The 72,089-nt window shown below is 35.5% G+C and overlaps 4 protein-coding genes across 4 annotated transcripts; 1 reads left to right on the top strand and 3 right to left on the bottom strand.

Moving 5' to 3' along the window:
• Positions 1–16,723: 16,723 nt before the first annotated feature.
• On the top strand, positions 16,724–21,325 carry LOC131639415 (uncharacterized). The gene is made up of 6 exons (XM_058909912.1): positions 16,724–17,545; positions 17,632–17,982; positions 18,306–18,946; positions 19,052–19,232; positions 19,337–19,474; positions 20,777–21,325. Exons 1-6 carry the CDS (start codon positions 16,724–16,726, stop codon positions 21,323–21,325), a joined length of 2,682 nt encoding a protein of 893 aa, XP_058765895.1.
• Positions 21,326–23,864: 2,539 nt separating this feature from the next.
• LOC131639406 (protein FAR1-RELATED SEQUENCE 5-like) lies at positions 23,865–27,506 on the bottom strand. Its single transcript, XM_058909902.1, has 4 exons — positions 27,334–27,506; positions 26,961–27,092; positions 25,633–26,494; positions 23,865–25,408 (listed from the first exon to the last, which is right to left on the bottom strand). The coding sequence occupies exons 3-4, from the start codon at positions 26,480–26,482 to the stop codon at positions 23,865–23,867; spliced, it is 2,394 nt and encodes a 797-aa protein (XP_058765885.1). The 5' UTR covers positions 26,483–26,494; positions 26,961–27,092; positions 27,334–27,506.
• A 22,845-nt stretch (positions 27,507–50,351) lies between these two features.
• LOC131639413 (ethylene-responsive transcription factor ERF098-like) lies at positions 50,352–50,750 on the bottom strand. The gene has a single exon (XM_058909910.1). The coding sequence runs from the start codon at positions 50,748–50,750 to the stop codon at positions 50,352–50,354; it is 399 nt and encodes a 132-aa protein (XP_058765893.1).
• Positions 50,751–65,963: 15,213 nt separating this feature from the next.
• Positions 65,964–66,332, bottom strand: LOC131639407 (ethylene-responsive transcription factor ERF098-like). The gene has a single exon (XM_058909904.1). The coding sequence runs from the start codon at positions 66,330–66,332 to the stop codon at positions 65,964–65,966; it is 369 nt and encodes a 122-aa protein (XP_058765887.1).
• Between the last annotated feature and the right edge of the window lie 5,757 nt (positions 66,333–72,089).

Genomic DNA, 72,089 nt, shown 5'->3' on the forward strand with positions numbered 1-72,089 from the left:
ACATCATTGCTTCACATTTCCTGATTACCAGTTGGTACCCACTTTGGAAGAATTCTCTGAATTAATTGGATTACCAATCCGAGATCAATTACCTTTCACTGGTTTAGAAAGAAAACCAAAACCTGAAGTCATTGCTGCTGCTTTACATCTGCAAAAGTCAGAAATCAAATCCAATTGGGAAACAAAGAGTGGAGTTGAGGGTTTGCTTGCCAAATTCTTACTGGAAAAGGCTCGACTACTGCTAGAAAACAAAAGTTATCCAGCTTTTGAAGAAGTTATGGCTCTTTTGATCTATGGGTTGGTTTTGTTCCCTAATTCCGACCAGTTCATAAGTGTACACATCATCAACCTTTTCCTAATTCGCAACCCGGTACCAACATTGCTGGGAGACATCCTACACTCTCTACACACTCGTACCACGAAGAAGCGAGGAACTCTCATGTGCTGTATACCACTGCTGGCTAGGTGGTTTACATGTCATCTTCCCCGATCAGTACTGAGAAATGAACAAAGAGCACAATGGTCTTACAGAATCATGTCTTTATCTCATTCAGATATCCGATGGAACAACTTCTTTCAAAGAGACATTACTATCATTGATCATTGTGGAGAATACCCTAACGTGCCACTACTCGGCATTAAAGGAGGTATCACTTACAATCCCTCTCTAGCTCTACGCCAATTCGGATATGCAAGAAACAACGGTCCTCATGACATGATTATCCGTGGCATTGTGTTTGACTACGAGAATGACTCTCACAGACACCGACGAAGATTCATACAGGCTTGGGACAATGTCTATAGAATAAAAAGCAAAACTCTGGGGCAATGGAATTCTATTCCTATGGAACTTTACCTCAGATGGGTGCGTACTCATGCTCAAAAACTCATAATGCCCTATCCCGCTGTTCTACCTGTGACTATCGAATCAGAAGTCGAAGGTTACGAACCTCAAGTTATTCTACACCCGGATATGCCAACTGACTTGGAAGAGTTGCAAAAATCCTGGGTTCAACTCAAAGAGGAAAGAGACACCTTTAAAGAACACTGTCAGGACTATGAGAGAAGGCTATTCGAGCTCACCAGACAGCTTCAAGAAGAACAAAGAATCAACGCATTCCTGGGGACAAAGAAAAAGCGCCCACGGGAGACCTGAAAGATCATTTATTTTATTTTCTGTCTTGTAAGCCCAAATGAGGCAAAGAAAAAAGAATAAATTGATTAACTAACGTTCGTTGCTTCTTTAACAAATCTAGACTCTATGATCCTTGAAAACATTGCACACATGCATTCACATGCATTGCATACACATTGCATTTCATACATTGCATTTCATACATTGCATTCATATACATTGCATACACATTGCATACATGGCATCCAGTCATACACATTTCATAACAGGTTCTCATGACGGGTTTCTCATCTCTTCGCTGTTTATTTCAGTCAGAAGAGATGGAATCTGAGGCAAGCATCAAGAATCTCGAAGTACAGAATGCCCAAGTTCAAGTGGCAATTCTGGAACTGGCAAAGGGGCAACAAGAGCTGAAAGCCCTGATACTCAAGAAGAAGAAGAAGCCCAAAGAATCTGCAGGCTTGAGTCACCTGAGAAGGAAGATCAAGAAGATCAAAAAGCCACCAATCCCGGAAATAGTCGGTGATGGTGAACAAGAAGATAATCAAAGCAACCAGGGTTCTGCTAAACCCTCTCTCTCTTCAAATGAAGAAGAAGATCATTCTGGAGACGAACAGGATGATGACAAATACCAACAGTTGGAGGATCGTATGAAAGCTATGGAAATACAAAAAATACCTGGCTTAGATTTCAATGATCTGGGACTCGTGTCGGATGTTGTCATCCCTCCAAAATTCAAAGTTCCAACCTTTGCAAAGTATGATGGAGTTTCTTGTCCAAAACTACATTTGAGATCTTATGTGAGGAAGATACAACCTCATACAACAGATAACAAATTGTGGATTCACTTTTTCCAAGAAAGTCTGTCAGGTACACAACTCGAATGGTACTACCAGCTAGAAAATACCAAGGTTCATACTTGGGAAGAATTAGCTGCTGCTTTTTACAAACAGTACCAATACAATGCTGATCTTACACCCACTCGTACTCAATTGCGAGGCATGTCTATGGGACCAAAAGAAAGTTTCAAAGAGTATGCACAAAAGTGGAGAGATATGGCTGGAAGGGTTCAACCACCCTTATCTGATCGCGAACTAGTCGACATGTTCATGGGCACTTTAACTGGCCCATTCTATAGCCATCTGCTGGGAAGTTCATCATCAGGTTTCACTGACCTAATACTGACCGGAGAACGTGTCGAAAGTGGCATTCGAAATGGAAAAATTCAAGTAGGATCCTCCTCTGGTACTACAAAAAAGCCCATCAGAAATGAGGTCAATACAGCGCAAATTCAGACAAGTCACAAAAGTGATCAGCATCAATCTGTAGGGGCAGTTATGATCTCCGCATCTGCACCTCAAAAAGATCAACAGCCAAAATATACGCATCGACCAGATGCACCAAGAAGAACTTTCACCAAAATCAACATGCCAATCTCTCAGGCATTGCAGCACTTGCTTAAAGCGGATCTGATCACATTAAGGGGTCCTCCGAAGAATGTCAATACTTCTTCTCTGAATTATCGCCCTGATGCAACATGTGCCTATCATTCAAACTGTCCAGGACATGACGCAGATCACTGCTGGGCCCTGAAAAACAAAATCCAAGACATGATAGATGCTGGGGAAATTGAATTCGATCCTCCAGAAACTCCAAATGTCATCACAGCACCTATGCCAAAGCATGACAAAACTGTTAATGCTATCATAGACACAGTTTACATTTATGATGTGAACGAAGTATCAATTCCACTCCTCGAAGTCAAAAGAAAGTTCATCCAAGCTGGTTACTTTCCAGGTTGTGATCCCGACTGCTTTTATTGCTCACGCCAACCCAATGGTTGTGAAAATCTAAAGATGGGAATTCAAAAATACATGGATCGCCGTATCATTATGTTTGAGAGGCTCCCTTCTATGGACATGTTGGGCAAAGTCTTTGCCAACGGGATAAGAATGGAAGACGTCTCAGTGATCTCCAGCTTACCATTCAAAATCTCTACCAAGGCTCCATTCAAACTTTCTGCTACACTCAAAGTGGCATCAGTGGTCATTGCTAGACCAACTCCATTTCCATACTCCTCAGACAAAGCTGTCCCATGGGGATATGACACTAATGTTTACATTCATGGAGTTAAGCAAGACACCTCGACTAAAGAGGACGCAACACTAACTACTTCAGCTGTAAGTAACATTGCAGGCACTAGCAAGATCACGAGAAGTGGAAGAATCTTTTCACCAGAAATTTCTCCAAATATTGCTGCTAGTCCAATCCAGGTTCCAATTCCTATTTCAGATATCAACACTCGAGGCAAAGAGCCACTGATCGAACCAGCTCAAAATCCGGTAGAGATCACTGCTGAGGATCCATCAAAGCAAGAGATGGACGAAATATTGAAAATCATCTGCAAAAGTGATTACAATATTGTCGAACAACTAGGGCATACTGCTTCAAAAATCTCAATGTTATCTCTGCTAAAATATTCAGAAGCTCATGCTAAAGCTCTAATGAAGTTCCTTCAAGCTGCGCATGTGCCTCAAGAAATCCCAATCGACCAATTTGAGAATTGTGTCGCCAGTCTTACAGTGCCCAATGGTCTTGGTTTCTCTGATGTGGATCTAACTCCTGCTGGAAGAAATCACAACAAGGCCCTGCACATCTCTATCGAATGCAACGGCACCACTCTGTCTCATGTGCTAATAGACAATGGTTCCTCTCTAAACGTGTTACCAAAGGTAATACTGGAAAAACTTGACTTCAAAGGAGTTGTGCTACAACCAAGTGATGTGGTTGTAAGAGCTTTCGATGGGTCAACAAGAACGGTGTACGGAGAAGTTAAGCTCCCAATCAGAGTGGGCTCTCAAACTTTCGATGTTATCTTTTCCGTAATAGACGTTCTTCCAACATACTCCTGTTTACTAGGACGCCCTTGGATACATGGGGCAAACGCTGTAACTTCTACCCTGCATCAGAAGTTAAAATACCCAGTAAAAGGAAAGGTTGTCACAGTCTATGGCGAAGAAGAATATATGGTCAGTCACTTGAGCAACGACAAGTATGTTGAGATGGAGGGCGAATCCATCGAAACTCCGTATCAAGCTTTTGAGGTTGTATCTCCAGATATCTCTACCACCAAGCATATTCCTGCTACTCCAGCTACAACTATGGCTTCTCTCAAAGATGCCAAAGCCATGATTGAACAGGGTGATCGCACAGTATGGGGACAACTCCCTGATATACCCTACAAGTCCGACAAGCTAGGTCTGGGCTATAATGGTGAAAATCAAAAGAATGATCAAAATCCTCGCTCTGAAGGGTTAATATCACACTTCGCCAGCCAAGAAGTAAACGCCATTGATGATGAAGGAACATACTTGAACCACATCATTCAGCCATATCCAGACGAAATTCCACCCATTACCATGGGAATGTGGGATGCTGTGGGAGGACCAAATGACGGTTACAACTACCAGTATATCACACCTCAGAATTCTTACATTGCTCTGGAAGATCTTACTCCAACAGAAGAGGGTAATCAAAATGACGGAAGTATCACAAGTCCCGTCACTCAGCAATATCAAAATCCACCCAAAGAAGTATGGGACACGCTAGGAGAACCCAGCGGCAAATACGACTATATGGTGAAATATTCCGCTCCTCCGAGCTTTTCAACTCCCATCAAAGACATTGTCCCGACTGGATGGGACGAACAGTACGACGACAACTTCGCTCTTGAAGAAGCCAGGAAGATGCCAAACAACGAAGGTTATTTTCTGTCACAGTACACTCCTTATCAGGATGCACAAGTCTCTATTCAAAACATCATTCCTACTGCATGGGACGGCCTTATCGAGCATCTCGCTCAGCCAATAGAGGGACCTCCACCTGGATTCTCATATCCAACAAATCATCCAACTTATCCTGAGGAATTACCTACGCATTTTCCCACTAGCGGAATCAATGCTACGGAAGACGAAAAGAACAACTGCAACTGGAACAGCTGGGTGCTCCCTGCTAACAACGGTGGATTGAACAACTGGAAAGCAGAGGATGTGATCTCCTTTGATCAGGAGTAAATGCCATTTCCTGTTTTCTTTGTGTATATTGTGCAAAGATAAAAGTGGTTCCTGAACAGTCGAACCATGAGCTTGAAAGCCGTGTGCCTTAGCACAACGGTCCTTCTATAAAAAGGGTTTGTCATATCATGATTATGTGCATTCAATAAAATCATGGGATGCTTGCATGTTCAAAATTTTGTGATCCTTTTTCTTTCTTTATTCGCTTTCAAATAGCTATGTTTTTCTCTTCATACACACTCACATATCTACCATGCAGATTCACATACACGCTGGATCCAGTCAATAACGACTCTGCTATTGCCCGTCATGACTTTGAAAATCCGATCTACCAAACTGAGGACGAAAGTGAGGAAGATTGTGAAGTGCCAAGAGAAATTGCAAGACTTCTAGAACAAGAAGAAAAAGCCATACAGCCTCATGAGGAGCCGATTGAGGTCATCAACTTGGGCAGTGACGAAGAAAAGAAAAAGGTCAGAATTGGGGCTGACTTAGAAAACAGTGTCAAGCAAAGACTGATTCAATTGTTGCAAGACTACGCCGAGATATTCGCCTGGTCTTATCAAGATATGCCTGGCCTTGACACGGACATTGTAGTTCATCGCCTGCCAATCAAAGAAGGAAGTACTCCGGTCAAACAGAGACTGCGAAGGAGTAAGCCTGATATGTCAAAAAAGATCAAAGACGAGGTTGAAAAACAATTCAATGCCGGATTCCTAAAAGTTGTAAGTTATCCTCCTTGGATAGCTAACATCGTGCCTGTACCCAAAAAAGACGGGAAAGTCAGAATGTGTGTAGACTACAGAGATCTGAACCGGGCAAGCCCTAAAGATGATTTCCCTTTACCGCACATCGATGTACTAGTTGACAATACCGCACAATGCAAGGTATTCTCCTTTATGGACGGATTCTCAGGGTACAATCAAATCAAGATGGCACCCGAAGACATGGAAAAAACAACCTTCACAACTCCCTGGGGAACCTTTTGTTACAAAGTAATGCCCTTTGGTCTAAAAAATGCTGGAGCTACCTACCAACGAGCAATGGTAACACTATTTCATGATATGATTCATCAGGAAATAGAGGTGTATGTCGATGACATGATCGCAAAATCCAACACCGAAGAAGAACATTTGAGTCATTTACACAAGCTGTTTGACAGACTCAAGAAATACAGATTGCGACTGAACCCGAACAAGTGTACCTTTGGAGTAAGATCCGGTAAACTCTTAGGTTTCATCGTCAGCAGTAAAGGTATTGAGGTTGATCCTGCCAAGGTCAAAGCCATTCAAGAAATGCCTATACCCCGTACCGAGAAACAAGTCAGAGGATTCTTGGGACGTCTAAACTACATAGCCAGATTCATTGCCCATATGACTCCTACTTGTGTGCCAATCTTCAAATTACTGAAGAAAGATCAAGTGGAAAGATGGAATGACAAATGCCAGTTAGCCTTTGATAAAATCAAAGAATACCTTCAAAAACCGCCAATCTTGTTACCTCCTGTGGAAGGCAGACCTCTGATAATGTACCTAACTGTGTTAGAAGATTCAATGGGGTGTGTACTCGGACAACATGACGATTCCGGTCGAAAGGAGCACGCAATCTACTATCTTAGCAAAAAGTTTACCGATTGTGAAACAAGATACTCACTACTCGAAAAAACTTGCTGTGCCTTAGCATGGGCGGCTCGCCGACTAAGACAGTATATGCTAAATCACACCACTTTCCTGATCTCCAAGATGGATCCAATCAAATACGTGTTCGAAAAACCTGCTCTCTCTGGAAGGATTGCAAAATGGCAAATGATCCTAACAGAATATGACATTCAATACACTTCGCAAAAAGCAATCAAAGGAAGTGTGGTAGCTGATCATTTAGCTCATCAAGCAGTAGATGATTATCAGGCATTGAACTTTGACTTCCCAGACGAAGACATTATGCTAGTCAATGACTACAAACAACCAGGATCCCGATGGACTATGGTTTTTGACAGAGCTTCTAATGCGCTCGGCAATGGCATCGGAGCTGTGATCATTTCCCCCACAGGAGGTCATACACCCTTCACCGCCAGATTGTGTTTCAATTGCACCAACAATATAGCCGAATACGAAGCATGCATTCTGGGTCTCAAAGCTGCAATTGATCTAAAAATCAAATTCCTTGAAGTCTACGGAGACTCGGCCTTGGTAATCTACCAAGTCAAAGGGGAATGGGACACAAAGCACCCAAATCTAATTCCATACAAAGAACATGTGTTGAGTTTGATTCCTTACTTCGAGGAGATCACTTTCGAACACATCCCACGCGAAGAAAATCAACTAGCTGATGCCTTAGCTACCATGTCATCCATGTTCAAAGTCAATTGGGACGACGAAGCTCCTATGATCACCATTTACAGGCAAGACGAACCAGCCTATTGCAATGAGATCGATACCAAACAAATGGAAGACAAATCATGGTTCCATGAAATACAAAGGTATCTCGAAACCCAGGAGTACCCTGAAGGGGCATCTATTAACGACAGAAAGTTTCTAAGGAGATTTGCCTCCAAATTCTTCCTAAGCAATGGAACTTTGTACAAGCGCAACCATGACTCGACTTTACTTCGTTGCGTAAACAAGAAGGAAGCAGAACAAATCATGGAAGACATACACAATGGTACCTTCGGTACTCATTCCAACGGACATACAATGGCTAAAAAGATCTTGAGAGCAGACAGATTGCCATCATCATTCCAAAACTTGTCACAAATGCCAGATATATGCCGACAAAGTGCATGTACCTCCAGTTCCATTAAACGTTCTGACGGCTCCTTGGCCTTTCGCAATGTGGGGTATTGATATGATTGGAGAAATCAAACCTACTGCTTCCAACGGACATCGCTTTATCCTGGTCGCTATTGACTACTTCACAAAGTGGGTAGAGGCAGCTTCATATGCTTCTGTCACCAAGAATGTGGTAGCCAGGTTTATCAAGCACAATCTCATTTGTCGGTACGGCATCCCCGAAAGGATCATCACTGACAATGGCACGAATCTAAACAACAAAATGATTACTGAACTCTGCACGCAGTTCCAGATCAAACATCATAATTCTTCTCCATATCGACCAAAGATGAACGGCGCTGTCGAAGCCGCCAACAAAAACATCAAGAAAATCATACAAAAGATGACAGTAACCTACAAAGACTGGCATGAGATGTTACCTTTTGCTCTTCATGGTTATCGCACATCTGCGCGTACTTCAACAGGGGCAACTCCATTCTCGTTAGTCTACGGTATGAAAGCAGTTCTCCCAATCGAAATCCAGATTCCTTCCTTAAGGATCATGAAAGAAGCCGATCTAGACGAAGACGATTGGATTCAAACTCGATTCGACCAAATACACTTGATCGATGAGAAAAGACTTGCAGCTATCTGTCATGGCCAGCTATACCAAAAGCGCATGATCAAAGCATTCAACAAGAAAGTCAAAAGTCAAGCATACCAAACTGGTGGCTTGGTTATCAAACGCATCATCTTACCACAAGGTGATCCCAGAGGCAAATGGACCCCCACCTACGAGGGACCATTCATAATCAAGAAAATATTCTCCGGCGGTGCCATGTTGCTTACCACCATGGATGGCGAGGATTCCCCACACCCTGTGAATGCGGACATAGTCAAAAAGTACTTTGCTTAAAAAAAAATATATACAGCTCGCTAAGTTGAAAACCTGAAAGGGCAACTTAGGCAAAAATGAGCGTCTCGGTGGATTGAAAACCCGAAAGGGCGATCCAGGCAAAAATTAGAGACAAAACAAATACAATCCCGGTAGGCTGAAAACCTGAAAGGGCAGCCTAGGCAAAAATTAGGGAATAAAGCATACAACTATGTCCCGCTCAGCTGCCTACTCACCGACAAGGTTCAACACCTCAAAGACACCAATCAGTCCAATCACTTTCTTCCAACAAGTGAGGGATGAGATGCTCGAAGACAGATTGGCAATAGCAGAATTGAAACTTGACTGGATCGTTCTCACATAGCTATTTCTTTTCATAAATACTTTTCAAAACTTTCTGACAATTTCCTACTTCTAGGATTGTTGTCTCCCTATACTAATCCGCCTATCACGGCACCTTTTCAAAAATCAATGCAGCTTATAACTAACATTTTCATTTTTTCTGTTTTGAATACGCGAGCATCCCAATGATATTTTGAATGAACATATGCATTTGAATATGATTGATGTTTACCAGGAAAAACAGGAATAGCATTCCGGACATGTCCCAATTATTTGGACATTATCCTAAACCAGCATCAGAAGGAAGTTTCCCCAATGGAGACACATTCCTCAACAAATCTCTCAAAAAGATTTTTCTTTCGAAAGAAGTCTTATTCCCCAGCAGGGTTGTTCCAGATTACTGTCTTCAGAAGGTGTGATCTCCGCACCCAAACTTGGTCAGATAGTGCATCGGAGGATTATGCATCTTCCTCATTCCCACTCCAAAGGGCGTCACAGTCCGAACTCTCAAAACTACTGTTCATCCCCGAGCAGTAATCAAAGATCCTTCAATAGAACATCCTGGTTCTCAAAGAATTTCCCCAACCCAGGGTACTCAAGCGAGACAGAAGATCATCAACAACCACGATGCCTTCACTTCCAAATGGCTAGCAGGGATTTATTTTCCCAATCACAATGCCTTCATTTCTTGACGATTGAGCTGGGATTTATTTTCCCAATCAGGAGCTTGACACGCTCTAAGCTGCATAAACCATGCATCACATTCACACTCATATTCACATTCACAATCATGCATCATACGCATATTCATACACAACATAACTTGCATATTTTCTCCTCTAGCTCGAGGATCTCATATCATACATGCATCATAGACATCGCATATTATTAACTTGATTTTTCAGGTAGACAGATGTCTTCAGCAAAGATGTTCTCACTCACATGCAGTGTTCATCCTGAATCTTATTCAGACAAGCAGTCCTTTCAGATACAATCAAACCAAAGATTCACTCTGAAGAACTCTCATTCTCAACTCATTTATCATCTAGCATTACAGATCTAAGGCGGTACCTCAGACGGTTCCAGAATGATCTAGCATTACAGATCCAAGGCGATACCTCAAACGGTTCCAGAACGATCTAACATTGCAGATCTAAGGCGATACCTCCGACGGTCCCAGAACGATCTAGCATTTCAGATCTAAGGCGATACCTCCGACGGTTCCAGAACGATCTAGCATTTCAGATCTAAGGCGATACCTCCGACGGTTCCAGAACGATCTAGCATTTCAGATCTAAGGCGATACCTCCGACGGTTCCAGAACGATCTAACATTTCAGATCTAAGGCGATACCTCCGACGGTTCCAGAACGATCTAGCATTTCAGATCTAAGGCGATACCTCCGACGGTTCCAGAACGATCTAGCATTTCAGATCTAAGGCGATACCTCCGACGGTTCCAGAACGATCTAACATTGCAGATCTAAGGCGATACCTCCGACGGTTCCAGAACGATCTAGCATTTCAGATCTAAGGCGATACCTCCGACGGTTCCAGAACGATCTAGCATTTCAGATCTAAGGCGATGCCTCCGACGGTTCCAGAACGATCTAACATTGCAGATCTAAGGCGATACCTCCGACGGTTCCAGAACGATCTAGCATTTCAGATCTAAGGCGATACCTCCGACGGTTCCAGAACGATCTAACATTGCAGATCTAAGGCGATACCTCTGACGGTTCCAGAACGATCTAATCTTGCAGATCTAAGGCGATACCTCTGACGGTTCCAGAACGATCTAATCTTGCAGATCTAAAATGATACCTCAGACGGTTCCACAATGATCAACTTTCAAGTCCTTCATCAAGATATAATCAACAGATTCATTCTGATGAACAAACCATCAACACATTGACCAGGTGGCATTCGAAAAGCCCATCTCAGGTAATGTTTCAATCTGCCAACAACATTTCACAGACAACATTCAAATGCAACTTCCAACATCTCTGCTGATCAAGGTAAGTGCAAATTTTCAGGGCATCTATTTATTCAATCATCTTCTACCCTCAGATTTCAGACAATCTCTTCAGGTTTAAGAAGATTGAATAGGGGCAACTGTTATACCCCAAAATTTGCCCACATCTTTTTTCAAGAAAACTCCAATCTGAAAATTAAGAGTTTCATATAATCATGGATTTTTATTTCAAATATCCTAGCATATGAAGTACTTAAATTTCAGAATTTCTCTTACACAGTAACTTGGCTAACAGTGGAATTTATTCTTACGCAAACGCCAAATACTGTTCTTTACTTCACAAATACTATTTATTTATTTTACAGATAAATAGTACTAACACAGTTCATGCAGGGTTAAATCTTTTTTGCAGGCGCAAAAGCAGGAAACTCACACTGTACTGGTAACAATTGTTTTTGGTTTCCCACTAACTTTTGTACTATATTCCATTATTTTCAAAATCTTTTCAAATCTCTTCTTTCCAATTCAAATCTCAACTTTATTCTACACATCTCTCTTTTCCCAACAATATCATACACTTTCTTTCAAATCTCACTTCCACTCATATTTCCTTTTGTACGGAATCACATCATTCCCCAACGTCTCTTTCCTTCTTTCCATTCTATAAATACCTCTCATTTTCTTCCATAAAATCTCACATCAAATTCCAATTCATCTTTCAAATTCCTATCTCATATCTATTTTCTCTTCTTCCCTAACAAGAATGGCAAAGTGGATAGAGACACTGTTTCTTACAGTCATCACCATTGCTACGGTGATCATGACTTTCTTCTGCCTACACAGTCCTGAGGAGTGTGGACCTGCAATGGTTATGCTCCCAATCATCTACATGTTATTGATCATAGCATGGTTCATCAACCGTCATTTTTAAAATTTGTCGTGTTTCTTATTTTCTTAAACGTACCGTCTACTCGTCGTACTGTTCAATAGTATGTAATATTTATGCTGTCAGTATTAAATGTTGTACTAGTTGTCATAATATTGCTTAATTACTAAGATAATATTTTGTGTATTTTCTGCCAGTCAAATATTTCTATTTCTGTGCATTAAATAATTTTCAGGTTATTATCGGTAATTTTGCCCGCATACCGTAAATATCAGTTATTTATTATGTTTCTGTTTTCTAACAAGTCATGTAAATAAATTTTCATGCTTCACACCAAACAAAAACAAAAATAACAACAAAAAAGAAAATTAACTTTGACAGTTGATTTTTCACTTTAACTGCTGCTTCAGTACACGAACAGTCAGTTGACAGACAAACTGCAGACAGTACAATTCACAGTGATTTGTACAATCAATCAAATCAATCATTCACAATTCAAATTTCCAAGATTTTTGTGTTAGAAGTCTTCTGAATATCACATGATTAGCAGAAACTCAACACTGCACAAAAATCAGGTACGCTTAACTGCCTCCTATACAGACAGTCCCTAATCAGGGTTTTTCTTGTTTTAACAGGAGCAACAAGTTTTGAGAGCTCAAATGGATTTCATATACATCCATACATCTCAAAGTACCATCATACAAATTTTCAAACTTCAATTCACTCAGACGCACCGTCAGCAGCTCAAACAGTCAACAGACGACCCGTTTGACCAAAAAAGTCAACTGACAGTCAAAAATGAAATTTTTTGTCAAAGTCCATATTTTGTCAAAGGATTCAACATTTGATCATTGGATGATCACAATTCATCAAGGAAAGATCAAAAATCAACAAAACCCTAAGATTCAAAATTAGGGTTTTTGCCTGAAAAGTCAACTCAACTTTGACTGATCATAACTCTCTCATCCTTCATCCAAAAAATGTCAACCAAAGCTCATTTTGAAGGAAATTCAATTATCTTTCAAATGCAATTGATCCCATGGTCATAGCATTCACCATTTGAAAAATATGGCCAAAGACATTACAGGTCATTTTCAAAGTCAACAAAAAGACACTTTTTTCAAAAGGACACACAAGGAGAACCAAAAATCATTTTGATATGAGACCAAAGACATTGGTTAGAGGACTCTTTGAGGTTTCCAAAAAGTGCAAGATCTCCTTCATATGACAAAAATTGAAGGATTTACACCTTGTTGAAGTTGGCTAAATTTTGGGAAAATGCATGAAATCAACATTGCTCAAAAATGTTTTTTTTCCAAAAGATGCCAAGTTTTTATGGTCCAAACATCTTTGCCATGTTACTATGGGCCTCCCACGACCAAGACAAAGCCCACATCTATATTATCCATTTTTGACATGATTTTATCTTATTTTAAGATTAAAATCAAAAGAAAATTGCATGGATAATTGGTGACTTGGTCTCCAAGTATGACTCACCTCCAAAATCTTCAATTTTCTGCAGAAGATTGATGCCCAAGACAAGGGCATTGAATGGAGTCAAGGCTTGGTCAAAAATTCAAAGTTTTTTAATATTAAAGAACCAAACTTTCAACAAAGACAACTATAGCTTATTGCTTCACTTCCAAGCAGCCTTTTGGCTATAAAAGGAGTAGCATACTTCAGCAACAAGGGAGACACGAAGAGATAGCAAGAGTATAGCAAAGAAACCTCTAAAAATTCTCAAAACTCTCCATACTTTGTAACTTTCGAATTATATATTTCAATCACTATCAATACAAACCAATTGCTCTAATCATCTCCTGGCACTTAATATAGTAAGTTAGAAGCAATAACCATGGCTACATACTCATAGAATACGTATTTCAAAAATAACATATTCATGCATATTATCAACTTGTGATATCTAAACTATAAGCTTATTTAAACACAATCTAATGCCTTTGCCATCCATTTGAGATCATATGGGGTAGATCTAACGTTTAACATGTGAGTTTAAAGCCCTGAATCGTGGGGTGCCATGGTTGAAGCTCAAAGCTTCAACCTCTTCGTGTTCATACTTAACGTGGTCAAATGAGAAAACTAACCTCACCATTGGACTCAGGAGGTCATCTTTAGTAGATCTGGGTCCTTGTGGTTTTTATTTTCATGCGTTTTTGTAGGTTTCAAAAATCCAGAAATTCGAAGGTGAAATCCGCAGGTAAAATTGCAGGTAAGTTCGCAGCTAAATCCGCAGGTAACTTGGAGAAGATGATGAATAGTGTTGTTGAATGTTTGACTGCACGCGTGGACGCATCTGGCTTCTCCATTGGCCAGCTTTGGCGCGTGTGGACCCCATCAAGAGTTTGAATTCATTTTGAATTCAGTGCATGCAGTCTTATCATTATGTCATGCTCTCTTCAATCTGGGCCATAGATCTTCATTAAAAATGAATCCAACACACCATAACACACAACCACACCATGCACCTTCATCTGACTTCCACACCAGATTAGTATCCTTTTTAATTTTCTATTTTATTTTATTTTTATTTGCAAAAATAATTAAAAATAGTTAAAAAATCCCAAAAAATTCACAAAAAATATTTTAAACTTCTAAAATAATATATTATTTTTATGAAACAAAAATATTTTATTTTTCTTCAAAATTTCAATATTTTTCATAATTAATTAGTATGTATTTATATATTTGCTTATTAATTATTCTAGCCAATCAAAAAATCATAAAAAAAATTGTTCTTTGTGTTAAATATTGTTTATATATCATAAACTAATTTTGTACATATTTAGGATAATTTTATCATCAAGTTTTAATTATTTGTGTAATTATTTGCATAATTATGTTTTAATTAACTTAAAAAATCCAAAAACAAATTTCAAAAATTCCAAAAAAATTAGTTTTGTTCTAAAATCAATTAACAAACATTTTGTACATATTTTTAAACTTATTTGCTAGGTTTAATCATATTTCCATCTTTTCTTTATTTTAAATTAATTAATAATGCATTAATTATATTTAAAATAAATCACAAAAATACAAAAATATGCCTTTTATTTCTTGCAATTTAAAATTCCTAGATAAATGTATAGGATGTCAAATTCATGTAAATAGGCTAGTTTACATTTCCCGCACAATCGATGTAATAGCGTAGATTTACTTTCTGCACTTTACATTTCCGCATTTTAATTTCCAGCACCCATATAAACTGCGTGTATGTCAAAGATAAAACTGAACCGTCAGATCACTAACTTCAAAGATAAATATCTGAATTCAATCACAATCACATTTGCACCTCCTAGGGTAACCCCTTTTCACTCTTTTCAAAATCAAAGTTACATTTCTACTGTTTCGAGTACAAAATCGAACCTTTTGTTCATATCCGACGAATGGATAGATTTTTAAAGGGAACAAGGATAAAGACCTCCTAACTCAGGGTAGACCTCCTAGTTTGCTTGCTCAAAAATCAAACAAACAAAATTCTCATACACTGTTGTTTTCCAAAACAAATTTTCCAAAAGACAATATTTTGTATACATCCAAACACGGATCATTACAAAATTAACGATCTTTTCAAAACATCTTTCGAAAGATAAACAAGCATTTGTATATATCCGCACAAGGATCATTACAAATTCTATTTGCAAAGGTATTTCAAAAACACAGGTAAAGCATTCCGAATCAATTGAAAAGTAAAGCAAATGAGCTAAGCAAACTAAAGAGCCCATGGATAACCATGGATACAAAGGGTGCTAACACCTTCCCTTTGTATAACCTACCCCCTTACCCAGAATCTCTCAAAGGTCTTTTTTCTGTTTCTTTTATAAACCTTTCCTTCATTGGATAAAATAAAAGGTCGGTGGCGACTCTGTAAACTTTTTTTCAAAAGAGACGCGAAAGCGTCCGATCGACAAAAAAGAGTCAGTTCACGTATCCCACCCACGGGAGGGGTATGGCCCGAAAGGACGGTCCACAATATCATAAGTTTTTTTGGGAGGCCCTGCCCTGTACGAGTTAGCTACAATTCAACCATGCCACCAATTAGGGGTCATATATTTAGATATAGTTTAATGGTGACAATTCTATTAGGAGCTGTGCATAGTTCAATACTGGCCAGATTTCATGAGTTCATGCTTTTAGAGAATAAAATCTGGATGTTGATTTGTTAGGATTCAAATATTGATTTATTTATTTTTTAATTTTCCTTTTCTTTTAATTCTAAAATTTACAAGCAGATGTGGCTTGTATTGTTTTTTTTAAAAGGTTTCATACTTAGTATTTTTTTTTCTTTTCAAACTATAACCAAAAATATGGAACAAAGCTAGTAGTAATTTTTTGGATTTGAGTAATATGTTATTAATATTGAGTAATCTGTTTTTGGATTTGAGTAATATGTTATTAATATTGAGTAATCTGTTTTTGGATTTGAGTAATATGTTATTAATATTGAGTAATCTGTTTTTGGATTTGAGTAATATGTTATTAATATTGAGTAATCTGTTTTTGGATTTGATTAATACGTTATTAATATTGAGTAATCTGTTTTTGGATTTGATTAATATGTTGTTAATATTGAGTATATTCTGTTCCTTGCTTTCTGTTCTTGTTATTGAGTAATATGTTGTATGGACAGATATGAGAACAAGATCTGCGGCACGAATTGACAACAATGACCATACTGCTGCAGTTGGGACAGAAGAGGAAGACTTGAATGATCATACTGCTGCAGTTGGGACAGAAGAGGAAGAGGATGGAAGTGCTGACATGAGAAATAAGAAAGGCAAAAAAACATCATCAAGAATATTGCATAGGTGTTTTCCTAAGAAGCTGACAGAATTAGTTTTGTTGTTGAACGAGGGAAAGAAAGATCCTAGGAAGAAAGAAGACTGTATTAAGAAAGAGAAGTATATTACGGAATGTGGATTTGGTGGATTGTTAAAACTGAACATCACCATTATCCCGGGGGTATTTGTAAGTTGGATTTTAAATAACTTTGACAAACATAGGGGAATGATTGTCAATGAAAATGCAAGAATTACAGTTGGAGAAGAAGATGTGAAGAGGGTATATGATTTGCCAAGGGGTAAGAAGATAATTGATTTGGAAAAGGTTGACAAATCAAGTAAAGAAAAGGTGAAGAAATTTAAGGAGCAGCTCGGGTACATAGGGGAGACTTATGATAGTATGATCCACATACATACCAATGTTTTGTATGAAAAATTGATGAATTTTGAAATCACAAAGAACAAAGCTTGGGCAAAAGGTTTTATATTATTGGCTATCGGAACCATTCTTTGCCCTACTACTTCATACTTGATTAGTTTGAACTATGCTACAGTGTTGAGCGAAGTAAAGAAAGTTAGTAGCTACAACTGGTGTCAACACTTAATTCAACATGCCAACGGAGGGATTAAGAAAGATGCATGTTCTGGGAAAGCAGACTTCCACTTTCTTCTAGTATGTAATCTATTAAAATATTGTTTTCATTTAATGTATCCTCTTTAAATTTTATTTAATAATCAAATTTAATATCTTCATTGTAGGTACATTTTTTAGATATGGTGCAAACAACCAAACAAAAGGAAATAGTTGAAAAAGCACCAAGTTGTGGAAATTGGGAGGATGGCAATGTGAGCATGGAGTTGAAGAAAATAAAGAAGAAGGGAGGTTTCAACAAGGTGATCATTCTTGATAAACAAGATTGTGATATTCCAGAAAGTAGTATGGCAGCAAAAGACATGGGTGATGAAGTGATGCATGACAAAATTGCTGAGACTGCAAAACGTAGTAGAGAGAAAGTGATCCAAAGAAAATGGAAAAAGCGAAAGACACAAAATGTGGATGATGAAATGATGGAGGCTCATTTGGCTCCACAAGACTACGCATTAGAAGAGGTATATCTTAACGAAATACTCAATATTCAAATTTAGTAGTGTAATATATTAGCAGTATTGAGTATTGAGTAATGCTTAGTATATGGTCATTCGTTGTTATTTGAGTATCGAGTATTGTGTACTATATGACCATTCATTGTTATTTTAATATTCAGTATTGAGTGCTACAGTTTGAGTATTGAGTATTGCATAATATATGGCTATTCATTGTTATTTTAGTATTCAGTATTACTGTTTGAGAGTACATGTTTAATATGTGGCTATACATGCTTAGTTTGAGTAATATGTGGCTATTGATTTGAGTGCTTTTATGTACATTGCAGGCTAAAAAACAAATAAAAATTTGTGATGAAAAGCTGAAGTTTTGGGCAGATTGGAAGACTTATTGGGTCAAACAGGCAGAGGAAGCTGAGTCTTCAATGAGAAAAGGAAAAGAAGTTGGAGAAAAGGAGCATCGTTCTAATACGGAAAAAGAAGTTGGAGATAAAGAGGATGCTGCACATGAGCCTAGAAATGCAAGTCCTGAATTGGTTGAGAGTGAAGACAATGATTCGGATCATGGGCTTGAAGAACAAGCTGCAAATTTAGTTGATAAAGAGGATGATGCAGAACAGCCCGGAAAAGAAGATGATGCAAATCAGCCTGAAAAAGAAAGTCAAGAGAAGCATGGTGATACAGCTGAGATGAATGATTCTGATTGGGGCCAGCCTTCTTTTAGTCTAGGATTCAGTACTCCTATATCATTGGAAGAAAGTAGAAAGTCACCATCTGATGTGGCAACATACACACTTATGGAGAACATACCACAAAATGAACAGATTCCGCTTCCAAAAAGGATCTCAGCATTGTCACAATACTTTAGATCCCCATATGTAATGCAAATGAAGAAGGCAAAATTGAGTGAGGAAGACACACAATTGGTCAACTATGCATGGACATTGGCAGAAGCAAATGGAGGAGCTATGTACGTTGATTTTTTAATTCAAGCCATTTAATATTTTTTTAACTTCAATTTTTAAATGAGATTCATTATATTTCATCTCTAATTGATAATGATTTTAACATGAAGGGAGGTATTGTTCCAAGACAAATGCAAGATGTTAGACAACCTTAACAGGGGATCCTTATTTTGTCTCAAGAAGGATTGTAAGTTAGAGGGGGATGTCATTGGAAACTATTTTAGTTTCTTGAATAAAAAAGAGATGATGAAAGGAAAGATGAAAAGGTTCATATTCCCGGTTACATATGAAGTAAGTATCACATATTGATTAGTTTTAATTAACTAAAATTTACAATATCTTCATTGTTTAAATTCCCATATTAAATGTATTTTGTTATAATTATTTGCACATAGTTTGAGCATGGCGTCAAGATCACTAGACGCAAAAAGGATCATAGAGAAGCCCATGTAGTGGCCGAGTATGCAGAAGATTTAATAAGACAGCTCAAATACATGGATTTTAATGATATAGACGTGGAAAATCCTGAATATGTAAGTACATTTTTGCTTAATATTTGTGCGAACATATTGTAAATATATTGTGCTAGGATAATATTCAATAATGTTTAATATGTTGATAGTATTGAGTAATCTGCCATACTAAGTGATACAGAAAGAATTTCTGCTATATCAAAGGTAGAATTCAGTAACTCTTTGAAAGATAGTTCATTTGAGAAAAGTTCAACGAAAGGAACTGATAATGTGTCAAATGAGATAAACACTACCAGTCATATAATACTATTTGGTCAGATCGTGCGTCCCGCTGAAAAAAGTTTCGATTATTCTGCTATTAAGGGGGCTGATTGCTGTCATTGTTGGGTTTAGAAATTAACCATTGAATTATAAAACTTACTATCAATTTTGTCTTTAAATTATCACTTACTAGATAATTAGTCTTTGAATTATATCAGTTACTGTCAAAGTAGTCCTTACAAGTTAACAAAAAGACCAATTTTCCCGACTTCATTCAAAATTTGGGTTTTTTTGCCTATTCGTAAGTTTCAGGAGTTGAATTGGTAATTAACTCTATTTAAATTTGACAGCACCAACACGCGTTGGTGTCCGCTACAGACACTCTTGATTTCGTTTGATCACTTTTTTTCCTCTGATTATAATCAGAATCTGTTAGTGTTTGTTTTGTGTCTGGTATTTATGTCTATGTTGTTGCCTCATAGATTGTTGTTGTTGTTGTTGTTGTTCATGACATATGGTTATCTCTCATGTGTATTATTTACTATTGTTACTATAGGATATAGCCTTAGACGTTGTAGGCTTTGTTTAGAGTAGTTTCTGACTCACAACTTCACGAGAGCTTTTCAACTAAACGATTATATGGGTTTTCTAATTATGGAAATTATAAGTTTAAACATGTTTATGGATATGATAAGTGAGAGAGCTTCCAAAAAAGTTGAAATGTTGATGCTGTCAAATTATACTAGAAGCTGTTATTTAAAATAATACTTCAAATTTTTTGCTTTCTAATTCTAACATGCTTTTAAGAGTTCCATGTCGGGCAATATATGGCTTGAACATGTTCTTATATGTTGATAGTATTGATTACTCTGTTTTGATTAATTACAAGGTTAGCTATAGCAATCTGTTTTGATTAATATGTTGATAGTATTGAGTAATCTGTACTGAGTAATCTGTACTGAGTAATCTGTATTGAGTAATCTGTACTGAGTAATCTGTACTGAGTAATCTGTATTGAGTAATCTGTATTGAGTAATCTGTTTTGATAGTATTAAGTTCCATGTTGATTATTGTACTCATGATTTCTTTTCATCATTACAGTGGTTTTTCCCAGTTTATTTGAAGAGTCACTATGCTGCATATGTGATTGATTTCAAAGAACAGAGGTTCGGATTTCTGAATAGTTGTGAAAGGTTCACACTTCGAAAAGAAGATGAATGGGATAACTGGGGGAAGTGGAAAGTGAGATATGGGATGGAGTTGATAAATGCTAAGAGAAATGAACCTATAGACTTTAGTCAATGGAGTTGGGAGGATGTGAAATTGCCTTTACAACATGATAGGAAATCATGCGGGCTATTTGTTCTGACATATATTGAGAAATGGGATAGCAAGCAAGCTGCAATTTGGGATTTTTTTAAGCATTGGGATATGATGACAAATGAAGAGCAAGATAATTTCATGGAGATTCAAAGAGTAAAAGTGTTGCTAGACATCTTGAAGCGTGAGGACAATGAGTTGCTTCAAAACTTGACAAAGTTAGCTCTGACATTGGCTGAAGAAGAGGCTGCATGTGCTATGGAGGATGACTTGGAGAAAGAAGCAGAGAAGAACAAAAAAAAAGGCGAAGACAAAGAAGTCAGCCCCTAACTTGGGTGAAGAAGAGGAAGAATGTTCTATGGCACAAGTCCTTGAGAAAGAAGCCGGGAAGAAGACAAAAAAACCTAGGACAAAAAGGAAAAAAACTCTATATTGAATTGTGTAGTAAGTGAAGGATAGAAAAACACTTAGAAAGGGGGGGTTTGAATAAGTGTAGCTTTAAAAACTTGACAGATAAAAATAAATTGCACAGTTATTTTTATCCTGGTTCGTTGTTAACTAAACTACTCCAGTCCACCCCCGCAGAGATGATTTACCTCAACTGAGGATTTAATCCACTAATCGCACGGATTACAATGGTTCTCCACTTAGTCAGCAACTAAGTCTTCCAGAGTCTTCTGATCACACACTGATCACTCCAGGAACAACTGCTTAGATACCCTCTAAGACTTTCTAGAGTATTCTGATCCACACGATCACTCTAGTTACAACCTGCTTAGATAACCTCTAAGACTTCCTAGAGTATTCTGATCCACACGATCACTCTAGTTCCTTACAACTTAATGTAATCTATTCTAAGAGTATTACAATTGCTTCTTAAAAGCTTTAATCACAAACTGTGATATTTCTCTTAATCGTTTAAGCTTAATCTCACTAAAATATTACAACAGCAATGTAGTGAGCTTTGATGAAGATGAAGATTCTGAGCTTTGAGTAGAACAGAGTTTCAGCAAGTTAATATTCACAGAGACGTTAAGAATTGGTGTAACATTGCTTCTCATCAGAACTTCATATTTATAGGCGTTGGAGAAGATGACCGTTGAGTGCATTTAATGCTTTGCGTGTTCCGTACAGCATCGCATTTAATGTTATACGCTTTTGTCAACTACCTCGAGCCTTGTGCATGCTGTGTCTACTGACGTTGCCTTTAATAGCTTCTAACGTTCCTTTTGTCAGTCAGCGTAGCCTGCCACTTGTACTTCCTTCTGATCTGATGTTTGTGAATACAACGTTTGAATATCATCAGAGTCAAACAGCTTGGTGCAAAGCATCTTCTGATCTTCTGACCTTGAAGTGCTTCTGAGTGTGATACCATCAGTACTTCAGTGCTTCTGATCTCATGTTCTTCTGATGCTTCCATAGACCCATGTTCTGATTCTGCTTCGACCATCTTCTGATCTTTGCCAGACCATGTTCTGATGTTGCATGCTGAACCCTTTGAGACAAAGCTTCTGAGCGCTGAATTATGCGTACTCTTTATATATTTCCTGAAAAGGAAATTGCATTGGATTAGAGTACCATATTATCTTAAGCAAAATTCATATTATTGTTATCATCAAAACTAAGATAATTGATCAGAACAAATCTTGTTCTAACAGTAAGAATGTTGGTTTCTAGAATTGATTAAGTTTGACTTGTATGAGCAAATTGTTTCTTTAAGCTTAAATTTAGACAAATTGTTTCTTTAAAGCTACTGTCCTGTTCCATATTGATGCAGATTCCTTTTTACGTATTTTCAAATAAAACTGCAACTTTAAATTAGTAGACTGTTTGAATCATCCGGTACATCCAATGAATAGATTCAATGACAATTAGTTTTAAAAAATTTCAATCAATGAGGTGTTTTTAAATCGATTCAAATACAATCTCAATACATATCTAGAATATTTATTCTAGAATACAAGCAAGAATTTAATGAAAACAATTTGCACTGTAATAAAAATGATAAGAGAGGAGAATAGTTATTCATTCTATGAAGTACCCTGCTCCTCTTTTGTCTGTTGTTTACTCGGCTGTTGTAATAATTCTAGGAACTATAATAGTTAGCTTTGAGTTAGTTTGCGCGTAGACAGATCAGAATAACATGATGAGAAACCACTGTGAACTTATGATTGTGTTGTGTTGTGTGTGATAACAAAAATATAAAACAAAACATAACACGATACAATAAAAAATAAGGGAATGTGATTTTGTAATAATAAAATAATAATTTTGTGAGAATTGATTTTGAAATAGAGTATGATCCTCGTTTTGGGTTTGAATTGAATTTTATATCTTATTTTAAATTTAATATTTGATAGAAAAATACAAATCAAAGAAATTTAACATCATATTAACATCCTTCCATAAAACCATACAGATTTGAAAGTCTATGTATGATGCCCTACCATAAATTCATACAGATTTGTTCACACCATCCAAGGTTCAAAAACTGTGACTCATTGCAGTAATGTCCAATTGCCAGGATCATAGATCATAACCATCTTAAGGCTTATTATAATTAAATCTAAACAAACACATGAAGCCATTTATTTCAAAGGCATTCTGCATGTGCAACAGAGAGATTGAAAACACAGAAAAGAGCTATTGCATTAAGTACTTCATGTGGTTATTAAATGAGAAATAAGTTTGCCTATCCAAAGTTATTACTTTAAGCAAATTCAATAGTATGTAGCAGAAGCTAAATTGGCAATAACTAAAACAATCAAATTGTAGAATGAAATATAAAATTCTGCTTACAGTATGATGAAAATTTGAAATAGTAGACTGAAATATAATAGTCTAAAACAATGGAAAGAAATAATGAAAATCAATCAACATTGGTGATTGTTAAAGCTAATTTTGCAGCATCATCTTCTTTCTTTTGTTTCTTCCGCTGTGCGATGAATCTTTGTCTCTCCCTAGCTAACTCATAATCACTTTTGAGCCGTTTCTTAGCCCTGATTGGATTGGGTCTCTTTTTGAACTTTTTTACACTAGAATCAACTACAAGAGGTTCAGCAACACTAGTATCTTTGCAAGATGCAGACCTGGAAGATGAAGGTTGACCGGAAACACCTTTAGCAACAATCAACTCTTCCGCTTGCTTCCCACATTCAATTGCAGCATTAAGAAAAAATTGGCACGCATCAGGGTCCATGCAAACACGGGTTATAATCTGAAGCATAACACCAGAAGCTTGTTGATATCTTTGTGCAAAAGTAGTATCTTGAATACCTCCAATACTGATGGGTTTTAAAGCATCAAGGGATGGACGAATTCCTTTAGTCCAACGCTTCAATATGTAGTGGTCAGGTATGGACTTCAAGGACTGGTATTGGACAGAACTCCCTAAGAAGTCTAATATCTTGAAAACATGGCGACATAAGAATCCCCGGTTCTCGAACATCCGACAGGTACAAGTAAAAATCTTGTTCCCAATATCTACCGTAACAACCCTCTCATCAAGTCGCAAAGGATCTTGATCATTAGGGAGAAGGTTTTCTGGAACTTCTTCGACCGACATATAAACATTCGCAGCGGCATCATTATCAAAATCCATCTCATCGGCATCACGAACAAGTTGAATTGTGAACACTTTGAAAACTCTATTAGAAATTGAACTTCTTGACATGTCCTCCTCATAATAATATTTGAAAGAAAGATCATATTGCTTGTGAATGAATGCAAACGATGCTGGAGTATACTTGGCGACAACGGACCTCATGAGTTGGCTGTTGGGATAATTGTTTCTTGGCCTAGTATTAGCAGCCTTGAAATCACAATCAGCATGATTATCTCGCATTTTCTCAACCATAACATTGAAATGGATAAAGAATTGCACAAGTGAGTGGTCTGGCTGAAGAAAGTGGCGAAGAAAGGCATTGAACGACTCGCTTAACTGTGTGGTCTTCAAACCGGCAGTGAAGTGTGATTTCACCCAAGCAGAAGACCATTGAGTACGATTACGATGAATCTGGACAAGCCAAGTAAATTCAGAAGTGGCTTTACCACCAAAACAATTTTGAAGCATCTTATTCCAATTGAAGTCAAACTCTGCCTCATCATCAACATTCGAAACCAAGTGATGTAGTTCGTCAAGAAATGCACCATTGCAACGAGAGCCTAAGTTGGACTTTGCATTCTCCCCCATGTGCCAAGAACACAAGCCATGGAAGACATCGGGGAAGATGTTTGGAACTGACTTCATCAAAGCAGAAGCTTGGTCTGTATAAATTGTAATGGGTTTCTTATTTTTCATGCACTTCAGGAAAGTGGTAAACAACCAATCAAAACTTGCTGAAGTCTCATCGTATAGCAGGGCACAACCAAATAATACACTCTTACGGTGGTTGTCAAATCCAAGGAACGGAGCTGGTATGTGTGACAAAAACATATAACGAAAAAGTTAAAACAATTGATGATATCAATCTAAAAGCAGTGTCATACCTAAAACAAAGGATGTTATCAATATATCTTTATACTAATATACCATGATGTAATAATAAATATGGTAGAGAAAATATATCAACGCACTGATAAATACAAAATAAAATGGAAGCTTGATATAATAGTAGTGAAATGAATAGAACACATACCTAATGGGCGATACTCCGTATTTGTTCGATAAGTAGTGTCGAAACTGATGAGATCACCAAATAATTCATAGTCTTGCTGCATGATTGCATCTGACCAGAAAATACTAGCTATGTTCTCTTCAGAATCTACTTGGATATCATAATAAAATGACGGGTTCCTCAAAGCTTCGTTTCTAAGATATTCTTGGATAATAGTTGCATCACCAATGACCATTTCCTTTTGTCGAACAGTGGTGAGAAAGTTCTTTAAATCTTGGAAGCAATACCCAAGGTTCTTTGAACCACCAGCTATTTGACGCATAACTTGAAAGGAGGATCTTACAGACATGCCTGATTTTGAATTTATTATAGCAAGTTGTTTTTGAGGCTCACTAATCTCTCGAGCCGATCTCAAGTAATGCGAATGCTCGGGTTTATGGAGAGGGTGGTTATGAGTAACATTCCATTTGTATATGTGATAACCTTTAACATTGGAATCATACTTCAACGAAATACTAGCTGGGCAACCAGTCCTTTCCTCGGGAAGTTCTTTCTCTTTATGATATTCAATGAGAACAGGAGTATCCGAGTTTGTCTTGTTCTTAGGATCCGCCCGACTTCCGTGCTTGAAACCATGCTTGTTACAAACATAACGGATATATTGCACAATGTCCGTTTTTTTGTTACGAGAATCATAGAAGGAATGCAAATTTCTTCTCACGCTAAATCCCTTTTCATGAGCGTATTTAGCATAGAAATCCTTGATTGATGAAAGCTCGTGGAAGACAAAATGTTGCCACGATTCATTATTTTCATCGGAGATTGAACCAACATCTTGAGTGACATTTGTGGAAGACGATATCTCATCCATTAGCAACACAACCTACATAATACAAATTACAACTTTATTAATAAGACAGATAGATATGCATATTCAATATTACACAGTCAAGGTTATTCTATCAAAATATATTGCACATTACTCATGGAATCCTAACATTATTCAACCATATTTACAACATAATTACAATCAGTTCTATTGAAATTCAACACTAAGGGTAATGTAAATCCCCTGTTCATATGCAAGCACGGTTAGTTCAATTGGAGAAAAGCTTTACAACATAATTGTGCAGCCCAAACTCATGGTTTACAACATAATTCTACGGCCAGTAACATAATATTCATTTATTGTTCATAGAAAAATTACAAAGAAAATCCTTCTATAAGACACACTATAATACACACATTCAGTTAATCAAACACTTTGTGTGATACCCTTCTAACCAAATTTCACAGAAATAAGCAGAACAAAGATGATAGGTGAGATAGGGAGAGCAAGTCTGACTCACCGATGGCGGAGCGGAGCTGTGACCGAAAGAGAGGGAGTTTCAACGGTGTGTCTGTGGTGATGCTGCAGAGCAATTCTCGGTGTTGTCACGTTTCGAAATTTCGACAGCCTTGTACTTTTTCACTTCGTTCACCTTATCCGATATACATTAGGCAAGGTTATTATATCAAAATATATCGAACATTACTCATAGAAGTATGCAAGGTTATTCTATCAAAATATACATTACTCATGGAATCGTAACACTACTCAACCATAGTACATACATTACTCAATGAATTCTTGAATTAGGTAAAACAATCAGTTCTATAGAAATCCAGAAATTGAAGTGTGAATCATCTAAAATTAAATTTAACAAGTTTAAAATTCAATACCTATGATTTCGTGGATGAAAGTGAGCTGTGAGAAATCACCGGAATGAATTATTGATGGCGGCGAAGAAAGGCGACGATGATTAGGTGTTGGGAAGGAAGCATGGCAACAGTGGTGATGTGTTGAGAAGGAAGGATGAAGACGGTGGTGATCGGCGGAGATTGGCGGTGGCGACGGTGCAGGCGGTGGCTACGGTGCAGGCGGTGGCGACGGTGCAGCGGTGGCGACGGTGGTGAATTGAGAAGAAAATGATGTCTGAGTCGTTGAATTGAGAACGAACAAATCACGAAAACGTTTTTTTTTCCTGTTTTTAGTAAATATATATATGGTGATTTGTAGCCATTAGATGGAAATATTGATCCAAGGGCTTAGGTTAACTTATGCACCATGCATAAATAAATGTTTATGCATATTAGCAGCTGCCCTTCCCTACTGTCCTCCTTTGCAAGAAATCTTTATTTGACACTCCCTTCAATCCCACCCCTTCAACACCCTTACTCCCTCTTTTGAAAGAAGATCTTGCAAACCTCGGAAGATCCACTTACAACTTCACATTGCTCAAAAAGATGTTATCCTGCTTTGTATCCAACAACCTCTCATCATGCACCTTGAAAAATCTAACAAATCCATATTTTTGCCCCTTACGTCCCTCTTCGCCGAAATAATGACCTTGTCGATGTCGTCGTACCCCTTGAACACTGTATAGATCTTTGGCTCTCATCTTCTCATGGAAAGAAGTGGAGAAAAAAGTTGAGACCAACGAATCTCTCTTCTCTCTTGACTGAGCAGAATTAGTGTTGTGCCAAACCTTTCGACGTTTCGGTTTGACTTCGTTCCAACCGTCCTCTCCGTCGTTAACTTCGTCCCTCGTCATGCTTCTGGTGACACTTCGTCACATATTATAATATTATTGAATATTTATACATTAAAAAAATTTTGAACACATTATTAATAGAATATTCTGTTTTGTTCTTATGATATTATCATATATGGCTACTTTATAAACTCCATTTAAATATAATTGCAAATCATTCTTTCACATATTAATATATAAATAAACTTGTACAACTTCACTATATTTATATCTCTTGTTTTAGTACTAGTAAACAATCTACAAGAAAAGGTTTCAAGGTTTATAAAATCAACAACCAGGCTTTGATGAAATTGGATTTAATGGAAATGAGGTATCCCAAACATAATAGAAATTAAGAGGTTTTCCATTGAGAGGTTTTCCATCATTCAGAATGCATTCATTTCCCACAACCCTGAAAATTGTATAGGGCATAACTAATTCAGTTTGAAAACCAGTGCAATTTAACTTTAAATTCTTTTGAGGACATTTTGAACATTTGTCTCTAACGGTCACAGTCCACTGTGGCTTATTCTCCACTACTCCTGTTTGAGATTGTCTTACGGAAATGTCTTTGTATGAACATTTGCTATAACCTGAGATTGTAATTGCAAAAAAATTATAAGAGTTTGAAACAATAATATATAAAATTAGCAAATTTATTCTATGAAAAAAGATATGAAAAGATAGGAGATGCGCTAATTTTACACCATCATCAAAGAACGACGTGTATCTTGCCAAATCATGTTGATATTTTAAAACGATTTAGATGAGTATAATATATTGAGTTTTTATTGGACGATCGTGTAAAATATATTGAATTTTTATTGAACGATGGTGTAAAATTTCTTTAGATTGAAATGTCTATTAAACTAAACAAATATTACCTTTAGAAATGAGCACAAAGAAGAAAACTATATTCAGAATTTTCATCTCAAATTATAGATGTAATGGTTTCAATTGTAATTGTAGATAATCTTTTCTTTATTGCATTCCTTTAAATATTTACTTATCTATTTATAATGCAAGCACATTTAATTATAATATCCGATATAAATCTAAGCAAAATTAATATACATAAATAATATGATGTTTCTTGTCTTAATGATTCAGTTATTAATTCAACAGTTCATAATGATGGTATATGATGTTATTTAGATTTTCGGTTGCGGTTCAATAAATTTTTATTGGGCAATTCTAATTTTGATAGGATTGTTTTGGATTCTTGGATTGAGTCTATGGACGGGACTTGCATGTTGAGAGATAAGATAAACTAGAATAAAACATGTGCGATGCGCGGTTTTACATTAAATTTTTTATTGATATTTTAATCATGGTCAAAATAGTTTTTAATAAATATGATTGATTATTTTTATTTATAATATTTTAGTCTAAACTACACATCAAACATGTGATATAATCATATGAATTCTACTCAAATAAAATAGTATGATTTGCATGAAAAGAAATTTTTTTGATAATTTTTTTATTATTATAATTTATATTTTTATAGATTACTTTTATTTTAAATAAAACTATTTAGAATAAGAATGTTCAGTTGGTTTTCTAATTAAAATTAAAATCAATTTGTTTTTTTATTCATACGGTGCCTAGCTAATATATTGTAGTATGGTAGTGAGTGATACGAAGATTATAATGTTTTTATAGGTTATTTTTATTTATGATGTTTTATATAATATTTTTAAGATAATTTCACTAAAAATTGGTTTAGAATATTAATGAACATTATGGAATTAAACAAATAACATAACTGTTAAATTTTATAATTATATTGAAATGAAATGAAACAAAAATATAATATCAATAATCAATAAAAAAATTATATTAAAATAAAAATAGCTAAAATGCAATTAAAATTGCACACAATATTGTAATATGTGTAAAATGAAATAATGAAATAATTAAAAATACGCTTTTATTTTTTTTCAAACTAAGTTACTTTTTACTTGAATGATATTTTATTAAAATTAAAATTGTGGTATTATTAGTAATTAATAAAATATTCATAATTGATATCACACAAAATGCAAACCAAAAGTGCCCACAATATTGTAATATGTGTAAAATGAAATAACTAAAAACACTAAATTGAGCTTTTATTTTTTTTCAAACTAAGTTACTTTTGATATTTATATTATAATTAAAAGTGTGGTATTAATAGTAATTAATAAAATATTTATAATTGATATCACAATATTAATGTCAACTTACGGTATAAAATTGATCAAATAAATACAGCAATTGAATTTTATAATAAGTAATTAAATGACATTAGTTATAGGTAAAAAATCGGATATTATTAGAAAATAATGACATATATTTATATTGGGGACAACTTCTCTACCCATCACAAAAAGTTGGGTAGTATACCTCCAATCAATCATATGATTCCATCTCATTTAACACATTTAATTATTTATTAAAATACTATAAATGTTTGTTGTTTTTAAAGCATTTTACAAAGAAGGTAACCTTACCCAACTTTTTGAGTTGGGTAGATAAGAATTTACCATTTATATTTTATATTAATATAAATTTATTGTACATAATTTTTTTAATAAATATGAAAGTTAATTTTTCTAATTACAATTGTGATATAAATATTAAAGGATAATCTTTTGTAATTTTTTATAGTTAATTTCTTTTAAGTTAATAACTTCTCTTGAGTCTAATAAATAAATAAATAAATAAATAAATAAATAAATAATGAGATTTGTATAATAATAATAGTAAATAAATAAATAAATAAATTCCTTGATAAATATAAGATAAATATAAGATGGAAATTAAACAAATGGCTTGGATATTTATTTAATGCAAAATATGTAATCAAATGTTTCTTTTCTAAGCTTGGGTGGTCACGGAGTGAATCGCCAAATGGAAATTGCAAGGCAGCAACATCAGTAGGATATCATAGAGGATATCATAGAGACGACAAACCCAAAAATTTTAAGACTAAAAAATTCAATTTTGAAATATTGAAGAATATAAAATATTCTTCATAAAAAAATTCACACAGAGATAAAAATAACCATTAAGTAAATTGAAAATAAATATAAAAATAAATTATGTAGAAGTTTGATAATTTTTTTTTCTAAAAATATATTGGAGATACATGGGTTAAGATAAATGAAATAGAAAATTTAGAAATTCGAGTATGTATCAACAAAATATAGATACGAAAGGATGCATACCTTATATAGGATGATATCACAATAATATTAGCAATTTTACCGTATGAAACTCATGAACAACACATAATGAATAGTGTGAATCCTACATATAATATAAATTTATTGTATATTTAATCAATAAAAGTATATTAAAATAAAAATAACTAAAATACAACCAAAAGTGCACACAATATTATAATATGTGTTAAATGAAATAATTAAAAATACAAAATTGAGTTTTTTTTTTTCAAACCAAGTTACTTTCTACTTAAATGATATTTATATTATAATTAAAAGTGTGGTATTATTAGTAATTAATAAAATATTTATAATTGATATGATAATATTAATGTCAAGTTACAGTATAAAATTGAACAAATAAATATAGTAATTGAATTTTATAATAAATAATTAAATGACATTAAGTTATAGTTAAAAAAATTGGATATTATTAGTGAATAATGACATATATTTATATTTCATATTAATATAAATTTATTATATATAGTTTTCTTATAAATGTGAAAGTTAATTTATTTAATTATAATTGTGATAAATATTAATTGATAATCTTTTGTAATTTTTTATAGTTAGGGTCTGTTTGGTTCAAATGAGGGGGAGGAGAGGAATTTTAATGGAGGGAGGGGAAGGGGAGGGGAGGGATTTTTTTTAATTATATATATGTTTGGTTCAAACGAGGGGAGGGGAGGGGAGGGAAGGGATTTTGGTTAAAAATATGTTTGGTTCACGAGGGGAGGGGAAGGATTTTATTAATAATTTACTTTTCTATCCTTATAATTTTATATAAATGATATGATATTCAAAGGTGAAAATTTTATAAATATTTTTTTGAAAATAATATTTGTAATATTAAGTGATTAAAAAATTATAACTTACCACATAACGTTAAAAATTCAGTACACTTAATTCATATTATAACTTTTTACATAAAATAACTTATTATTAAATACTATATATATATATATATATATATATATATATATATATATATATATATATATATATATATATATATATATATATATATATATATATATATATATATATATATATATATATATATATATATATATAATAGAGTACATAATAAAGTTAATAAAAAAATTAATATAAATAATTATAAAAATAAAAATTATAATAAAAAATTAAAATATTGCAGAGATTATAATTTTTATTAAATAAAAATTTAATTTGAAGTTGAAGAATAATTATAATAAATTGATAAAAGCAATAGAGAAAAATCACAAAAAAGAAAAGCAAAAACGCAAAAGAAAACAATAATTTTAAAATAATAAAATACAATTGAAGATATTTTAGTAAATATATCAATTTATTAAATATTAAAAGTGACATTCCCTCCCCTCCTCTCCCCTCGTTTGAAAGTGTGATTTGGAGGGATTTCGCTCCCCTCCCCTCCTCTCCCCTCCTAAAAATTGAACCAAACACATTTTGTTACAAATATCCCCTCCCCTCCCCTCCATCTACCTCCAACCAAACACACCCTAAATCTTTTAAAATAATAACTTCTCTTGAGTCTAATAAATAAATAAATAATGAGATTTGTATAATAATAATAATAATAATAATAATAATAATAGTAATAAAAAATAAAATCCTTAATAAATATAAGATTGAAATTAAATAAATGGTTTGGATATTTATAAATGCAAAATATGAATCGAATGTTTCTTTCTTTTCAAGCTTTGGTGGTCATGGGGTGAATCACCAAATGGAAATTGCAAGGTTGCAACATCAGTAGGATCAATCATACAGACTACAAATCCAAAAAATTTAAGAACAAAAAATTCAATTTTGAAATGTTGAAGAATATAAAATATTCTTCACCAAAAAAGTCACATAGAGATAAAAATAACCGTTAAGTAAATTGAAAATAAAAATAAAAATAAATTATGTAGAAATTTGATATATTTTTTAAAAATATATTGGAGATACATGGATTAAGTCAAATGAAATAGAAAATTTAGAAGTTCAAATCTATATTAAAAAAATATAGATATGGAAGGATGCATCCCTTATATGGATGATATCACAATAATATTGACAATTTTACAGTGTGAATCTCATGAACAACACATATCTCCAAAGTGAATAGTGTGAATCGTACATATAATAACAAATTGAATGATTTTGTGGGAAGTGGTGCTTTCTGTGCATAATAGATGGAAATAGAAAATGTGTGCATAATATATGCAATTAGAAAATCAGATGACCACATTCATTGATAGATAAATGAAAATTAATAACTTTTATTATATGTAAATAATTAATAATTGTTTTAAATTTATTTTTGAAAGAAAAGAAAACCTATGAATAATATATGCAATTAAAAATTAGATGTTATAGTATTTTAGAAATAAGTATAGATGTGGTACATGATATTAAGTGATATTAAGTGATTTGAGAGGCTACCAATTAGGATTTTAAAATGGGGTGGAACAAATTAAATGAGCTCGACGTGGTAAATTGTGGATGAGGTGGATGAGGTGTACGGGTTCTGTTTTAATATATATATATATATATATATATATATATATATATATATATATATATATATATATATATATATATATATATATAATAGAATCTCTTAAAGGTGCTTAGAATATTTGGAATAGAGAGATTTTTGGAGATCTGAACTCTAAGTCTTAGTCGACCTATTTTAAAGGTAGACAATTTATGGATGTGGCGGTGTCTTTAAACGAGATTAATGATTTATCCAAGAATTTGAAGTATGGTTGTCTCATCTTTAAAAAATATTTTGAGAAGGATTACGATACGGTGAGTTGAGTTTTTTTGGATTATATGTTAAGAATATTTAGGTTTGATGATCGGTGGCGCATTTTCTCTTTCTTTTGGTGGTGGACGGTCTAAGAGCTACTTTGAGGAAAGCAGTTTCTATCAGGTATTTATTCTAGGTTTAGAGTGGAATCTGAGGGTTTGATTTTGTTTTATATTCAGTGTGTAGGCGATACAATTATTTAAGGAGAGACTTTAGTTGAGAATCTTTGGACTATAATGTCTATCCTCAGAAGCTTTGAGTTGGCTTCAGGAGTTAGGGTGAATTTTTTGAAGAGTTACTTGTTCGATATTAATGTGAGTGAAGATTTTCTTCAGGCGACTGAGAGTTTTCTTAATTATAAGTTAGGTTCCCTCTCGTTAATGTACTTAGGTCTTCAAATGGGTGGTAATTAGAGAAGGAAAGCGACATTGGAGCAACTTTCCAGTCTTATCACTAAAAGGTTAGCCTCTTTGTGGTTCAGGTTTATTAGCCTTGGTGGGAGGGTGGCTCTTCTTAACTCGGCCTAGAGGGTTGTCCCCATTTTTTCCTTTACTTCCTCAAGATGCATGTCTCTATCTAACGGGATACTGTCGGGTTCTAAAGATGGTTTCTTTAGAGATGGGAAAATGGAAAGGTGAATGCGATTTGGATTATATAGGAGGATTTATATAAGTCTAAGGTGTTGAGAGGGTTAGATGTGAAAGATTTAAGCCATTTTAATCTTTCCCTTCTTTCCAAGTGGCGGTGGAAAGTGCTTAAGCTACCCTTTCACTACGAAAAGATATTCTTAGAGCTAGATATGGTTCCCTAGTTGTTTTTTTCTTTTATGAGTCATGTACGAGGTCTTATGGGTGTGTCTATGTGGTGGAAATATGTGTTGCTTCTTGAGTTAAGGTGGAAGATGATTTTGATCAGTTTGCTAATGGAAGTAGGAGTGTTATTGGGCATGGGTTGAAAAACCATTTTTGGCAAGATGTGTGGAAAGATTTTAACTCCTTTCTACGTGTCTTTTAGGAGATTGTTTCTTATTTCAGAGCAACAAATTTTATCACGTTATAAGGAAAAAGCTAAAGAGTTTTTCGCATTCACATTTGCTCAAGATTGTTATCAAAGGGAAGTGAAGAAGTGACCATGAATAAGTGAAACAACACTTGGAGAGAGTAGGTTTTAAGGAAAATGATTGGGTTTGGAAAAATAATGGAGAACAACTGCAGAATATTAGACTAGAGATTGATACACATGCTTCATGTAATCAATTGTACATGGAATATGATGAACAATTTAATCTAATAGATGAAATGGTTGGTGATGCATTTAGGGTGAACATATTTTTTTGATGAACATCAAGATTAGAATAGAAGAGCTCTTGAATAAGATAGTGAAAACATTTATCAGTTATTGAAAGAAAAAAATACACCATTATTAGAGGGGTCATCTAACTCTAGATTATCAATGCGTGTGAGACTTTTGGCTGTCAGGTTGAATTCGAATGTTCCTGATATGTGCTCGGAACTATTTGCAAAATGATGTCTAACATAATTGCTGTGAAATTCAACATTACTACAAAATATTATGATGCAAAAATGTTGGTGTCAAAGTTGGACTAAAATAAAAATATATATATTGGAAGAATTTTTTTTGATAACTTATTTAACATAATGATATATGTCCAAGGAATAATAAAAGATAATGAGAATGCTAGAAAGGACTTAGAATTTTATTGCAATTGAAAAGACTTAATAGTTTAAGCGCCTTAACCGAATGAAAATTTATTAAAACCCAAGGCTAATTACAGGCTAACTCTCCAGGAAGCTATAATGGTTTGTCCATGGTAAATGAGTTGATAATGCATGATGGTTATTCTTCTTGCTTACCAAGGTGTAGTGTTGATGCCAACATTGAGAAGTTACTTGGAATGAAAATTTATGATTGCCATGTTTTCAAAGAATGCATGGTTCCAACTGCATTAAGTTCACTACCGGATCACATGCTTAATCCACACACAGAACTTAGTAAATTTTTCAAAGACATTTGTGGCTCAACTTTAAAAGCAGACAACCTCATTAAATTAGACCAAAAAGTTCAAATCATTCTAGGTAAGTTGGAACAAGTTTTCCCGCTAGGTTTCTTTGATTCTATGGAAACATCTTCTCATGCATTTTGAAAGATTCATGGGTGATTCCAAGGGATCATTAAAAAATAAGGCAAGAGTTGAGAGATCAATATGTTCACATCACTTTCATTGGTTAACACCATATTTTTCTCTCATTATTTTAATCACATGATTTTGAATCTAAGAATTACAAGGAATAAAGTTTAAGTTTGTAGAAGAAGTCATTTTACCTTATCAATCTTCATTATTCTCAACCGTCCTTCTAGAAAGACGAATGTATACTGGATGACCCAATAAAAATTGCAATCAACTAACGTTCATGTATTGATTGACTACATTGAAGTTAGATCTACCTTTATCAAGAATATTAAATATGTATTTAATTTGAACACATTGGATATAAAGATATTATCTTCTATCTTATATTATATTTTAATATAGGGCATTTAAGGCCTATTATAAAACCATGGGTGAACAAACTTCTTCTAGTCATATGCATGTCTATTTTCTAACATGGTTCAAGCAACAATTATTATACATTGTTGATCCTACTCTAGGAATACTCCAATTAAGAAGCTTGTCAGAAGGCCATGTTCAACATGCAAACAAATGGCACACATACTCTGCGAATAGATATAAACTCCATGCTCAATTATGGATATAAGTAAGAAATGTTAAACATTGGAGTATTCATAAAAGGAGTTACCGAGGGTGGTAAAGATGAATTTTATGATGTTATTAAACACATTTATGGGTTGGTATACAATTATATAGACATGGAAAATAAAGGATTGTTACTTTATTATGATTAGTATGATCCATATACTAGTGGAACAAAATTAGATAAAATATAACACCGAACTCGAATGAACATAACGTATAAAGAGGGTGACCCTTTTCATAATGGTACATAATATTAAACAAGTTTATTACATACCTTATCCTACTATCAACTCACATAGACGGGGACGACATGTGTTTAATCAAGTCAAAACTAATGGTTCATATTGAATCTGGCAATTTATATGAAGAATAAGCTTACCAAGATGATGAAATTTCACTCGTTAATGATGTGATTGAAATTGAACAAATTGCAAGTTGGTGTGATACAAAGGTTTAGGGTCACCAAGTTGATCCAACTATATTGTTTTCAAAAAATCATGTTGATGAAGAACAAGATTTTGGGCTTGAAAATAGTACCATATCAGATGAAGATACTAAAGATGAGGATAAACAATTTGAATGAATCACTTATGTATTGTTAATTAATGTTATTTTGCACACTTTGTGTATTATATTTCTCTAATTGATTTATTTTTACCTTTTCAACTTATAATATTGTTTGTACTATTATATTAATTGTTTTGTGTTTATATTTAAAAAAGGACAAGAATTCTACCTGGACTTTAGGATAAGGGTAAGGGTAAAGCCCACCGTCACACGATAATTATCACATGTGACATGGATCCTTCCCCTATGTTTGTCCTTATACCATAGTATTCTCTTACTCCCTTGCAAACATTGATCATTACTTCACCTCATACTACTCCACCCATAGTTACTTCTCTCACTCCACTACTATCCACTAATAGTTTCTTTGTTCCCTTATTATTCACAGTGAGTACCTAACAACTTTCTTGTCCCACATGATACACCTTAGTAGCTCTCATTTATTCTTGCCACTGGGTATTTACCCTTTCAACACTATGGGGGATACCACATCCCAACATGTACCCTCATCATCTAAGTAGCATGGGGGATCCCACATGTAACACCCGTATAATTTTAATATTAATTTAATTGGAATATTGAATTAATAGTTAGAATTATTAAGGATTTTGTGGATAAATAATGGTTTATGGCATTTGGGCCACGTGAGGAAATAGTAAAAGAAGGGGGGTGATTTAATAAACCTTTTACTAATTTTATTATTATTTTCATAAAACAATTGGGACTTGGGAAACAAAGAAAGAACGTGAAAGAACATAAGTTTTGGGAACGAGGAACGTGAACGAGAACTGTAGAGGGAGAGACCAAGGATCAAGAACTCTTGTCTAAGGTAAGGGGAGACTCTCCATTTAATCTTTATTATCGTATTGTAGGTGATAGTATGGATTAGGGGTATTGTTGGATTCATTGATTCTGTATTCTGGATTTGCTGTTTTGTGTTCATCATTTAGATTGGATCTAAGACTGTTAAATCCCTAATAACCGATTACATTTAGGGTATGATGAATGAAATCAATTATAGAATCATATACTGGGATTGTTGAGTGAATTATGTGATGTTAGTATGTGAATTTTCTGGTTTCTGAGACCCAAATCGCAGACTGGGCAGATGAACTCGCGAGGAAGACGAATGGGTAAGTTGCAGGTTTTTGGAACTGATGTCCATTCACGTATGGTACGCGTATGATACGCGTATAGGGGGGACGCGTATGGTACGCTCCCCATTATGCACCAAAATGGGTCTTCTGCTGGTACGCGTATGATACGCGTATGGCCTGGTGAGGGTACGCGTATGCCTGGCTGGTATGCGTATGTGCATTTTGTGTGGGAATTCTGGTTCTGTCCATACGCGTATGATACGCGTATGGTGTATGTTTTTGTGAAATTCTGGCTCTGTTGGTACGCGTATGGTACGCGTATGGCCAGCGTGATCTGTAGATTTTGCTGTTTTGTGATGTTTGAAAGTCTGATGACGAGTGACTTTAAACTGATGAATTTGTATGGATTATTGTTGTTTGATTTATTGAATGATGCAAATATATGTATATTGAACATACTTGTTAATGATGATGATGATGATGAATGATGATGAATGAGTATAAGATGATGCTACTCATAGTATGATGATGATGATAGTATGTTGTATATATGTTGCATGCATTCATAATCATTTGATGAGGGCTGTATCCTAACGATGAGAGGATACAGTGAAGGGAAAGATTCCCATTGTGTGGAATCTATGCTGGCAGGGCCGTATCTGGATGATGATAGATCGGTCGGTGGATTTTTCCACTGGTGATGTTGGTACCACATGCATAGTGTCAGTTGCATACATATGCATAATTTTTGTAATATGATTATATATGCTATGTGATGGTTTGATGATGGTGGATGTGTGATGATGATGTATCTGGATATGAAACAATTGGGTGAAATGATATAACTATGATATATTGTTATTTATGATGCAATAACATTGGTTAACTGTGATGAGACTCATCCTTACTTGTTGTCATTTTCAGATTGAGGATAGCGGCTCGACTTGGTGAGGATTAGCTCATAAGTCGGTTTTTAGCTATAGTGTCAGTGTCATGCTCTGATAGATGTAACACTGGGAACACGTTGTTTTGGAGTTTTAATTATAACTCTTTTGCTGTGTTGTTTGAGTCTGAGACATTAATGATGAATGTTGACTCGATGAATTAATTCCGCTGTGTAAAATATGATTTTGATTAATGAGTTATAATTTCAGATGTTACAGTGAATGCATGACATGTACCGACGTGTGTTTTCTTTTATTTTTGAATTGTGACACCCTTTGCATGTTTACTCTGATTAATATTTGTTTAAATGCCGCGGGTTATTAGAGGGGTGTTACAATAGTGGTATCAGAGCATAGTCGGTTGTTATGACCAGAGTCTTAGTGTCAGTTTTTCCTGTGTATGCGACTAATACGAGTTATTTGTCGATACTTTTGTTCTGACTGGTTGTTTGTAGTTAAGCAGAACAATGGCTGGAAGAGGAGGAAGAAATGATGATGCTATCGCCGAGGCTCTGGGCATGATTGCTGATGTGCTTGGAGGGAATACGGTAGGAGCAGGGATTGGTGCTGAAAGGCAATTGGGGAATTTTCAGGGGAACAATCCTCCATTGTTCAAAGGCACGCATGATCCCGAGGGTGCTCAGAAATGGCTTAAGGAGATCGAGAGGATTTCCAGAGTCATTGACTGTACTGAGAATCTCAAGGTGAGGTATGGCACTCACATGTTATCTGAAGAGGCTGATGACTGGTGGTTGGCAACCAGAGCTGAACTAGATGCTGATGGTATAGAGGTTACTTGGGCTATATTCAAGAGGGAATTTCTGAGAAGGTATTTTCCTGAGGATGTCAGGGGCAGAAAAGAGATTGAATTTTTGGAGCTGGTCCAAGGTAATATGACGGTACCAGAGTATGCTGCAAAGTTTGTGGAACTGGCAAAGTACTATGTGCACTACAACAATGATGAAGCCAGTGAGTTCTCAAAATGTGTCAAGTTTGAGAATGGTCTTCGTGATGAGATCAAGCAGGGCATTAGGTACCAGAGGATTCAGAGGTTTGTTGACTTAGTGGATTGTAGTAGGATTTTTGAGGAGGATAACATCAAGATGAAGTCATCTCACTCTCGCGAGTTGGTTGACAGGAAGGGTAAGAAGCCTATGGATAGAGGTAAGCCATATGGTAGAGGTAAGTCTGCTGATTGGAAGAAACCCAGTGGGGGAGATTCCAGTGCTCGTATCAGATGTTATAATTGTGGTGAGATGGGACATCGTAGGAACGAGTGCAAGCTTGAGCAGAAAAAGTGTTACAAGTGCGACCAAGTGGGTCATATTGCTGCTGACCGCAAGAAGAGGGTTGTGACTTTTTACAACTGTGGTGAAGAGGGTCACATCAGTCCGAATTGTCCTAAGCCAAAGAAGAACCAATCAGGATGAAAGGTTTTTGCTTTGACAGGGTCAGAGACTACTCCAGAAGACAGATTGATTAAGGGTACGTGTTTCATTCATGGCACACCTTTAGTTGCGATTATTGATACTGGAGCAACTCATTCTTTTATCTCTTTGGATTGTGCTACGAGGTTGAATCTAGAGATATCTGACATGAATGGAAGTATGGTTATTGACACTCCTGCGTCGGGTTCAGTAACTACTTCGTCTGCATGCTTGAATTGTCCGGTTGACATTTTTGGTAGAGAATTCGGGATGACTTAGTGTGCCTTCCGTTGAAACAACTCGATGTAATCCTGGGAATGAACTGGTTGGAATTCAACCGTGTTCATATCAACTGTTTTGCGAAGACGGTGATTTTTCCTGAAGAGGTTAGTACTGATGATTTGGAAATGACAGCTAGACAGGTGAATGAGGCTATCGGAGGTGGTGCAACAGTGTTTATGTTGTTCGCATTGATGAATGTGAAAGAAAAAGTGGCAAGTGGCGAGTTACCTGTGGTATGTGAATTTCCAGAAGATGTGAATGAATTACCATCGGAAAGAGAAGTGGAGTTTTCTATTGATTTGGTTCCGGGAACTAGTCCAGTGTCGATGGCACCGTATCGTATGTCGCCGTCTGAATTGGCTGAACTGAAGAAGCAGTTGGAAGAATTGCTTGAGAAGAAATTTATTCGTCCTAGTGTTTCGCCGTGGGGTGCGCCTGTGTTGCTGGTAAAGAAGAAAGAGGGTTCGATGAGGCTGTGTGTGGATTACAGACAATTGAACAAGGTTACTATCAAGAATCGGTATTCATTGCCGAGGATTGATGATTTGATGGATCAACTGGTTGGAGCATGTGTATTTAGTAAGATTGATCTGAGGTCTGGGTATCACCAAATTCGTGTGAAAGATGACGACATTCAGAAGACTGCTTTTAGAACAAGATATGGACATTACGAGTATTCTGTAATGCCGTTTGGAGTTACTAATGCACCTGGTGTCTTTATGGAATATATGAACAGGATCTTTCATCCTTATCTCGACAAGTTTGTAGTGGTATTTATAGATGATATCCTGATATATTCTAAGAGTGAGGAAGAACATGCAGAACATCTTAGAACTGTGTTAGAGCTGTTGAAAGAGAAGCAACTTTTTGCCAAACTGTCAAAGTGTGAATTTTGGTTGGAAGAGGTCAGTTTTCTTGGACATGTGATTTCTAAGAATGGTATTGTTGTTGATCCTACAAAGGTAGAGGCTGTATCTCAGTGGGAAGCTCCGAAGTCAGTGTCAGAGATTTGTAGTTTTCTTGGTCTTGCAGGTTATTACAGGAAGTTTATAGAAGGATTTTCGAAATTAGCATTGCCGTTAACTAAATTGACCAGGAAGGGTCAAGCTTTTATTTGGGATGCAAAGTGTGAAGAAGGATTCCAAGAACTAAAGAGGAGGTTGACTAGTGCTCCTATCTTGATTTTGCCGAATCCGACAGAATCATTTGTGGTTTATTGTGATGCATCACTGATGGGTTTAGGTGGTGTATTGATGCAGAATCAACAAGTAGTTGCTTATGCGTCGAGATAACTCAAAGTACATGAAAGGAATTATCCGACTCATGATTTGGAGTTGGCAGCTGTGGTTTTCGTTTTGAAGTTGTGGCGACACTATTTGTATGGTTCGAGATTTGAGGTATTCAGCGATCATAAGAGTCTGAAGTATCTCTTTGATCAGAAAGAGTTGAATATGAGGCAGAGAAGGTGGTTAGAATTTCTGAAAGATTATGATTTTAGTTTGAATTACCATCCGGGTAAGGCAAACGTGGTTGCTGATGCATTTAGTAGGAAGACATTGCATATGTCTATGCTAATGGTGAGGGAATTGGATTTGATTGAACAATTCAGAGACTTGAGTTTAGTGTATGAAGGTACTCCTACTAGTGTCAAACTGGGTATGCTAAAGCTGACTAGTGGTATTCTTGAAGAAATCAAAGAAGGTCAAAAAGCTGATGTTGAATTGATTGATAAGTTGACTTTGATCAACCAAGGCAAGAATGGTGAATTCAGAGTTGACGAGAACGGTATACTGAGGTTTGGTGACCGGGTTTGTGTTCCTGATATTGCTGAACTTCGAAAACGTATTTTGGAAGAAGGACACCGTAGTGGGTTAAGCATTCATCCTGGTGCTACCAAGATGTACCATGATTTGAAAAATCTATTTTGGTGGCCTGGAATGAAGAAAGAAATTTCTGAGTTTGTGTATTCTTGTTTGACGTGTCAGAAGTCAAAAATTGAGCATCAGAAACCATCTGGGTTTATGCAACCGATGTTTATTCCTGAGTGGAAGTGGATTTTGTCTCGGGTTTGCCGAGAACTGTCAGAAATTGTGAAGCTATCTGGGTCGTGGTAGACAGGTTGACGAAATCTGCACATTTTATACCGGTGAGAATGGATTATCCGATGGAGAAACTGGCTCAGTTGTATATTGAGAAGATAGTTAGTCTACATGGTATTCCTTCAAGTATCGTGTCAGACCGAGATCCGAGGTTTACGTCTAAGTTCTAGGAAGGTTTGCAGAAAGCTTTGGGTACTAAGCTGAGACTGAGTTCTGCTTATCATCCGCAGACGGATGGACAGACTGAGAGGACGATTCAGTCACTAGAGGATTTGTTGAGGGCTTGTGTGTTAGAGAAAGGAGGTACTTGGGATAGTTATCTGCCTTTGATTGAGTTTACCTACAACAACAGTTATCATTCAAGTATCGGTTTGGCTCCGTTTGAGGCTTTGTATGGTAGGAGATGTAGGACGCCGTTGTGTTGGTACGAATCTGGTGAGAGTGCGGTGATTGGTCCGGAAATTGTACAACAGACTACAGAGAAGATTAAAATGATTCAAGAGAAGATGAAAGCTTCTCAGAGTCGTTAGAAGAGTTATCATGACAAGAGGAGAAAAACACTTGAGTTTCAAGAGGGAGATCATGTGTTTATGAGAGTTACTCCTATGACGGGTATTGGTCGAGCATTGAAGTCAAAGAAGTTGACTCCGCATTTTATTGGACCATTCCAAATCTCTAAAAGAGTGGGAGAAGTGGCATATCGTATCGCTTTACCGCCGATGCTTGCAAACTTGCATGATGTATTTCAAGTGTCTCAGTTGAGGAAATACATTTCGGATCCGTCCCATGTGATCCAAGTAGATGATGTACAGGTGAAAGACAACCTAACAGTTGAGGCTTTACCTGTGAGGATTGAAGATCGAAGGCTGAAGCAATTGCGTGGCAAGGAAATAGCTTTAGTCAGAGTAGCTTGGGGAGGACCAGCTGAAGAAAACGTTACCTGGGAGCTAGAGAGTCAGTTGAAGGACTCTTATCCAAAACTTTTCACTTGAGGTATGTTTTCGAGGACGAAAACTCTTTTAGTGGGGGAGAGTTGTAACACCCGTAAAATTTTAATATTAATTTAATTGGAATATTGAATTAATAGTTAGAATTATTAAGGATTTTGTGAAAATAATGGATAAATAATGGTTTATGGCATTTGGGCCACGTGAGGAAATAGTAAAAGAAGGGGGGTGATTTAATAAACCTTTTACTAATTTTATTATTATTTTCATAAAACAATTGGGACTTGGGAAACAAAGAAAGAACGTGAAAGAACAGAAGTTTTGGGAACGAGGAACGTGAAGGAGAACTGTAGAGGGAGAGACCAAGGATCAAGAACTCTTGTCTAAGGTAAGGGGAGACTCTCCATTTAATCTTTATTATCGTATTGTAGGTGATAGTATGGATTAGGGGTATTGTTGGATTCATTGATTTTGTATTCTGGATTTGCTGTTTTGTGTTCATCATTTAGATTGGATCTAAGACTGTTAAATCCCTAATAACTGAGTAGATTTAGGGTATGATGAATGAAATCAATTATAGAATCATATACTGGGATTGTTGAGTGAATTATGTGATGTTAGTATGTGAATTTTCTGGTTTCTGAGACCCAAATCGCAGACTGGGCAGATGAACTCGCAAGGAAGACGAATGGGTAAGTTGTAGGTTTTTGGAACTGCTGTCCATTCACGTATGGTACGCGTATGATACGCGTATAGGGGGGTGGTACGCGTATGGTACGCTCCCCATTGTGCACCAAAATGGGTCTTCTGCTGGTACGTGTATGATACGCGTATGGCCTGGTGAGGGTACGCGTATGCCTGGCTGGTACGCGTATGTGCATTTTGTGTGGTAATTCTGGTTCTGTCCATACGTGTATGATACGCGTATGGTGTGTGTTTTTGTGAAATTCTGGCTCTGTTGGTATGCGTATGGTACGCGTATGGCCAGCGTGATCTGCAGATTTTGCTATTTTGTGATGTTTGAAAGTCTGATGACGGGTGACTTTAAACTGATGAATCTGTATGGATTATTGTTGTTTGATTTATTGAATGATGCAAATATATGTATATTGAACATACTTGTTAATGATGATGATGATGATGAATGATGATGAATGAGTATAAGATGATGCTACTCATAGTATGATGATGATGATAGTATGTTGTATATATGTTGCATGCATTCATAATCATTTGATGAGGGCTGTATCCTAACGATGAGAGGATACAGTGAAGGGCAAGATTCCCATTGTGTGGAATCTATGCTGGCAGGGCCGTATCTGGATGATGATAGATCAGTCGGTGGATTTTTCCACTGGTGATGTTGGTACCACATGCATAGTGTCAGTTGCATACATATGCATAATTTTTGTAATATGATTATATATATGCTATGTGATGGTTTGATGATGGTGGATGTGTGATGATGATATATCTGGATATGAAACAATTGGGTGAAATGATATAACTATGATTTATTGTTATTTATGATGCAATAACATTGGTTAACTGTGATGAGACTCACCCTTACTTGTTGTCATTTTCAGATTGAGGATAGCGGCTCGACTTGGTGAGGATTAGCTCATAAGTCGATTTTTAGCTATAGTGTCGGTGTCATGCTCTGATAGATGTAACACTGGGAACACGTTGTTTTGGAATTTTAATTATAACTCTTTTGCTGTGTTGTTTGAGTCTGAGACATTAATGATGAATGTTGACTGGATGAATTAATTCTGCTGTGTAAAATATGATTTTGATTAATGAGTTATAATTTCAGATGTTACAGTGAATGCATGACATGTACCGACGTGTGTTTTCTTTTATTTTTGAATTGTGACACCCTTTGCATGTTTACTCTGATTAATATTTGTTTAAATGCCGCGGGTTATTAGAGGGGTGTTATACCACATCATGCATTTCTAACATGTACCCTCATCATCCCAACAATCCGAGGGATCTTCTCATTTTATGCATCTATGTCAGAAGATGCCTCTGGTACTAATCAAATATTCTCCTCCTTTCCTCCTTTGATTTGGCATTTCTTCCTTCAGTTTCTTGAAACACCACCAACACAACTAAGCTCCTTAGAGAAGAACATAAGTTGAATTTTCAAGTATGATTCATCCATAGAGAAGTATTTTTTTCCTTTGAAGTATACGAACCAACCCCCATCAAGTATTGGCTCTGAGTCCAATACTTATGGATGATGTTCGAACAAGAAGAGGGAAGTCAAATTGCAAGTAGTAGATCTTCGCATACACCTCCTCGGTCATAGGAGCAACTAGGTAAAATCAACTGTTAAAATCCTTCATGCTTTCAGAATAAGGTTCAAAGTACCGAATGTGTTGCCTTAAGGAGATAAAACAAAAATTGTTCACATAATTGGGACAATTTTGAATCTTAAAAAAAAGGAAAAGCAACTTCACATTTGGCATACCTTATTTATACTATCACCAGTATTGGTAGACTTTAACGAATACCTAGCTCATTGGAGGCAACTGTGAATAGGCGATAATTAAAGGATTCGACATGGTCATTATAAACTTTTTAAAAGGAAGATGATATCTTGTTATAGAGAACAACCATTCATATAAAGGGATATCACAACTCCCATATCACCTGAAGTGTAAGGATAGAGTTGTTATCCAAAAAGGGGTGAATTTGATTTTCCTAATTTTTAGACTTTTTAAGCGATGGTTCTTGTGTTCTTATTTTTTCGAAATTAAGTGTATGAACTTTGAATGAAAGTGCAGAAAAAATAAAGTGTAAGAAAGTAAATACACAAGAGATTTACCCTAGTTACCATTTCCAACTTAAGGATACATCTAGTCCCTTCACACCTTAAAGGATTTTCCACTATGTTAGATCTTTGTACAAGCCTCACACCAAGACCTCTCTTACAATCTTCTAACATAAACACCAAACCTATGGTGAACTTTGAATCAACTCAATTGAAATGAACTTTTTCACAATCATCAAGCACTATGATGATTCTCACAAAAAATAGAAAGTAAACAACTTTCTATTTACACAAACTTATCAGCACACATTTTGATGATTAAGTTACAATAAACTTTGAACAATTTGAATAACAATAATTTCTGAAGTAATTCCAAGATGAAAGTTGATCTTCTCTTCCTATATATTACAATTCAAATATATAGACCTTAAGGGCTCAAAAATTTTAAATGAAATTCTTTGAATGATATGAAAGTTAAGCACAAAATTTTATTATTGAAATTTGTATGAACACTTGAAATTATTTGAATTGATGTAAAAAGTTAATAAATGAAAGAGGTTATTTGAAAACTAATATATTTTGCCTCAAATACATCTTGAGAAACCTATATGAGTTGATGCAAAATTTTGAAACATTTTTCATGAAGGTTTGCAATAGTTTAGAATGACAATGGTTCATAAACCGTTGCACCTTATTTCATGAATTGTCATTGCACTCCCACATTTACAATACTACTTCCAAAATAGGAATTTAATGAGCCTATTCCCAAGAACAACAACTTCCCAACTAGGAGGTCCACGTTTGCGAATCCTGTGGCTGGATAATAATGCATTTCAGAAATCCTCGCACTGCAAAGCAGAGACAAAGGCTACGGTGCAACTGTTCAGAGATAATTTCAAGGCCTAGAAAGAAGGTCGAGTAGAAAAGCAAGAAGCTAACATATGAATGATAGGTAGGCTCTTTTCCCTACTCGTCATAAAGTATCACTCACGAGGATACCATGTCAATCTCCCTAATCAATCCAATGGTTGATCGCATCCCATATTGTTCCACGTCCGCACAGTTACAAACTATTCCCTTTATTTATAGAGGAAAATGTGCCACTTCTCACATATTCAAATCTTTTCCCATTCAAACTTTATCGTTCACTCTCTTACTGACTTGAACGTTAGAGTGCTAACCTAGTAGGTCAACCCCTTCTCCATCGTATCAGAAACCTTGAACCATTATAAAAGACTGTGAATTCATCCTCTACGATCATCTAGTTCTAGAATGAGATACCTACCTTCTAATAAACAACCTTAACCTCTTTTGATTTTAGACATTCTACATATTCCATTCTCCATTCACAACACTAACATTGCATAGACCACAACTAAAAAAAAACCTTGCATTAAATATATCCACTCACATTTGAAAGATGTTATACATTTATGTTTCATCTTCTTACTATATTGTTGACACTTGAGTTACGATCTGAATTCGCGTCAAGTGCTTGCTTATATTCTACAATATGAAATAAATAAATTAGTTTGTACTGAATTGCATGAATGAAATAAAAAAACTCTATAAAATAAAATGAGAAAGGTTTAATAGTGACATTACTTTTGCATTCAGATGGAAAATGATATGTCTAAAATCCAATGATGATTTGATTGTCATTTCAAATACAAATTTCTTAATTTTGACAGGGTTTTGGTAGGATTTGAAAACAAAGAAGGAAAGATGGTGAGTATGATTTTTTATTTATGTACATATGAAATAATGAATTAGTTCGAATTCTAGAATCTAAAGACTTCGAAACATACTACAAATTCTAAAATCTATAAGGGGGTTCTTATCATTAACAATCATTTCTAAGAGCTTTAATGTGGAATTGCCTTGAACACGATGGATTTAGGAAACACAAGGCGTTCACATGGAATATACTACTGTTTTTCGGCATTTTTGTCAAAATGTAGAGTGTTTTAGGAAAACACAATATGTTTCGCCTTAAACCTTTAAAAGACGTTTTTAGCTATCTTTTAGGACCCAACATACGAGTGTCAATGTGGGGTTTTCAAGAAAGAGAAACTTAGAGAGACAATATGAGATATGTTAGAATTCATCGTTCTAAGAATTGGAAGATTGTTGGAGATATTTAATGGGATTTAAAAACACTTCTAAACACCTTAGATTTTGGTGATCGATATATCGAGACTTTGAGAGATTGAAAAATATTTAAATATAGACAGTAAAACTTGTTACTGAAAATTTGAAATACTGTTTTTTTATAATTCGTCTTACAATTTCTTTTAAGAAACTTTTGAAATAAATTAAATAAGAGTTTTTTTTAATCAATTTAATTGAACTGAATAAACAAATTATTTATATGTTCATTTTTAACTTTTTTTCTTATTCAAACAGATTTGCTTAGGCTGTTAAGCAAATTGATTAATTTTAATTAAGTTCATTTATTTTGGTTGAGATTAGTCTTTATCCCACGTTTTAAATGTTTTGATAAGTCAAATATTATTATCTTAGGGCCCATGTTAATTCAATTCTAATGAGATTTGTTTTCAGTCCATAAAGGTATCCATTAGCTATGAAGGGATTTTAAGAGGATTCTAGACCTTTCTAGAAGAACTTCCTTTCTTAGAGATCCCTAAAAAGTGGAAAAGAATCACACGTCTTTCTTTTTAATTACCGGAATCTTCCGGTTCCATTAGAATAGTGAATAATATCATATAGATTTATAATATGGAAAAGCTAACATGTGTCCCAAAGGCACAAGATAATAAAATATTTATAGAAATAATTTTTTGGAACGCGTGCATATTTATTCAATGTATCAGAATTTTAAATATAATTTTATTGCATTTAATTACATTTATGGCACATGTTAGCATGACCCTTATAATATTGATACACTTTAAAGATACAAATTTAGAGTATACAGTCTCTGTAAAACTAACCGTTAACAAGTTTTTGTGCAAGATTACTCAAATGTTAACAAGAAAATAGTCCAAAACATAAATGTAAAGTAGCATTTTAAAAAACCGTTGCAGTCGACTATCGCGATTTTGGTCGTTACAAGTGTTACGACACGAATTGCGGTTGTCGCAGTATGAATTAATCTCAATTTATTCTTTGATATATAAAAATGCTGATAACCGTATTGATATTGATACCTGTCAAAACCATTTTATCGTAGTCATGTAACATGTTAAAAAAAAAAAACTAGTCTATAGATTTACGTTAATCACGATTCCTTTCATTCTCTTCTTTCGATGATCCAAGAAGATCTTCCAACACTTTGTTATCCAAATACTCAAACTCAATAATTTCATTTTGCTGTCTAGAAGAACTGCTGCCAAAGGCAACATTAGACGACGAAGGCGACGACGACGAGCGCGAAAATGAAGAAAGATGTAAATGGTATTCATCAGGAAAGTTGAGAATTGCAAGAGCACCTCTCAAACGAATGGCAGCACAATCATAAGCTCTAGCAGCTTCCTCAGCTGTGTCAAATGTTCCTAACCATTGTCTTCCGGTTGGCTTTGTAGGATCTCTTATCTCTGCCCCATATTTTCCCCATGGCCTTCTCCTTACACCTCTGTACTTTACTTCTACACCTCCCTTATGTTCCTCTTCCATTTTCCTCTTTGGTTTATGAATTACATGATTCTATTTCTATATATAGGTAGCCACCACAGTCTTGAAATTTGTTTTGAAGAGATAGATGGATGCATGTATTGACTTGATTCATGGAAGTGTATAAATTTGATTCTTGGATTGCTTATAGGTTTATATGTTTTTGAAAGGACTAGAATTGAAATATGTGGACAGGAAAAATGGATCTGTTTTGTTTTTGCGTTTAGGTGCATATGAGGTGAGGAAACTCTAATGCGCGTATCAATTATTACTAATGTGATATATTATATATTATTATTTATGGGATCGCGCAACCAAATTCGAATTTGCTGCAGATTATAGGCATGGTTTGATTAAGATATTTATATTAATAGTTCAAATTAATTTGATGTAGACCAGAGTTTGGTCACGTTAATTGATATTTTTTTAAATAGTTTCTCTTTTTGTAAATATATAAATCAAGTAAGTTTAATGTGTTTTATTCTTACAATAGCAAAATGATTTAATAAAGTGTTAATAGATTTGGGTACTTTATTATACTTTTTGATAGTATTTATAAATCATCTTTATTTTATTCTTAATTAACTAGCCAAATATACTAAGAGTAAATTTATTAAAGGGTTAAATATGTTTTTAGTCCCTATAAATATGCGATCTTTGAATTTTAGTCCCTCTAAAATTTTTCTTCAATGAATGGTCCTCACAAACTTTTATGTCCCCAACATTAGTCCCTGCCGTTAGTTTCTACTAACGGAGGCTGACGTGGCACTATCCATCTCTCTGAGCTTCAAAACCTCAACCATTCTCAATTACACCTTCATCTCTCATCTTCGCCCTCTGCAAAAATTTGAAACCACTAACACACCATTTCACCATTCTCTCCACCTCCATCTTTTTCCTCTCATTCAACAACTCACCATCAGTGATTCTCTGCAATCTTCACCTCCCTCGATCTCAACCTCTTTCTCTGAGCTTCAACTTAATATCCTCTTCCTCACATATTCTCAACTATCCTCACTCTTAGTACTCCATTCACAACCTCTCAACAACAAAAATACCACAACAACAAACAGAGGCACACAGGAAAAAATCAAGGAAGTTGAAAAAATAGAGGTCATCCAGATTTCTTCATCTCCTTCTCTTTTCCTGATACCCCGTGAGTGCTTGAGCCATGCTGAGTAAAACCCCAATGTTTGTCCCCTCTGATTCCTCTTCCCCATCATTTAATTTTGTTTTTTTAAGATTTAGGTTTCAGGAGGGTTTCAATGATTTGAGAGGTCAGGAGTAAAATTAGAGGAGTTCAGTTCCAAGGGTGAATTCGCCCTGAGAAGAGGATGGGGGTGATGTTCTGAGGAGATTTACAGCAACCTCCATTAGTGAAAACTAACGAGAGGGACCAATGTTAGGGACGAAAAAGTTTGTAAGGATCATTCATTGAAGAAAATTTTTAGAGGGACTAAAACTGCAGGGTCGCATATTTATAGGGATCTCTGACATATTTAATCCTTTATTTAATAAGGTATATATATATATATATATATATATATATATATATATATATATATATATATATATTTCATCTCTTCTTTCTAATCCACTTTATTCTTTCATTTGAGAGAGAGATTAGTTTACCATCTATCAATGTTTCCAAAATTCCCTTTCTTTTACCAATTAGCAAAGTCCCGTCGAACTGAGAAAGACTTAATCTCTTATGAGTTTATTAATTACTCTATTGACCTCAACTGTCAACAATTAAGAACAAATAGGGCACTTCGGAACTCAATATGTCCCAACTGACAATAGTTAGACCATTTAAGAGGATATCAGGTCTTCCATAAATAATATTTATTTTTGCATCTTCTGCCATGTTAAGAATAACAAAATCAATTGGGAATAGCAATTCATCCACTTTAACCAACACATCTTCAAGCACTCCATAAGCATAAACAATGCATCGATCTGGCAATGTAAGTATCATTTGAGTTGGCTTAAATTCATCCCAATCAAGTTTCTTTAACATGGAAAAGGCATTAAGTTGATTCTTTCCCCTAAGTCACAAAGTGCATGCTATATCTTTAGTTTGCCAATGGTGCAAGAATGATAAATTGCACTGAATCTTTGCGATTTGGGGGAAGTTAGTTTTCTTTGGATGATTGCACTACAATATTCTGTCAAAACTAAATTCTCATCATACTTTGGCTTACGTTTTCTGATCTATAGATTTTTCAGGATTTTTTTTTATAAAATGGCATGAAAAAGGGGTTTGGAATTTCGTCTAGAATTTACTTATTGGTTCTTCTCAAAAGTGAGTTCTTATCAAGTAGTTTGCAAAGTATGTATCCTCTCCCACTGTCTTCTTCTTTTTCCTCATTTTTTCTCCTTCTAAGTTTTTATTTTCCCTTTTTCAACTACTCCCTTATTTACTACTTCCTCTTCTTGATCTTTCTTCTCACTTCTAGAATCTGCTACTGGGTAACCTATCATGTTTCACATCTCAATGACATTGCCACTCTCATTCTTAGGTTTATATGTGATATTCCTATAAAATCCCCCACTTGAACTAGGTTGTGCTTCTAATTTTCTAGATAATTGGAAAATATTCATTTCTAGATTGTTTATGGATGCTTCAATGTGCCTACTCATTGTCTCCTTGTTCTTGGTCATATCATTTTTAATTCTTGTTTACTTTCTCGAAATTAGCTTGAGTCATCTTAATAAATTTAGTCATGGCTTCCTCTAACTAAGATGGCTTCTCTTGTGGTGGATTTTTAAGAAATTGAGGGACTTGAGGAACTCCTTGGTTTTGCTTCAAACTCTAGTTTTTACACCACTTGAAGTTTAGGCGATCCTTCCAACCTACATCATGAGTATTATAACCGGGGTTATCTCTTTGAAAACTTCCAGCAACTTAGGCTTCTTCAGTATGTCCCTCGGGTACACAGTTTTCATTAGCATGTCTTCCATCATAAAAGTCACACTGTAACAATTGAACTTGACTGACATTAGCTGGAAAGATAGTGGCCCTCACTAAGGGCTTATCAAGAACCTCTAATTAAGCTAACAAGTACGCATTTTTATTTTCTTTAGTCTTTACACTTCTTTCACTTTGAGATCGGTATTCATTCTAACCCATTTTTTTCTATCAACTCTTTCACCCCATTTTCGTTCTTTAATTTGATTATACCTCCAGCTGAGGCATCTAGAAGAATTCTTGCTTGAAATTTTAGACGTCTTGTGAAATATTGACCAGCTCCATGTTATCCATGTTATGATTCATACATCTTCTAAGTAACAACTTGAATTTTCCCCATGCGTCATAAAGTGATTCATAATCACTTTGTGAGGAATTTGAAATTTTGGCCCTTTTTTTGAACAAATTAAGCATTGGAGAAAAACCTGTCTTCTAACTTTGTCCATGTCTGAATCATACCACTTGGTAAAGATGGCAACCAATCTTTTGCTCTTAAAGTTAATGAAAACTCAAAAAGTCTCAATTTGATCTGAAATTCAGTTACCCCATCTGGCTTGTTAATAGAGCATGTCTCATAAAAATGAGTCAGATGCTTCCATGAATTTCTAATGGAAATTCTGTTGAACTGCTTGTCTCTTAGACATGCAAGAAAAACATTTTAATTGTCAAAATAAACAAGGTTAACATGTTGAAAAGGCAAAGAAATTTGTCCAGCATCAGTCCTCTTGTAGTAATATCCCATCATTTGTCTTGGTGGAATTGCCATTTTTGTTTCTCTTGATCGCTTTTGGTTTAATAAGAAGTAGGTGTTTTCTGTTCTTCCAGATTCTCTTTAGCTCGTTGTGCTTCTCTATTTGCTCTCAGAATTGCTCTTGGAGTCATCTCGATATCTGAATTTAGTGATATTAGAGTGTTGATCTTGAACCTCGTATAAATTATTAGAAAGTATCTTAGTTGCACTGAACCAAACAAAAAATTAATAAGAGTATAAATTCGAATAAAATAAAGGAAATTAAAATAAAAGTGTAGCACAAAAATTGTCTTGTTGAAGTAATTCAAAAATTCCCGACAACGACGCCAAAAACTTGATGACTATTTTGCAAGTGTACTAAAAGTAAAGTAATAAAATAAATTTATATCCATGGGGATTGTTTGATCTTAACAAGACGATTCACATGTTATGAGGGGGGTTTCTCAGATGCTGAGTTTGAAAAGAAAATTTCGTAAATAAAAGCATGTTGAAAGTTTAATAACAATAACGAGGATTAGGCCTTGCTTCGAATCCCATGTTTGTAATGATGCTAGTATCTATTTCCTTATGATAATTCCTCACTTATTACGACGATTTAACTAACCATTTATACCCAATCTCTTGGTGTATAACTCACAATTCTACATTACGCTCCCTAATCTCTTAGGTCAGTTAGCTAGTTAAAACAGACAATATTTGTTACGTTAAACCTTAAGTTACAAGTTTTAATTTCTTATCTCTAATTAATTACTAAATTGAACAAATAATTTAGATCAGATTTAAAGGGTTAGAGTTAGTAATAAATATGATTTCTAAGTTTATTATACAAGTTCATCAACACATATAAAACAATAAATGCAAAATTAAGTGAACAAATAACTAAATTAATGAAAAGTGAAAAAGAGTATAAAAACTCAAACGTGTGATCCAATAGATTCATACATGTTCATCTAACATTCCCTAATCAATACAAAATTAACTACTCATAGATGAAGAATTAAAGAGATAATATATGAATCTCTAGTTAGAAATTGGCTTCCAGCGACAAAAACATTCGTTCTTGAGCTTCAATAGTTTCCTTTCTGTAAAAAATTATACTCCAAATAGTCCACCCATATTCTTGCCTCATTTCCCCTATTTATAGCAATAAAAACGTGAAAGAAAAAAGTGAGTCATCGCGCGAAGGATCCCTATCTAGCCGAGATGTCCACATAATTTTCTCAGTAGCTAGCTCTATTTATTAGATTTAATTTATCATCAGTGTCACATCAATTGGAGTTACAAAACTCTAGATATGATAAAATTGCTGGACATACGTCATGATGTAAATTGTGCTGAAAATGCTCTTTTTTTCACAATTTCTCAACATTTTCATCTTTTTGCTTTGTTTCTTTACTTCTTAATTTTTCTTTCCTATTTCTTCATAAAACTTAAACATAATCTATTAAAAATCATCAAAAACATATTCAAACACTTAATAAAATTAGATGATGATAAGGTGTCGTCATATATTTTATTTTAGTTTAAAATAAAACAAGAGTAATGTTAACATGTACCCTTAGGGCCCATGTTAAGAACTAAATAAAGAAACTTTATCTAAAAAATTGTGTATTAAATTTAGACAATTTCTTTGTAGATCTCCCCGTGGGGGTAACCTCTGTTGAAAACTCCAATATACCCCTGCTTCGGAGATGCATCTCCGAAGTATTTTTTCCAGATTTTCCCACAATTCGGACATGCATCTCCGAAATAACTCATTTTTAGATGTTTTCAAAAATACATTTCCGAAAACAATGTCGTTTTGTTTCATTTTCTGAGAATAGAAGAGTGAATGGAAAGAGAACGTGAGTGGAGAGAGGAAATTAAGTTTGGAAGGAAAAGTTGAGAGAGAGGTGATAATCAATGGAAGAGAACAGGGGCAAGTTAAGCTTAACAGGGGAGAAGAGAGTGTTTGAGCGTAAAAGATGAGAGAAAGTGAGAACGTGGGACTGGGGCGGATGGCCTCATTGAGAATACCGTTTTTGAACAAAGATTTGGGAGACAAAGCTAGGAGAAGAGGTTTTGACCAGACCTCAAAATCAAATCCTTGATGATGCAATGAACAATTCAATGGACGGTGTGTTACCCTAGGTTTTCGACTTACCAACAAATGGGCAACTGGGGCTCAAAATTGGTAATTGGGCCTCAATTTGGTAAAAAGGCCCTAAATTGGTAATTGGGCCTCAATTAAATAATTACATTGCCATTTGGGTCGAAGTGGTTCGACTAAGTAATGCTTAGTAGTCGAAGCTGTTCGACTAGAAAGATGATCAGAGGCTTCAGCGTTCGATCAGAAGTATGCGAAGACTTAAGAATTTTGCTGCAGAAATTGAAGTGGAAGTCGAGAGGTATTAGAAGTTAAGAGGCAGTTTCAAGCAGTTTTCTGGCAGTTCTTACAGGACGCGTGGAGGTCTCACAATTGAAGATCTTGCATGTCGAACACACGTGTTGACTGATAACCAGTCGACCGTTAGTAGTAGTTATTTCATTTTTACTATTTAAGCAAGTTCCATAGGAATAGTTAGGGGTCCGCATTTTCTACATAAACACAAGTAAACTCAAATCTCTGTGCAAAAATGAGTAACGAGTGCAACTTTGGAATGTACGTATGCGTACCAGTTTAATTAATGCAATCATTTTACGTTATATCTCATCTTTCAGTGCACATTTACTGCTTTTTTATTGCTTTGATTTACTTTAAAGCCTTTAATTTCAGTGTTTACTTTTATTTTAAAGTTACTGTTTCATTTAATACAAATCAGATACACATAACATAACAAAATAAAGCAATTAGTCCTGGAGTATTCTAGTTGATTCCGCAAAAGTAACCTTTAAAAAGGAAACTACCGCTTATTTACCATTTTTTTGGGTAAACAAATTGGCACACCTGGTGGGACACGTCAATTGATGTTTGTTTTATATTTGTTAGTATAATAGTTATGTATGATATTAAGAATTGGTCGGAAATTAACTAACATGGCTGAAGTTAATACAAATGATTCTGATCTTTCTGGAAATCAAGGAGGTGTTCTAACCGGAGCAACACCACAAAATGCCGCAGATTCATCCCCAGTGGGAACAACAAATACTGGTGGATCGACGGCAGCAATAATGGTATCATCACCAACGAATGTACGGTCACCGTTGAATCCATTACGACCGCCGTTTCATGGAATGATGCCTCCACCAGGTTTTAACCCTCAGTTTGGAATGCCCACGTCTATGATGCAAGGTTTGCACACAAATCCTTCATTATATTCTGACAGCATAATGGCTACAAGCACATCAAATCCAGGGGGTCGACCTATAGGCATAGGATATAATCACCAGGTTTTGCCATCTTTAAGTACTACGTCAATGTTGTCAATTCGACAACAAATGGACGAAAGTAATCATGAAATGGTGAATGCCCTTACTCAACAAATGGGAACTGTTTTTACTCCCATGATAAATAACACGAATCAAAGTTATGAAATATTGGCGGGACAAATGGCCAGAATTGCAGATTTCTTTGGAGCGCCCCCACAACCAAACCTTTCGACTACTCAAGGGTAGAATGTGAGAGGGTTCGAACCTATAGGACAAGGAGATCAAATTGAGCAAGAGATCCATAGAATAGTACAAAGGCATCAAGATGCTGACTAGGTTCTTAGGAACATCCAGCAAGATGTCAATATTGGACACAATAATATCTCTAATGTAGTTGAACAAATTTTAGTTCAGAATGGAATAAATGTAGGTTTGCATATACCAAATTTCGTTTCCCCGCTGTCAGAATATGTAAGGCAGACAGAATTGCCTAGGGGGTGGAAAGTCCCAAAATTCACCAAATTTGCTGGTGAGACTGGCGAGTCGACGGTCGAACATATTGCTAGGTTCCAGACAGAGGCTGGAGAAATAGCAAACAATGAAAATCTAAAGATGAAGTATTTTCCAAGTTCTTTAACGAAAAACGCATTTACTTGGTTCACGACCTTATCTCCCCAATCTTTGTTCTCATGGAACCAATTAGAACGATTGTTTCATGAACAATTTTATATGGGACAGTCGAAAATCAGCTTGAAAGAATTGGCTGGAGTTAGGCGAAAGGGTACAGAACCAGTCGATGACTATCTAAACCGTTTTAGGTTACTGAAAGCTAGATGTTTTACACAAATTCCTGAACATGAGTTAGTCGAAATGGCTGCAGGTGGGTTAGATTATTCCATAAGGAAGAAATTAGACACCCAACATTTTAGAGACATGGCACAACTGGCAGATAGAGTACGCCAGGTCGAAAGGCTAAAAGCTAAAAAAGCCAGAGCTAGTAAATATCATAAGAAAGAAAAAATAGCTTATGTTACTACAAGTGAGTTCGACTCTAATAGCGACAGTGAATACGAAGAGGGAGAGGTCAACGTGGCTGAATTAAAGCCAGGACCACCATATATCTGTAAATTGCTTAAACCTTCAAAAGATAAAAATCTGGTTGAAAGTAAGAATGAAAAATTTTCTAGTAAAACGTATTCATTTGATATAACAAAATGTGATGAAATATTTGATTTGTTGGTTTCTGATGGGCAAATCATAGTACCCCCGGGACTTAAAAATCCTCCTCTTGAACAAAAGAGAAAAAGAGGATTTTGTAAATTTCATAATTTCTTGGGTCATAAAACTTCTCAATGTGTCCTTTTCAGGGATTTAGTGCAAAAAGCTTTGAAAGAAGGAAGGTTACAGTTTGGAGAAAAGCCAAAGTCATCAATGCAAGTTGATACTGATCCTTTGCAAGTCGAAGAGGCTCACTATACTGAGCTTGCTGATGTGATGATGGTCGAGACTACTGATGGTTTCGTTAGAAAGCAAAACGGCGCTACTGATGGCAAAGTTTTGAACATGGTTTATCCTGAACAAAAAGAGAGTCTTTTGAAATTCCTTGAGAGATGCCACAGTAACAACTCTCAAGTTGGATTATGCCCAAGGTGTGATGCTGTTTTCAATGTCGATGCTGCAAACAAAGTGAGGTTCGACCCTCGTCGAGGCAAGAATCGTCAATTCATGTATACAGGAGAAAACAGTGGTCGAAGGGCTGGAGAATACAGGAAGATGTTTGAAAAACCAAGGACTTTCCGTCCTAAGACGAATGTCCCTGAAGACAAATGGGTGAAACCCATTAACTTCAGAGGTAAACGCCCAGAATGGCAGATTCAAGGCGATGGAACCAATGCTGAAGGTTCTTGGACTGATAGTGGATCTAAAAGAAAAGATTACATATCTCCAAACTACAAAGGAAAGAACCCCATGACTCGAACGCAGTGGAGACGTTACCAAAGAAGCCACAAGAATGGACAAGAAGGTTCGAAAATGGTGCAGGCAGGATTTTCTCACTATCAGTCAAAACCTTTTCACAGGAAGTTGACTGAAGAACGGGCTAAAATAGAAAATGAAAGATTAGCTGCTGGGATGATCCTAGGAAAGAAACTCATCAAAGAACTAGTTGATGATGATGCCCCGGCTCTCAATACGGGGAAAGAGCCTGAATATTCTCCACTGTCGGACGAAGAGGTCGACGACAACTTTGACATAGAGTCAGATGAGTTGCTAATCGACTGTGGAATTGTCTCTGTACTTCCAGTAGAGTTCGACAGAGTATCTGAGGTATCTGAGAACGAAGATGATTTTCTTCCTGACGAGAATGTGAAAGAAACATCTGTCTGTTACTATGTAATGGGAAAAGGGGTAGTAGAAGAGCAAAAGGCTGTGTTTGAGAGGCCAGGTCGAGGAATGATGTATCATTTGAAGCCTTTATTCATAAGGGCGAAAGTGGATGGTGTTCCAATAAACAAAGTGTTTGTCGATGGTGGGGCTGCTGTAAACTTAATGCCCTATTCTTCACTTCAGAAAGTGGGAAAGTCTGATAAAGACTTAAGACCCCATAATATGGTACTGTCGAATTATGACGGCAAGACAAGTGGAATACTTGGAGTAATTCAAGTAAAACTAGCTGTTGGTTCGTCTGTCAGGTCAACCGTCTTCATGGTGATTGCATCGCAGGCAAATTTTAAACTGCTGTTGGGTCGAGAATGGATCCATGGTATTGGGGCAGTTCCTTCCACCTTACATCAGCGTGTGGCCATTTGGAGGTCAGATGGTATAGTGGAGAATATTGAAGCCGACCAAAGTTTAAAACTGAAAGTGGTCGCAGACACTTCGACCAGCATTTGGCAAATGTAGCTCATTGCTACAAAGCAGAAGATGTATATCCTTCTGATGAAAGTGTGTCTAAGTATCTGAACTTAGACCCAAATTATGGTTTCATTTGGAATAAAGAAGATCCTAATGAACCATTGAACCATGAAAGTCCTCCAGAGCAGAGGACAACAATCAAAGACGATGACCACTGAGTCAGAATACCTGGCTCGAATAACGGCCTATTTGGCCGAAAACAAAGAAAAAGTGGCTTTAGAAGCCGAACTATAGAAAAATATGACGATTGAGGCCATGATAGTAAAAAATGAAAACGATCAAGAAGTCGATCACCAAGTCGAACGACTTGACGGGATATACGATGATGAACCTTTAGGTTTCGAAATGGATCCATCAGGATCGGTAAAAAGGATGCAAGCTCAAGATCCTCTTGAGGAAATTGACTTAGGTGATGGAGTCATTAAAAGGCCTACTTATGTAAGTACAAGGCTTACAAGTGACCTAAAGACCAAGTTGATTCGACTTTTGAAAGAATACAAAGATTGTTTTGCATGGGATTACAATGAAATGCCTGGTTTAAGTCGACATGTGGTGGAACATCGACTACCACTAAACCCAGGGAAGAAACCTATCAAGCAGCTTCCTAGAAGATTTGCGCCAGAGGTTATGGAAAAAATCAAAATAGAAATTGAAAGATTGCTGAAAAGCAAGTTTATTCGAACTGCGAGGTATGTCGAATGGTTAGCTAATATAGTGCCTGTCATAAAGAAAAATGGTAGCCTTCGTGTATGCATAGATTTCAGAGATTTAAATAAGGCTACTCCTAAAAGATGAATATCCCATGCCAGTTGCTGAAATGTTAGTCGACTCTGCAGCCGGATTTGAATATCTCAGTTTATTGGATGGATATTCAGGTTATAACCAAATTTTTATAGCTGACGAAGATGTACCTAAGACAGCGTTTCGATGCCCAGGTGCTTTAGGAACTTATGAATGGGTGGTAATGCCTTTTGGTTTAAAAAATGTTGGAGCTACATACCAACGGGCCATGAATTCCATGTTTCATGATTTTATTGACAAGTTTATGCAGGTTTATATTGATGATATTGTAATAAAATCTAACTCTGAAAATGGTCACTTAGACCATCTTCGACAATCTTTTGAACGTATGAGGAAATATGGACTCAAAATGAACCCTTTAAAATGTGCTTTTGGTGTACATGCAGGGGATTTCCTAGGCTTCGTGGTTCACAAGAAAGGCATTGAGATAAACCAAAATAAGACGAAAGCAATCTTGGAGCTAAAGGCGCCAGAAACAAAGAGACAGCCTCCACAAGTTCCTTAAAAAATCAATAGAGGAAAGTTAATTTTCTTCCCCTGAAGGGCACAGGAAATGAATTCCAAGTCTTCCACCATGATGTTATTTTCATCATGGTTGCGTGGACGAAAGTTGCCCACCAAAAGTTGGTGCCAAATTTTGATTACTTTGGCACAAAAGGGATCATTGTCCATGAGGTCCCTTAACATATTAGAAGTGTTCATGTCGAAAATATTGTCATCAAAAGTTTCACCGGTATTGCTGCATTTCAACAAATCAGAGATTGTTGAGAGAGTGATGATGACATGAGCCCCTCGAATGTTAGAGGTTATAGTAGTCCTCCCTTCTGGATCTATGCGCAAAGATGCAAATCTCCAGAATTCAATCAGCATGCAGGGATAGATGTTACCATCTAAAATTTCAGGATAAAATTCAAGTCCCTGACTAGCATAAAGAGCACGAACATTGATGTGGTTCGCATCAAACTCTTCTTCAGAAAGTTTAAATTCTTTCTTGATGCAAGATCTTATGTTGGCATTTGTTAAAGGTTGTGCCATGGTGTGAAGACAAAGATTGAAGGATGAAAATGTTTAAGATGTTGTGCGTAGGGAAATGCAAAAGGAAATGGAAGGAATGAGGCTATATATAGAGAGAATATGCAGTTACTTCAGCAAGACAAACGTGGGAAAGGAAGTTAGAAAATCAAAGGTCGTATTAAATATCTTGGAAACTGACACAAGCAAGCTGGGAACAGTTATAGCCCACTAACCTAGTGTTTAGGTAATAATTAGTGCCTGGGAAAATGAAATGTAATCATGGCGTAATGGGAATTAACAAAAGTCGAAACCCAAGAAAGAACTGAAACACCATCTTTTCTCTTTCCTAAAGTCAGTCGAAAGAAGTCGCTTGGGGGGCAATTTGTTACCCTAGGTTTTCGACTTACCAACAAATGGGCAACTGGGGCTCAAAATTGGTAATTGGGCCTCAATTTGGTAAAAAGGCCCTAAATTGGTAATTGGGCCTCAATTAAATAATTACATTGCCATTTGGGTCGAAGTGGTTCGACTAAGTAATGCTTAGTAGTCGAAGCTGTTCGACTAGAAAGATGATCAGAGGCTTCAGCGTTCGATCAGAAGTATGCGAAGACTTAAGAATTTTGCTGCAGAAATTGAAGTGGAAGTCGAGAGGTATTAGAAGTTAAGAGGCAGTTTCAAGCAGTTTTCTGGCAGTTCTTACAGGACGCGTGGAGGTCTCACAATTGAAGATCTTGCATGTCGAAGACACGTGTTGACTGATAACCAGTCGACCGTTAGTAGTAGTTATTTCATTTTTACTATTTAAGCAAGCTCCATAGGAATAGTTAGGGGTCCGCATTTTCTACATAAACACAAGAAAACTCAAATCTCTGTGCAAAAATAAGTAACGAGTGCAACTTTGGAATGTACGTATGCGTACCAGTTTAATTAATGCAACCATTTTACGTTGTATCTCATCTTTCAGTGCACATTTACTGCTTTTTTATTGCTTTGATTTACTTTAAAGCCTTTAATTTCAGTGTTTACTTTTATTTTAAAGTTACTGTTGCATTTAATACAAATCAGATACACATAACATAACAAAATAAAGCAATTAGTCCTGGAGTATTCTAGTTGATTCCGCAAAAGTAACCTTTAAAAAGGAAACTAGCGCTTGTTTACCATTTTTTTGGGTAAACACGGTGATAAATAGGATTTGCAGATTTGTAATATTTCGGAAGTGCATCTCCGAAGACACCCGTTTAAAAAAAAAAGGTGTTTTCGGAAATGCATATCCGAAAACACATTTTTTTTCTTAAAAATAATGTGTTTTCGGAAGTGCACTTCTGAAATCAACTTTTTTTCCGAAAAAAAATGATCTCGGAGATGCACTTTCGAAATATAGGAACTTTTTTAGAACTTCACCGCGGATTTCCAAGATGGTTGGGGATCCATAAAAATATTGTCTAAATTTATTACAAATACATAATTAACTTTATTTTATATTTTATTTAAGACAAGCTTTTTAATTATAGGTTTCTTAACATGTGCCTTTAGGGCACACGTTAGCATTACCCATGAAATAATTATGTATTAAATATATTTTATGAAATTTTACGTTTATGTTAATTTTACCTAACACTTCAATTAACTTATGAGTTATTAGTAGTCACTTATCAACTATAAACTATAAGCTAGTTTCATCAACAATTTTTTTTAAAACATCTTCAAGTCAACATTATGATGAAAGAGAAAAAGAGCATTGCAAAATCTTTTCACGATATTACTAACATTTTGTGCATCAAAAATCACTTTCATCCATTTGTCTCAAATCTTGTCATCAAGAACAAGTAGGTATGTTGCAAAATTTCCATGACCCGCCATAATTGATATCTCTTGCAATTACTTGAGTCTTTAGGATCTAGAAAGCTCCATATACCAATTTGTTGGGAATGACACATTTTGGAAAAAGAGAAGAAAAGAGTAATAAATGGAGTTATGAAACTGAGTGAGAAGAATCTAAATGTATTGAGTTATAGAGTTAATTATACTATATATATTTTCTTTAGTCATTATTATAAGTAAATATTTTCTTTTTAGATTTATTGAATAACAAATGTATTTGGTCTTTTATGTATACTAGATACATTCATTACTCAATAAACCTAAAAATAAAATATTCGCTTATAATTCAGGTCGGAGGGAGTAGGTGTTACTTGCTCAGCAAGTAACTACTCATGCCAAACTAAAAATCAAAACCACATACCTCTGTTAGGATAGTTTGGATTACACTTAACAAATTCAAGTCCAATGAAGTTTGTTTTTGTTCCATAAAAATAATCATCTGTTATGAAGGAAATTTAGAGGATTCTATACCTCTCTACAAGAGAGTCTTTCAAAGAGAACATTCAAGAACATGGAAAAGAATTATACATGAGAATTTGAAAAAATAAAAAAAATTAATCATATTTTTCAATTTATTTTAAATGTTACCATTTTTAACTTTTAGAAAAATTGTACAAATTAATCATAATTTAATGGTAACAAAATAATTAAAAATTTTAGGTAGTCCATTTTACAAAAATATTCCCTCCATCTCAAAATATAAGAGAAAAAAATACATTTTTCTTGTCCTAAAATATATGAGAAAAAATCATTTTTTATTTTTTTCAAAATTAAAATTATATGTAAATTGCATTTAACTTACATTCTCTCTCATCATTTCTATAAACAACAATCAATTAGTAAAAAAAATTTACATCTTCCAAAATACTTTATTTCAAGAAAACCATAACTCAAATGATTGTGTTTTTACTTGTTAAGAAGTGTGGCTAAGTCTAACTCAACCCTACAAAACCGGCTTGTAGGGTGAGGATTGCCCTCACTTATAAGGACATGTTCAGGCCATATATTGTCCGATGTGAGACTCTTAACACACCCCCTCACGCCCAGGACTAGACAACTGGAGCGTGGAAATAAATCGCGGGTGGCCCGATAACGGAAACCATAGAAGGTGGCCCACCGGATCTTAAACCAGACTCTGATACCATGTTAAGAAGTGTGGTTGGGCCTAACTCAACCCTACAAAACCGGCTTGTAGGGTGAGGATTGTCCCCACTTAACATGTTCAGGCCATATATTGTCCGATGTCAGACTCTTAACTAGACTTATTATCATTTTTTCTCAATTTTATAATCTCATAATGCTAATAAATAGTGAATATTTGAAATACTCCTAAAGAATTAAGGAGAAAACGCAGGCTAAGATATTTCAGCAGAGTTCGGTTCTGAACTTTGAAAACAATTTTAAAGAGTATAGAAATTTCGCCTCCGAAAAATGTAGTCTAATTATGAGTCGAGACATTGTTGCTAACACATTCTCTAACAAATTAACCATTATTTGTAAAATCATGTCAATTGAAAAAGACTATAGAACAATGTCAATCATCATTATCTTCATTAGATGATCCAAGAAGATCTTCCAAAACCTTGTTATCCAAATACTCAAACTCAATTACTTCCTTTTGCTCTCTAAAACAACTAGCAGACGACGATGACGACGAGCGCGATAAAGAAGAAAGATGAAGATAGTATTCATCAGGAAAATTGAGAATGGCAAGAGCACCTCTTAAACGAATGGCAGCACAATCATAAGCTCTAGCAGCTTCCTCAGCTGTGTCAAACGTTCCTAACCATTGTCTTCCAGTTGCCTTTGTAGGATCTCTAATCTCTGCCCCATATTTTCCCCATGGTCTTCTCCTTACACCCCTGTACTTTACTTCTTCACCTCCCTTATGCTCCTCTTCCATTTTATTTTTCTTAATTTGCACTTTTTATTGTTGTAACTTGTGACATTTGTTATATATAGGTAGCCACCACTGTCTTGAAAGTGTGTCATGTTTTGTTGTTTTCAACAGATGGATGCATGTATTGACTTGAATAATGGAGGTGTATAAATTTGATTGTAGTAGGATTGTTTATAGGCTTATATGTTTTTGAATTAACTAGAATTGAAATATATGGACAGGAAAAATTGATTTGTTTTGTTTTTGTTTTTAGGTGCATATGAGGTGGAGGAAACTTTAATGCGTGTATCAATTATTACATTGATATTATATTATACTATATTACTAAGGGATCGCGCAACCAAATTCGAATTCCCTGCGAATTATTGGGATGGTTTGATTAAGATATAATAATTCAAATCAGTGTGATGTAGACTAGAGTTTGATCACATTATTTGATATTTTAAAAATAATTTATGCATTTTGCAAATATGTTTTCTAAAAAATTACTCCATATGACAGGATCTAGTGTAAGTATGACGTACCTGGAAGGTTTTAAACAGAGAAAATTATACTCATTTGGTTATAGCCTGTCAATAGTTTTAAAATATACAATAAATTAAATTAAAATTTTAAACTATTTTTTTAATTTTTGTAATTATTACAAGATGTTTAAAGTAGTTTTTTTTAATAGCAGCCATATATTAAAAATAAAAGAATAAATAACTAAAGATAATATAAATAAAGCTAAGAGCAATACTTTGGAATAACGATATAACCCTAGAATCTATAGAAGAATTCAAACCGAAATGCCTAGCTACTTGACTGGGTCTCTCTCTCTCTCTCTCTCTCTCTCTCTCTCTCTCTCTCTCTCTCTCTCTCTCTCTCTCTCTCTCTCTCTCTCTCTCTCTCTCTCTCTCTCTCTCTCTCTCTCTCTCTCTCTCTCTCTCTCTCTCTCTCTCTCTCTCTCTGCGTGTCAACCAGGGAAATGAAGAAACCTAAAGTATGAGCTTGAATTCACTTCCACACCAAGCTATTTAACATAGACATCCAATAATTAATCGTCCAACTTTCCCTCCAAAAAAATAACTTAGTTTTGCAATTTCCAAAAAGTCCATACCACGGAATGTCAGATCAAAGTTAGGCCCAAAGATCAAGCAAAGCATATCCCCTTGTCACCCTACCCATTGAAAAAACCTATACCAAATGGCAGAAGTTACCACACACAAAACAAAGAAATGATCTTCCGTCTCTACATGCCTAGCATACACAACACATTCCCCTAACACTAGGACCTAACACTATTTGACGCCTAAGAAGATTATGCCTAATTGACAATTTATTTTGAATCAGCTGCCAAGACTACACCACAACTTTAGATGGCGTCCAACTCTACCAAACCCTAGACAATCCCTTCACCACCCTCTCAAACATATCTTCTTTGACCCCTACTAGAGCCATAAGGCTACCATAAGTAGAACCAACTAAAAACCTATTAGTCGAGTCCAGGTTCCAAACACAAGAATCCACCATATCATGTCTAACTATACATGTGATAAGAGGAAAAAAAGCCTCAAAGAGATCATCCCCCAGACTCGAAAAGATCGTCTTCGTCTGAATCTCCAAAGCCAAACATCATATTCCCAAACACCTAAGGTACCCACCAATTGCGACTTCTGCTCCAAGATTAGGAAGAGCCTCTCAAAAGAAATGCACAAAGGACTAGTATTATCCCAAACATCATGCCAGAACCTAGTCTTCATATCATCCCTGGCCTTCTTCACACAGGAGGTGGCAAACTAGTCAGACACCTGATACAATGGAAATCCAAGAAGAAAAACAACTCTACACCAGTGTGAAACCTTCCAAAAGCCCCCTTTTTTGCCTCTCGAATGTGAACCAAAACCTTGAGACTCGTACCTAGCTTTACAAATATCTCTCCAAAGTGAGGGTGAATCATGAAAAATTCTCCACCTCAACTTACTAAGCAGCGCTAGATTAACTAGTCTAAGATCCTTAACCCCTGCACCTCCTGCCCTTTTGACTTTAATTACATCATTCATCTTAACCCAAGCAACCTTAATACCTTCTTTATAGTCACCTAGAGAAACCACATTTGCAAACCAACAACCTTCTTCCAAACAAACACTGTGATCTTCAAATAAGATATAAAGAACACCATGATCGAATTCAAAAAAATAGCCGAGTTCAACAAAATTACTCTACCACCTAAGCTAACAAATCTATTCTTCCAAGAAGCTAGCCTCTTAGTGACGAGACTAACCAAAGATTCCTAAATCTTTTCCTTCTTTTAAATTTCAAGGATTTAATCGAATCTTTTAAAGTGACTACATTTATTTGTAAGTATCAGATGTGCCTAAGAGGGGGGGTGAATTAGGTGATGGTAGATTTTTGTTCTTTTATTCTTTTATGATCTTGTTGAGTGTGTTGAAAGCAATAAAAGCGGAAAGTAAATGAACACACGATGTATACTGGTTCCCCTCACAGGTCGAGAGTACTCCAGTCCCCTTGCCAACAAGCAAGAGATTTTACTATAATGTTATGACTCTTACAAGACTCTTCCTATTCCTTCTAAAGAGACAACCACCAAGAACACCCTTCTTGGATTTCAATAAGTCCTTAAGAGAACACCCTCCCTAAGGATACCTCTTGTTTCCAAAACTATGGACAACAAGGTTACAACCTTACAATCTTATATCCACACTTGGAACAATAAGATGTAATCAATACAAACATAAAGAATTACAAGTGATTGAATATATTTGGTAATAAGTAAAGTTTTCTCACAATAGATTATTATGTATTCAATGGAAATGATGAAGAAAATTTTCTAAGTATATGAAAGTGTATGCTGAAAATTTTCTTTAGAGAAGTTTGAACACAATGGAAATTTGAGAGCAAGAGCACAACAAAATGATTATGAAAAATTGATAGTATGTGTGTGTTTTTCAAAAGGAATAAAGAAGCCTTTATATATGATTAAACACCCTTCCAAAAGGCTGCAAAAACATTTTCAAAAAGATGCAAACTCATGGCTAAAAAGAAGTTTCGTATGGCTGAAGAAATAATGAAAAAGATGTGATGCTTCAGCAGTAACCGGTTACCAGAAGTAGGGTAACCGGTTACCCAATACCAACGTTCATATTTTTTCAAATTTTTAACAGGGTAACCGATTACTGAAACCAGGGTAATCGATTACCCATACAAAAACCAGAGAGAGATCATTTGAGAGCTTCAGTAACCGGTTACCATAGCTTCAGTAACCGATTACTTCAACTACAAAACCAAAAAACACATTGAAAAAAAACTTTTTATGTTGAAATGAGTTTTACCAAAAGCCTTTTAAATGCAATGCATGTTATGTGTGATATTTCCATTGATTACACAATTATATCTAAGTGAGTTTTTCTTTAACTTATTTACCTTACAATTGATCAAGATATATTGAAGATTAAACTTGTATATTGAGAGAATTCTTGATCCAAGTCCTTTGCCAAAAGCTATGGTGATGTTTTGTCTTCATCAAAAAACCCTTGAAGAAGCTTGTCTTCACATTCTCCCCCTTTTTGATGATGACAAACCAATCTTAGATGAAAATATGAATAATATTGCTTTTGCCTTATGATTGACTTTTGCTCCCCCTATCACCAATACTCCCTATTTATGTAAGAGTATTTCTTGATTTTGAAAGTTAAGTATTCTTGAGCTACATATGGTTAGTAAAAGCAATCATATAGTTTTGAGATCTTTCTCCCCATTTGTCATTAACAAAAAGGAATGAAAGACTAATAAAAATTAGAGTGTTACAAAGAATATAGAAGATATATTTAATCCAAACATAGCTCATATTTAATAATTCAAAAAATACTAACATAATGCAAACATTGTTTTTAGAACATGAAATTTAAACACACAACTTTGATGAAAATAACATAAAACTAGAACAAACAAAGATGATAAAACATAAGCTAAATGATAATATGAAATGAAATGACTATTCTTGCTCATCCATGTTCTCTTCCTCTTCCTCCTCTTCTTCCTCTTCATTTTGGTTGTGAAGCATATCTATTTGGAGTTGCATGTTGTTAAACCGGTTGACCATATAGGTGTCCATAGCACACACCTTGTTGTAGGTTAACATTTGAAGGTTGTAGATAGATTCATTTGTGTATCCTCCTTCGGGCATAGCGGGAGGTTGGTAGGGAACATTTGGTTGTTGTGGTTCAACATCTCGATAAACAAACCGACCTTCACGGTTTTGAAAAATGCCGGTATTTTTGGTGATGGTTGAAGTGTCGATCTCATTATCATTAGTCATCATGATTTTATGTTCCCTTCTTAGACCAATATCAAATTGAGGCAAAAGGCGTGAAATCATTCTAGCATAAGGTAGGCCACCCGACAATTTAAGTTGATGCTCCATATTCCTTAAAATCATAGTTGCCCAATCAAGTTTAATGCGGTTTTTAACCGCAAACATAATCATCAACTCGGTATCACTCACTTGAGAGTGGTTAGAATGTTTTGGAATCAAAATATAACTAATGAAAAAGTGAAGCACTCGATCACTTATGGTTAAATTCTTTGCCGGTAATACCAAACGGTCCGCCGTGTTAGCCTTGGCCGCGAAACTTTCCCTAACCGATTCTCTTGAAATATCATAAAAGTAGCCATACCTAGTATAGTTCTCCCATGGAGGTAACATACCGTGAAGGATAGCTAAGCCGGTAGTGGGAATAGTTGAAAACTCCCTAAATTCTTCTAAGGTCATGGAAATTTGTTTCCCTTGAACCTCACTAGACAAAGATAAATCATTCCCAATTTCAAAAGAACAATAGAAATCTTTCACTAAATCCGCATATACTTCTCCATGGTCACTAACAAATCTATCCACTCTTTGATATCTAAGCAATTCCGGAAATTGGAAACTAGTGTTAGGGAATTTATGCAACATACCATACTTTGTTGCCATTAGAGGTCTTTTGCGGACATTGAAGGTGAGTCGACGAGCTTTCAAGGATGGTGCCGCCGGATGCCTTGAAGAACTTCCATCCACATGCTTGTTGCTTCTTGAAGATCTCATGATGAAAGTTAGGGTTTGGAGAAGATGATAGGGATGTTAGGTTATGAGTGGAGAGATGAAGGTTTGAGGTAATATAAAAGGTAGAGAGTGTATGGGAATTTGAGAGTTTTTTAAGAGTAGTGAATGTGAGGGTTGAATGGATTGAATGTGTAGTTATGAGAGGTTTGAATGAGTTGAATGAGATTTAAGAGAGGTAGGTGGAAGAGATAAAAAGGAGATTTGAGGAGAGAGGAAATAAAATAAAAAAATTATGATGCATGCATGTATGCCACATATGCAATACAAGACAAAAAATAAAGCAAAAACACAATTTAATATCCTAAAAACGTGAACAAAACAGGGCTGGACGCAGGGTAATCGGTTACAGGGGTTTAGGTAACCGATTACTCAAAGTTAAAAAAACAATTTTTGCGCAAAACGCCCAGGGTAACCGATTACTCCCATCTGGGTAACCGATTACTGATGCAAAAAATGCAAAAATACATAAAATAAACATAGGAAAACCATGATAAGCATAGAAAGAAAGCACCTTAATATTTTGGTGAAGTTTTAGGCTAGGTCACTTTCATCCAAAATGCCAAGTTCTCGACGGATTTTATAGAAAGCATCTTTTGGAAGCGGCTTTGTGAAGATATCTGCAAGTTGATTTTGCGTATCTACAAATGTTATCTCAACAT

This window comes from Vicia villosa, unplaced genomic scaffold (assembly GCF_029867415.1).
Source record: "Vicia villosa cultivar HV-30 ecotype Madison, WI unplaced genomic scaffold, Vvil1.0 ctg.002617F_1_1, whole genome shotgun sequence".
NCBI classification, from domain to species: domain Eukaryota; kingdom Viridiplantae; phylum Streptophyta; class Magnoliopsida; order Fabales; family Fabaceae; genus Vicia; species Vicia villosa.

Excerpts from the sequence above, each read along its gene's own strand:
- LOC131639415 (XM_058909912.1), top strand. The coding sequence starts at position 16,724 with ATGAGAACAAGATCTGCGGCACGAATTGACAACAATGACCATACTGCT. Across the intron at positions 17,983-18,305 it reads AAGACTACGCATTAGAAGAG|GCTAAAAAACAAATAAAAAT; the intron begins GTATATCTTAAC and ends TGTACATTGCAG. Across the intron at positions 19,475-20,776 it reads ACGTGGAAAATCCTGAATAT|TGGTTTTTCCCAGTTTATTT; the intron begins GTAAGTACATTT and ends TCATCATTACAG.
- LOC131639407 (XM_058909904.1), bottom strand. The coding sequence starts at position 66,332 with ATGGAAGAGGAGCATAAGGGAGGTGAAGAAGTAAAGTACAGGGGTGTA.
- LOC131639406 (XM_058909902.1), bottom strand. The coding sequence starts at position 26,482 with ATGGATGAGATATCGTCTTCCACAAATGTCACTCAAGATGTTGGTTCA. Across the intron at positions 25,409-25,632 it reads TACGGAGTATCGCCCATTAG|CTCCGTTCCTTGGATTTGAC; the intron begins GTATGTGTTCTA and ends CACACATACCAG.
- LOC131639413 (XM_058909910.1), bottom strand. The coding sequence starts at position 50,750 with ATGGAAGAGGAACATAAGGGAGGTGTAGAAGTAAAGTACAGAGGTGTA.